This window comes from Ranitomeya imitator, chromosome 3, assembly GCF_032444005.1.
Source record: "Ranitomeya imitator isolate aRanImi1 chromosome 3, aRanImi1.pri, whole genome shotgun sequence".
NCBI classification, from domain to species: Eukaryota; Metazoa; Chordata; class Amphibia; order Anura; family Dendrobatidae; genus Ranitomeya; species Ranitomeya imitator.
This window is the reverse complement of record NC_091284.1, coordinates 31,008,343-31,080,431: the sequence shown is the minus strand read 5'-3', so window position 1 is coordinate 31,080,431 and position 72,089 is coordinate 31,008,343. Positions and strand designations below refer to the sequence as shown.

The window sequence follows — 72,089 nt, the reverse complement described above, 5'->3', positions numbered from 1 at the left end:
CTGCACTTTCATCTGCACCTTCCTCTTTGTCCCCGTGTAAGGTGGTATGGTATGCGGGAAGAGGAACCTGACTTTCAGCAGGGTCACAATCTTGCTGTGTAGCGTGCACGGGGAATTTTGCGTTATGGGTCAATGTAGCAGCAGACTCATCTATCACTGGCTGGGCAATGGGCAGGATGAGGAGGAAACACAGATATAGGCCCAAAGAATAAAGTTGGCTAAATGCAGTTCAAAATTGGTAACACAGGACTAACCAGGGGGCATTGCAGTGGAGGACAACTGGAATGAGAGGCTGACACAGAGAGTAGGCCCAAATCAGTAAGTAGTCGAAATGCAGTTCAAAATTGGCAACCGTAGTAAACAGGCGGCACAGCTTTGTTCAGTGGAGGAGAACAGCAAGGAGTGGCAGGCACCGATAGTAGGCCCCAACCCAACTAGTAGGCCAAATGCAGTCTAACATTAACAACTACTTAACGAGAGCCTGAAAATGGAATTTCAGGACAGGAAACCAGGAGAACAGCAAGGAGCGGCAGACACTGTTAGTAGGCCCCAAACCAACTAGTACGCCAAATGCAGTTGTTCCATTTAACCACAATTTAACGAGAGCCTGAAGATAGAAGCTCAGGAAAGGCAACCTGGAGAACAACTTGGAGTGGAACACACCATCTCTCTCCACTCCATACCCATTTTTTAGGCCTAATGCAGTGTAGTTTTCTACAACTACTAAACGAGAGTCGGAAGACCGAAGCAATGGCAAGGAAACCTGGGGAACACCTTAGAGTGTAACACACCATCTCTCTCCACCCCATACCCAATTTGTAGGCCTAATGCAGCCTACTTTCCGACAACTACTAAACGAGAGCATGAAGATCGAAGCTCAGGAAAGGCAACCTGGGGAACACCTTGGAGTGTAACACACCCTCTCTCTACACCACGGAAGGGCTGATTCTTAGGAAGGAAGGCTGTCGGAAAGAAGCAGGGCGCGTCCGAGGGTGATTATATTCTTATTAGGTATATACTCACCCTCTGACGCGCCCTGCTTCTTTATTTGTAATGAATGTTTATTTGCAATGTGGTTTTGACTTACTCTATTTTTTTGGTAAATAAATATTTAATTATATTCATTGTTTTGCATCTTCTTGGCAATAATATAAAGAAGACGCGACAGGACAACACTCGGTGGATGCCATATCTGTGTTTTAAATTGAAAAAAACTTTCAGTTAACTACTTGCAGGAGAAAGTGATTGTAGCTGGTGGCCATTTTTAGTACTGTTCCAGATTTTTGTTGTATGTGTTAGTTTTTAATGTTAAAATGTCTGCATTTGATATCTCTCCAGTATTTTCTTTTTTATAAGCAAAATACTTATTTTTATATTTTCAGATGTTGGTTCAAGCGGTACACGGGCAGCAGTAGACAGGTCAGTGGAGGCCTAGTGGAAGGAGGGACCGCAGACAGGCTTCGAAGCCCTAACATAATAAATTGGGCTGGCTGTAGGCAATTTAAAATTGGTTCCAGGGGAACACGGGCAGCAGTGGCCTGGTCAGTGTAGTAGTAGTGGAAAGAACGGGCCGCAGACAGGCTTCGAAGGCCTAACATAACAAAATTGGGCTTGCTGTAGGCACTTTTAAATAGGTTCCAGGGGTACACGGGCAGCAGTGGCCTGGTCAGTGGAAGTCTAGTGGAAGGAGTGACGGCAGACAGGCATCAAAGGCCTAACATAATAACATTGGGCTGGCTGTAGGCAAGTTAAAATTGGTTCCAGGGGAACACGGCCATCAGTGGCCTGGTCAGTGTAGTAGTTGTAGAAAGAACGGACCGCAGACAGGCTTCAAAGGCCTAACATAACAAAATTGGGCTGGCTGTAGGCACTTTTAAATTGGTTCCAGGGGTACATGGGCAGCAGTGTATGGTCAGTGGAAGTCTAGTGGAAGGAGTGACCGCAGACAGGCATCAAAGGCCTAACATAATAACATTGGGCTTGCTGTAGGCAATTTTAAATTGGTTCCAGGGGTACACGGGCAGCAGTGGTCTGGTCAGTGGAAGTCTAGTGGAAGGAGTGACGGCAGACAGGCATCAAAGGCCTAACATAATAACATTGGGCTGGCTGTAGGCAAGTTAAAATTGGTTCCAGGGGAACACGGCCATCAGTGGCCTGGTCAGTGTAGTAGTTGTAGAAAGAACGGACCGCAGACAGGCTTCAAAGGCCTAACATAACAAAATTGGGCTGGCTGTAGGCACTTTTAAATTGGTTCCAGGGGTACATGGGCAGCAGTGTATGGTCAGTGGAAGTCTAGTGGAAGGAGTGACCGCAGACAGGCATCAAAGGCCTAACATAATAACATTGGGCTTGCTGTAGGCAATTTTAAATTGGTTCCAGGGGTACACGGGCAGCAGTGATCTGGTCAGTGGAAGTCTAGTGGAAGGAGTGACGGCAGACAGGCATCAAAGGCCTAACATAATAACATTGGGCTGGCTGTAGGCAAGTTAAAATTGGTTCCAGGGGAACACGGCCATCAGTGGCCTGGTCAGTGTAGTAGTTGTAGAAAGAACGGACCGCAGACAGGCTTCAAAGGCCTAACATAAAAAAATTGGGCTGGCTGTAGGCACTTTTAAATTGGTTCCAGGGGTACATGGGCAGCAGTGTATGGTCAGTGGAAGTCTAGTGGAAGGAGTGACCGCAGACAGGCATCAAAGGCCTAACATAATAACATTGGGCTTGCTGTAGGCAATTTTAAATTGGTTCCAGGGGTACACGGGCAGCAGTGGTCTGGTCAGTGGAAGTCTAGTGGAAGGAGTGACGGCAGACAGGCATCAAAGGCCTAACATAATAACATTGGGCTGGCTGTAGGCAAGTTAAAATTGGTTCCAGGGGAACACGGCCATCAGTGGCCTGGTCAGTGTAGTAGTTGTAGAAAGAACGGACCACAGACAGGCTTCAAAGGCCTAACATAACAAAATTGGGCTGGCTGTAGGCACTTTTAAATTGGTTCCAGGGGTACATGGGCAGCAGTGTATGGTCAGTGGAAGTCTAGTGGAAGGAGTGACCGCAGACAGGCATCAAAGGCCTAACATAATAACATTGGGCTGGCTGTAGGCAAGTTAAAATTGGTTCCAGGGGAACACGGCCATCAGTGGCCTGGTCAGTGTAGTAGTTGTAGAAAGAACGGACCGCAGACAGGCTTCAAAGGCCTAACATAACAAAATTGGGCTGGCTGTAGGCACTTTTAAATTGGTTCCAGGGGTACATGGGCAGCAGTGTATGGTCAGTGGAAGTCTAGTGGAAGGAGTGACCGCAGACAGGCATCAAAGGCCTAACATAATAACATTGGGCTTGCTGTAGGCAATTTTAAATTGGTTCCAGGGGTACACGGGCAGCAGTGGTCTGGTCAGTGGAAGTCTAGTGGAAGGAGTGACGGCAGACAGGCATCAAAGGCCTAACATAATAACATTGGGCTGGCTGTAGGCAAGTTAAAATTGGTTCCAGGGGAACACGGCCATCAGTGGCCTGGTCAGTGTAGTAGTTGTAGAAAGAACGGACCGCAGACAGGCTTCAAAGGCCTAACATAACAAAAATGTCAATACAATGGTATTGTCAGTGCCAGACATTGAAGGATGTCAGCGCATAGACTAAACATTGGTGAAGCTGTGAGATAATTTTGCTAGTGGTAGAGCACTGTTTGAGCTGGGGGGGAGGGGGGGGACTGTCTTGTGGCCGGCGGTACAGGCCCAGGGCCCCTCATATTACAACGGTGTGTCTGACGTTGGGTGCGCACCACCACCACCAGAGACACTTTATTGTACTATGAGGGACCCAGTGGCAGTGCCGTCGACCAAAAGCGGGCACACCCACCTCTTCAGACAAACAGCACTCTCACGGGTCCTGGCGCAAAGTGGCGATACCATGGCTGTTATAACCGCAATCCAGGGACACAGTGTACCAACAGTGTACCAGCGATCAGAGCACATATAGTGATCTGACAGTAACCCAAAAATATAGAACGAGCTCTGAGACGTGGAATCTCTGTAGACTGCAATCCCTGAACCTATCCTACACACAACTGAAGGTGGCTGTGGATTGCGCCTCAAACACTACCTATGCAACTCGGCACAGCCTAAGGAGCTGACTAGCCTGAAGGTAGAAAAACAAGCCTGACTTGCCTCAGAGAGATACCCCAAAGGAAAAGGCAGCCCCCCACATGTAATGACTGTGAGTGAGATGAAAAGACAAACGTAGGGATGAAATAGATTCAGCAAAGTGAGGCCCGATATTCTAGACAGAGCGAAGATAGTAAAGAGAACTTTGCAGTCTACAAAAAACCCTAAAGCAAAAACCACGCAAAGGGGGCAAAAGTCTCACCGTGCCGAACTAATGGCACGGTGGTACACCCTTTGCGTCTCAGAGCTACCAGCAAAACCAAAAGACAAGCTGGACAGAAAATATAGCAACAAAAGCAAAAATGCACTTATCCAAGCAGAGCAGAAGTCCACAGGAAAGATCCAGAAGCTCAGATCCAAACTGGAACATTGATCAGGAGCAAGGAAAACAGAATCATGTGGAGTTAAATAACGAAGCAGCTAACGAGCTCCCGGAACACCTGAGGGAGGGAGCTCAGAAGCTGCAGTACCACTTGTGACCACAGGAGTGAATTCAGCCACAGAATTCACAACAGTACCCCCCCCTTGAGGAGGGGTCACCGAACCCTCACCAGAGCCCCCAGGCCGACCAGGATGAGCCACATGAAAGGCACGAACAAGATCGGGAGCATGGACATCGGAGGCAAAAACCCAGGAATTATCTTCCTGAGCATAACCCTTCCATTTAACCAGATACTGGAGTTTCCGTCTAGAAACACGAGAATCCAAAATCTTCTCCACAATATACTCCAATTCCCCCTCCACCAAAACCGGGGCAGGAGGCTCAACAGATGGAACCATAGGTGCCACGTATCTCCGCAACAACGACCTATGGAATACATTATGTATAGAACAGGAGTCTGGGAGGGTCAGACGAAAAGACACAGGATTGAGAACCTCAGAAATCCTATACGGACCAATAAAACGAGGCTTAAACTTAGGAGAGGAAACCTTCATAGGAATATGACGAGAAGATAACCAAACCAGATCCCCAACACGAAGTCGGGGACCCACACGGCGTCTGCGATTAGCAAAAAGTTGAGCCTTCTCCTGGGACAAGGTCAAATTGTCCACTACCTGAGTCCAGATCTGCTGTAACCTGTCCACCACAGAATCCACACCAGGACAGTCTGAAGACTCAACCTGTCCTGACGAGAAACGAGGATGGAACCCAGAATTGCAAAAAAATGGAGAAACCAAGGTAGCCGAGCTGGCCCGATTATTAAGGGCGAACTCAGCCAATGGCAAAAAGGACACCCAATCATCCTGGTCTGCAGAAACAAAACATCTCAGATATGTTTCCAAGGTCTGATTGGTTCGTTCGGTCTGGCCATTAGTCTGAGGATGGAAAGCCGAGGAAAAAGACAAGTCAATGCCCATCCTACCACAAAAGGCTCGCCAAAACCTCGAAACAAACTGGGAACCTCTGTCAGAAACAATATTCTCAGGAATGCCATGTAAACGAACCACATGCTGGAAGAACTAAGGTACCAAATCAGAGGAGGAAGGCAATTTAACCAAGGGCACCAGATGGACCATTTTAGAAAAGCGATCACAGACCACCCAAATGACTGACATCTTTTGAGAAACGGGAAGGTCAGAAATGAAATCCATCGAAATATGTGTCCAAGGCCTCTTTGGGACCGGCAAGGGCAAAAGCAACCCACTGGCACGAGAACAGCAGGGCTTAGCCCTAGCACAAATCCCACAGGACTGCACAAAAGCACGTACATCCCGTGACAGAGATGGCCACCAGAAGGATCTAGCCACTAACTCTCTGGTACCAAAGATTCCAGGATGACCAGCCAACACTGAACAATGAAGTTCAGAGATAACTTTATTGGTCCACCTATCAGGGACGAACAGTTTCTCCGCTGGACAACGATCAGGTTTATTAGCCTGAAACTTCTGCAGCACCCTCCGCAAATCAGGGGAGATAGCAGACACAATTACTCCTTCCTTGAGGATACCTGCCGGCTCAGATAACCCCGGGGAGTCGGCCACAAAACTCCTAGACAGAGCATCCGCCTTCACATTCTTAGAGCCCGGAAGGTACGAAATCACAAAGTCAAAGCGGGCAAAAAATAACGACCAACGGGCCTGTCTAGGATTCAAGCGCTTGGCAGACTCAAGATAAGTCAAGTTCTTATGATCAGTCAATACCACCACGCGATGCTTAGCTCCTTCAAGCCAATGACGCCACTCCTCGAATGCCCACTTCATGGCCAGCAACTCTCGGTTGCCCACATCATAATTACGCTCAGCGGGCGAAAATTTCCTGGAAAAGAAAGCACACGGCCTCATCACAGAGCAACCAACACCTCTCTGTGACAAGACCGCCCCTGCTCCAATCTCAGAAGCATCAACCTCAACCTGGAACGGAAGAGAAACATCTGGCTGACACAACACAGGGGCAGAACAAAAACGACGCTTCAACTCCTGAAAAGCTTCCACAGCAGCAGAAGACCAATTAACCAAATCAGCACCCTTCTTGGTCAAATCGGTCAATGGTTTGGCAATGCTAGAAAAATTACCGATGAAGCGACGATAAAAATTAGCAAAGCCCAGGAACTTTTGCAGACTTTTCAGAGATGTCGGCTGAGTCCAATCATGGATGGCTTGGACCTTAACCGGATCCATCTCGATAGTAGAAGGGGAAAAGATGAACCCCAAAAATGAAACTTTCTGCACACCAAAGAGACACTTTGATCCCTTCACAAACAAGGAATTATCACGCAGGACCTGAAAAACTGTTCTGACCTGCTTCACATGAGACTCCCAATCATCCGAGAAGATCAAAATGTCATTCAAGTAAACAATCAGGAATTTATCCAGATACTCACGGAAGATGTCATGCATAAAAGACTGAAACACAGATGGAGCATTGGCAAGTCCGAATGGCATCACTAGATACTCAAAATGACCCTCGGGCGTATTAAATGCAGTTTTCCATTCATCTCCTTGCCTGATTCTCACCAGATTATACGCACCACGAAGATCTATCTTAGTGAACCAACTAGCCCCCTTAATCCGAGCAAACAAGTCAGATAACAATGGCAAGGGATACTGAAATTTAACAGTGATCTTATTAAGAAGGCGGTAATCAATACACGGTCTCAGCGAACCATCCTTCTTGGCTACAAAGAAGAACCCTGCTCCCATTGGTGATGACGATGGGCGAATATGCCCCTTCTCCAGTGATTCCTTCACATAACTGCGCATAGCGGCGTGTTCAGGCACGGATAAATTAAATAATCGACCTTTAGGGAATTTACTTCCAGGAATCAAATTGATAGCACAATCACAATCCCTATGCGGAGGTAGAGCATCGGACTTGGGCTCTTCAAATACATCCTGATAATCAGACAAGAACTCTGGGACCTCAGAAGGGATGGATGATGAAATTGACACAAATGGAACATCACCATGTACCCCCTGACAACCCCAGCTGGATATCGACATGGAATTCCAATCCAATACTGGATTATGGGTTTGCAGCCATGGCAACCCCAACACGACCACATCATGCAGGTTATGTAGCACCAGAAAGCGAATAACCTCCTGATGTGCAGGAGCCATACACATGGTCAGCTGGGCCCAGTACTGAGGTTTATTCTTGGCCAAAGGTGTAGCATCAATTCCTCTCAACGGAATAGGACACCGCAAAGGCTCCAAGAAAAACCCACAACGTTTAGCATAATCCAAATCCATCAGATTAAGGGCAGCGCCTGAATCCACAAAGCCCATGACAGAATATGATGACAAAGCGCAAATCAAGGTAACGGACAGAAGGAATTTGGACTGTACAGTACCAATGACGGCAGACCTAGCGGACCGCTTAGTGCGCTTAGGACAATCAGAAATAGTATGAGTGGAATCACCACAGTAGAAACACAGCCTATTCAGACGTCTGTGTTCCTGTCGTTCAACTCTGGTCATAGCCCTATCGCACTGCATAGGCTCAGGTTTAATCTCAGGCAATACCGCCAAATGGTGCACAGATTTACGCTCGCGCAAGCGTCGACCGATCTGAATGGCCAAAGACATAGACTCATTCAAACCAGCAGGCATAGGAAAACCCACCATGACATCCTTAAGAGCCTCAGAGAGACCCTTTCTGAACAAAGCTGCCAGCGCAGATTCATTCCACTGAGTGAGTACTGACCATTTCCTAAATTTCTGACAATATAGTTCTATCTCATCCTGACCCTGGCACAAAGCCAGCAAATTTTTCTCAGCCTGATCCACTGAATTAGGCTCATCGTACAGTAATCCGAGCGCCAGAAAAAACGCATCGACGCTACTCAGTGCAGAATCTCCTGGTGCAAGAGAAAATGCCCAGTCCTGCGGGTCGCCGCGCAAAAAAGAAATAATTATCAAAACTTGTTGAACTGGATTACCAGAAGAATGAGGTTTCAAGGCCAGAAATAGCTTACAATTATTTTTGAAGTTCAGAAACTTAGCTCTATCACCAAAAAACAAATCAGGAATCGGAATTCTTGGCTCTAACATAGATTTCTGATCAATAGTATCTTGAATCTTTTGTACATTTATAACGAGATTATCCATTGAAGAGCACAGACCCTGAACATCCATGTCCACACCTGTGTCCTGAATTACCCAAATGTCTAGGGGAAAAAAAAAAAGGAGACTGAACACAGAGCTGAGAGAGAGAAAAAAAAAAAAAATGATGTCAGAACTTCTTTTTTCCCTCTATTGAGAATCATTAGTCGGCTCCTGATACTGTTATAACCGCAATCCAGGGACACAGTGTACCAACAGTGTACCAGCGATCAGAGCACATATAGTGATCTGACAGTAACCCAAAAATATAGAACGAGCTCTGAGACGTGGAATCTCTGTAGACTGCAATCCCTGAACCTATCCTACACACAACTGAAGGTGGCTGTGGATTGCGCCTCAAACACTACCTATGCAACTCGGCACAGCCTAAGGAGCTGACTAGCCTGAAGGTAGAAAAACAAGCCTGACTTGCCTCAGAGAGATACCCCAAAGGAAAAGGCAGCCCCCCACATGTAATGACTGTGAGTGAGATGAAAAGACAAACGTAGGGATGAAATAGATTCAGCAAAGTGAGGCCCGATATTCTAGACAGAGCGAAGATAGTAAAGAGAACTTTGCAGTCTACAAAAAACCCTAAAGCAAAAACCACGCAAAGGGGGCAAAAGTCTCACCGTGCCGAACTAACGGCACGGTGGTACACCCTTTGCGTCTCAGAGCTACCAGCAAAACCAAAAGACAAGCTGGACAGAAAATATAGCAACAAAAGCAAAAATGCACTTATCCAAGCAGAGCAGAAGTCCACAGGAAAGATCCAGAAGCTCAGATCCAAACTGGAACATTGATCAGGAGCAAGGAAAACAGAATCATGTGGAGTTAAATAACGAAGCAGCTAACGAGCTCCCCGGAACACCTGAGGGAGGGAGCTCAGAAGCTGCAGTACCACTTGTGACCACAGGAGTGAATTCAGCCACAGAATTCACAACACACGGCCCCGTGTGGGGAGTTTGGCCATTTAGTGAGGTGTAAACATGTCGTATGCTGGACAATCAGGTGCAGAAAATTACGAGATTGGAAAAGTCATTCAGAATAGTCCACAGGCAAGACCTTTTCATAGGAAAGCTAGGTGTCAGCCGGGCAAGGTGGGGCAAAAGATTTTGAAATCCAGTTGTGGTTCATTTTAATGAAGGTTAGATCATCTACATTTTGGGTAGCCAGACGAGTCCTTTTTTCTGTTAGTATTGAACCTGCAGCACTGAATACTCTTTCTGATAGGACACTAGCTGCCGGGCAAGCAAGCTCCTGCAATGCATATTCTGCCAATTCTGGCCAGGTGTCTAATTTGGATGCCCAGTAATCAAATGGGAATGACGGTTGAGGGAGAACGTCGATAAGGGATGAAAAATAGTTTGTAACCATACTGGACAAATGTTGTCTCCTGTCACTTTGAATTGATGCTGCAGTACCTGTCCTGTCTGCGGTCATAGCAAAATCACTCCACAACCTGGTCAGAAAACCCCTCTGGCCAACGCCACTTCTGATTTCTGCCCCTCTAACACCTCTGGTCTGCTGGCCCCTGGAGCTCGTGTGAGAACGATCACGGGCGCTGTGTGCAGGGAATGCCAGAAGCAAACGGTCAACAAGAGTTGATTGTTTTGTTGCTAATATTAGTTCCAAGTTCTCATGTGGCATAATATTTTGCAATTTGCCTTTATAGCGAGGATCAAGGAGGCAGGCCAACCAGTAATCGTCATCGTTCATCATTTTTGTAATGCGTGTGTCCCTTTTGAGGATACGCAAGGCATAATCCGCCATGTGGGCCAAAGTTCCAGTTGTCAAATCTGCGGTTGTGCTTGGTTGAGGGGCAGTTGCAGGCAAATCTACGTCACTTGTGTCCCTCAAAAAACCAGAACCCGGCCTTGCCACGCCACCAATTTCCAGTGCCCCCGGGAAAGCTTCCTCATTAAAAATATACTCATCCCCATCATCCTCCTCATCCTCCACCTCCTCTTCGCCCGCTACCTCGTCATGTACACTGCCCTGACCAGACAATGGCTGACTGTCATCAAGGCTTTCCTCTTCCTCTGGTGCAGACGCCTGATCCTTTATGTGCGTCAAACTTTGCATCAGCAGACACATTAGGGGGATGCTCATGCTTATTATGGCGTTGTCTGCACTAACCAGCCGTGTGCATTCCTCAAAACACTGAAGGACTTGACACATGTCTTGAATCTTCGACCACTGCACACCTGACAACTCCATGTCTGCCATCCTACTGCCTGCCCGTGTATGTGTATCCTCCCACAAAAACATAACAGCCCGCCTCTGTTCGCACAGTCTCTGAAGCATGTGCAGTGTTGAGTTCCACCTTGTTGCAACGTCTATGATTAGGTGATGCTGGGGAAGGTTCAAAGAACGCTGATAGGTCTGCATACGGCTGGAGTGTACAGGCGAACGGCGGATATGTGCGCAAAGTCCACGCACTTTGAGGAGCAGGTCGGATAACCCCGGATAACTTTTCAGGAAGCACTGCACCACCAGGTTTAAGGTGTGAGCCAGGCAAGGAATGTATTTCAGTTGGGAAAGGGAGATGGCAGCCATGAAATTCCTTCCGTTATCACTCACTACCTTGCCTGCCTCAAGATCTACAGTGCCCAGCCACGACTGCGTTTCTTGCTGCAAGAACTCGGACAGAACTTCCGCGGTGTGTCTGTTGTCGCCCAAACACTTCATAGCCAATACAGCCTGCTGACGTTTGCCAGTAGCTGCCCCATAATGGGAGACCTGGTGTGCAACAGTGGCAGGTGCGGATGGAGTGGTTGTGCGACTGCGGTCTGTGGACGAGCTCTCGCTTCTCCAGGAGGACGAGGAGGAGGAGGGGGTGCGAACGGCTACAGCCAACTGTTTACTAGACCGTGGGCTAGGCAGAACTGTCCCAAACTTGCTGTCCCCTGTGGACCCTGAATCCACAACATTTACCCAGTGTGCCGTGATGGACACGTAACGTCCCTGGCCATGCCTACTGGTCCATGCATCTGTTGTCAGGTGCACCTTTGTGCTCACAGATTGCCTGAGTGCATGGACGATGCGCTCTTTAACATGCTGGTGGAGGGCTGGGATGGCTTTTCTGGAAAAAAAGTGTCGACTGGGTAGCTCGTAGCGTGGTACAGCGTAATCCATCAGGTCTTTGAAAGCTTCGCTTTCAACTAACCGGTAGGGCATCATCTCTAACGAGATTAGTCTAGCTATGTGGGCGTTCAAACCCTGTGTACGCGGATGCGAGGCTAAGTACTTCCTTTTTCTAACCATAGTCTCATGTAGGGTGAGCTGGACTGGAGAGCTGGAGATCGTGGAACTAGCGGGGGTGCCGGTGGACATGGCAGACTGAGAGACGGTGGGAGATGGTATTGTTGCCGCCGGTGCCCTAGATGCAGTGTTTCCTACTACGAAACTGGTGATTCCCTGACCCTGACTGCTTTGGCCTGGCAAAGAAACCTGCACAGATACTGCAGGTGGTGCGCAAACTGGTGGCCCTACACTGCCGGAAGGGATGTTGCGTTGATGACTAGCTTCATTGGCCGAGGGTGCTACAACCTTAAGGGACGTTTGGTAGTTAGTCCAAGCTTGCAAATGCATGGTGGTTAAATGTCTATGCATGCAACTTGTATTGAGACTTTTCAGATTCTGACCTCTGCTTAAGGAAGTTGAACATTTTTGACAGATGACTTTCCGCTGATCAATTGGATGTTGTTTAAAAAAATGCCAGACTGCACTCTTTCTAGCATCGGATACCTTTTCAGGCATTGCAGACTGAGCTTTAACCGGATGGCCACGCTGTCCTCCACCAGGTTTTGGCTTTGCCACGCGTTTTGGGCAAGATACGGGCCCGGCAGATGGAACCTGTGGCGATGTTGATGCCTGCTGCGGCCCCTCCTCCTCCTCTGCTTCAGAACTGCTGCCGCCTGCACCCTGTTCCCCCAATGGCTGCCAATCGGGGTCAAGAACTGGGTCATCTAATAACTCTTCTTGTAGCTCGTGCGCAACTTCGTCTGTGTCACCGTGTCGTTCGGTGGTATAGCGTTCGTGATGGGGCAACATAGTCTCATCAGGGTCTGATTCTTGATCATTACCCTGCGAGGGCAAGGTTGTGGTCTTAGTCAAAGGACAAGCATAGTAGTCTGGCTGTGGCTGTGCATCAGTGCACTCCATGTCAGAATCTACTTGTAATGGGCATGGCCTGTTAACTGTTTCACTTTCTAAGCCAGGGACGGTATGTGTAAAGCGCTCCATGGAGTAACCCGTTGTGTCGCCTGCTGCATTTTTCTCTGTAGTTGTTTTTGCTGAAGAGGACAAGGAAGTGACTTGTCCCTGACCGTGAACATCCACTAACGACGCGCTGCTTTTACATTTACCAGTTTCACGAGAGGAGGCAAAAGAGCTAGAGGCTGAGTCAGCAAGATAAGCCAAAACTTGCTCTTGCTGCTCCGGCTTTAAAAGCGGTTTTCCTAATCCCAGAAAAGGGAGCGTTCGAGGCCTTGTGTAGCCAGACGACGAACCTGGCTCCACAGCTCCAGACTTAGGTGCAATATTTTTTTTCCCACGACCACCTGATGCTCCACCACTACCACTACCCTCATTACCAGCTGACAATGAACGCCCCCGGCCACGACCTCTTCCACTAGACTTCCTCATTGTTTTAAAAACGTAACCAAACTAACGGTATTTGTTGCAGTCACACAACTTACACGGTGAGCTATAACTTCAGTATGATTTAGCTACCCCTTTACAGGTTGGTGAGACCACAGCGAAAATCAGGCACGATGTTACACACTCTGTTTTTGGTGGCTGCAAATGAGAGAGATGCCACACACGCAGGACTGTCACTGAAGCACAAATGTTAATATTAATGTCCCACTGTTTATTTTTTTTTATTTATTTTTTTTTCAGGAAGAATTTAGAAACCAAATAACATAAAATGATTTTTCCAATGACAATTTAGAAACCAAATAACAAAATAAAAAAAAAAGGCTTTCTATGCCCCACTAAGTGAGAGATGCCACACACAGGAGTCAGTAGTGGCACACAAGCCCAGAGGCCAATATTTTTCTCTCAATGATTGATGTAGTGATTTTCTCTGGTAGATTTTGGAACCAAAATCAAGCAAAAAAAAATATTGGCTTTCTATGGCCCACAATTGGAGAGAGAGAGCGAGAGAGAGAGAGAGATGGCACACCCAGGAGTCAAGACTGGCACACAAGCAGAAAGGCCAATATTAATCTCCCACTGTTTTTTTTTTGTTTTGTTTTTTTGTTTTTTTTTTCAGGGAGACTTTAGAAAAAAAAATAATAAAAAAAATATGATTTTATCAGGAAGAATTTAGAAACCAAATAAAATAAAATGATTTTTTCAGGGAGAATTTAGAAAACAAATAAAACAAAAAATAGGCTTTCTATGGCCCACTATCTGAGAGAGAGAGATGGCACGCTTAGGACTGGCACACAAGCCCAAAGGCCAATATTAATCTCCCTTTTTTTTTCAGGGAGAATTTCTAAAACCAAAAAAAAAAAAAAATAGGCTTTCTATGGCCCACTATTTGTGAGAGAGATGGCACGCTCAGGACTGGCACAGATGGCACGCTCAGGACTGGCACACAAGCCCAGAGGCCAATATTAATCTCCCTTTTTTTCAGGGAGAATTTATAAAACAAAAAAAAAAAAAAATAGGCTTTCTATGGCCCACTATTTGTGAGAGAGATGGCACGCTCAGGACTGGCACAGATGGCACGCTCAGGACTGGCACACAAGCCCAGAGGCCAATATTAATCTCCCTTTTTTTTCAGGGAGAATTTATAAAACCAAAAAAAAAATAAAATAGGCTTTCTATGGCCCACTATTTGTGAGAGAGATGGCACACTCAGGACTGGCAGAGATGGCATGCTCAGGACTGGCACACAAGCCCAGAGGCCAATATTAATCTCCCTTTTTTTCAGGGAGAATTTATAAAACCAAAAAAAAAAAAAAATAGGCTTTCTATGGCCCACTATTTGTGAGAGAGATGGCACGCTCAGGACTGGCACAGATGGCACGCTCAGGACTGGCACACAAGCCCAGAGGCCAATATTAATCTCCCATTTTTTCAGGGAGAATTTATAAAACCAAAAAAAATATAAAATAGGCTTTCTATGGCCCACTATTTGTGAGAGAGATGGCACGCTCAGGACTGGCACAGATGGCACGCTCAGGACTGGCACACAAGCCCAGAGGCCAATATTAATCTCCCTTTTTTTTCAGGGAGAATTTATAAAACCAAAAAAAAAAAAAATAGGCTTTCTATGGCCCACTATTTGTGAGAGAGATGGCACGCTCAGGACTGGCACAGATGGCACGCTCAGGACTGGCACACAAGCCCAGAGGCCAATATTAATCTCCCTTTTTTTCAGGGAGAATTTATAAAACCAAAAAAAAATAAAATAGGCTTTCTATGGCCCACTATTTGTGAGAGAGATGGCACGCTCAGGACTGGCACAGATGGCACGCTCAGGACTGGCACACAAGCCCAGAGGCCAATATTAATCTCCCTTTTTTTTCAGGGAGAATTTATAAAACCAAAAAAAAAATAAAATAGGCTTTCTATGGCCCACTATTTGTGAGAGAGATGGCACGCTCAGGACTGGCACAGATGGCACGCTCAGGACTGGCACACAAGCCCAGAGGCCAATATTAATCTCCCACTTTTTTTTTTTTTTTTTTTAAGTGAAAATTTATAAACCCAATAAAAATAAATAATAAATAGGCTTTCTATGGCCCACTATCTGAGAGAGAGAGATGGCACGCTTAGGACTGGCACACAAGCCCAAAGGCCAATATTAATCTCCCACTGATTGATTTATTGATTTTTTAAGGTAGAATTTAGAACCCAAATAAAGCAAAAAAAAAAAATAGGCTTTCTATGGCCCACTGAGTGAGTGATGATGCAAACAGGAGTCAGGAGTGGCACACAAGCCCTGAGGCCAATATTTTTCTCCCACTGATTGATGTATTGATTTTTTCAGGTAGATTTTAGAACCCAAATCAAGCAAAAGAAATAAATAGGCTTTCTATGGCCCACTGAGTGAGAGATGACACAGACAGGGATGGCACTCTAGCAGAAATGCAAATCTTAATCTCCCACAAAAAAAAAAAAAAGGAACTGTCCTTCAATTACTATCTCCCTGCAGTAATCTCAGCCAGGTATGGCAGGCAGCAATAAGGACTGGACTGATGCACAAATGAAATAAAAAGTGTGGACAAACAAAAAAGATAGCTGTGCAGAAAGGAAGGAACAAGAGGATTTGTGCTTTGAAAAAAGCAGTTGGTTTGCACAGCGGTGTACACACAGCAATGCAGCTATCAGGGAGCCTTCTAGGGCAGCCCAATGAGCTACAGCGCTGAGGGGAAAAAAAAAAAAAAATTAACTTCCACTGTCCCTGCACACCGAAGGTGGTGTTGGACAGTGCAAATCGCTGCAGCACAAGCGGTTTTGTGGTTAATGGACCCTGCCTAACGCTATCCCTGCTTCTGACGAAGCGGCAGCAACCTCTCCCTAAGCTCAGATCAGCAGCAGTAAGATGGCGGTCGGCGGGAACGCCTCTTTATAGCCCCTGTGACGCCGCAGACAGCAAGCCAATCACTGCAATGCCCTTCTCTAAGATGGTGGGGACCAGGACCTATGTCATCACGCTGCCCACACTCTGCGTTTACCTTCATTGGCTGAGAAATGGCGCTTTTCGCGTCATTGAAACGCGACTTTGGCGCGAAAGTCGCGTACCGCATGGCCGACCCCGCACAGGGGTCGGATCGGGTTTCATGAAACCCCGACTTTGCCAAAAGTCGGCGACTTTTGAAAATGAACGACCCGTTTCGCTCAACCCTATTGCTCACCCATACACTATTCCATGGCCTGGAGTACATTTAGTTGATATATAACACTCAAGAGACTTGTTGAAAAATGTATCAATATTATATTGCTCATGCATAGGGTGTTACATCTTCTTGGCTACATTTTGCTGCTATTTAGGCCTCAAAAAAACTTGTTAAAAAATTGATTGATAGAATATATTGCTCATCCATATACTTTTACGTATTCTTGGGTAGATATCGTTGCTATATAAGCCTCCAAATACTTGTTGAAAATTTTACGCTGTGTGCACACAATGCAGATTGGGTGTGTTTTTGTCGCGTTTTGTCGTTGCAGATTTTTTACAAAACCTGATGACAGCAAGATGAATGAGAAACTTACTGTAAATTGACATGCACACGTTAAATATTTTTTGACTTTCAGATATGGTGCACAAAATAATCTCTTACATGTCAATTCTCTGTGCATCTTGCCCTGCGTTTTTCAACATTGACTTCACTTAAAGCAACCAAAAACACATGGTAAAAAAGCACCAAAAACGAGGCAAAAACACGCGAAAAATGTGAGTTTTTACAGCTGTGTTTTTCCTGTCAAGAGATACAGAAATGGTGCAGAATTTTCACTCCACATGCGCACATACCCTTATCGATATTATATTGCTCACCTATAGAATATTCTGTGGTCTGGAGGAAATTATGTTGGTATATAACCCTCAAAAGCGCATAGTCTGTAAGAGTCTATGAGACCAATACATGACAATGTGACCAGAATGTGTATGGGGTCTCCTTTATGTCTAATACAGGGGGTATCTGAGTCACCCCTTCCTTCCTTCATAAAGTCAACTGAAATTTACTATTTTTTAATTAAAAAAATCAGTTTTGATTTACTTAAATTATATTTTTTAAAATACTTTTAAAATTTTGCCTTATATAGAAGTTATTATACAGGAAAAACTGTTTCTTAATATTTTTTTTCCCTGTAAAATGCAATTTCTCGTGGGTTTGGAATGTTTTATTGTCAGTCCTTAAAGTGGAGTAAAAGTGTGACCCCCATTGTTCTCAGCAGTGATTTGGGAGTCAGAGATGCTTCCAGGGCTCTTCCCCATGCTGTCCTCCCTCCATTCAGCCCCTTTCCCATCCATTTGAACATTTTCACTCCCCCCAGACCTCTGTGTAGGGTCTGCAGGAAAAAAACTTGGCTTTCCCATTGACTCCATTTATACTCATTACTTGAAATCGTTCAGTTCGAGTGACGAGCATCCGAGCATTTTGGTGCTCTCTCATACTTGGTGAGAATCTTATTGAAAATCATATTTTTTTTCTCCTGCTTAGCCCCAGCATGAGGTCTCTTACTTGTTTGCTTCCCTCTATCTAGCTTGGGTTAAGGTACCGTCACATTAAGCGACGCTGCAGCGATATAGACAACGATGTCGATCGCTGCAGCGTCGCTGTTTGGTCGCTGGAGAGCTGTCACACAGACAGCTCTCCAGCGACCAACGATCCCGAGGTCCCTGGTAACCAGGGTAAACATCGGGTTACTAAGCGCAGGGCCGCGCTTAGTAACCCGATGTTTACCCTGGTTACCGTTGTAAATGTAAAAAAAAAAACACTACATACTTACATTCCCGGTGTCTGGTCATGTCCCTCGCCTTCAGCTTCCCGCACTGACTGGTGAGCGCCGGCCAGCCGTAAAGCAGAGCACAGCGGTGACGTCACCGCTGTACTTTACGGCCGGCGCTCAGTCAGTGCGGGAAGCTGAAGGCGAGGGACATGACCAGACACCGGGAATGTAAGTATGTAGTGTTTTTTTTTTTACATTTACACTGGTAACCAGGGTAAACATCGGGTTACTAAGCGCGGCCCTGCACTTAGTAACCCGATGTTTACCCTGGTTACCAGTGAAGACATCGCTGGATCGGTGTCACACACGCCGATCCAGCGATGTCAGCGGGAGATCAGCGACGAAATAAAGTTCTGATCTTTCCCCAGCGACCAACGATCTCCCAGCAGGGGCCTGATCGTTAGTCGCTGTCACACATAACGATTTCGTTAACGATATCGTTGCTACGTCACAAAAAGCAACGATATCATTAACGATATCGTTATGTGTGAAGGTACCTTTACTCCACTGTCTGGGACCATGTGTGGCCCAATGTTTCTACTTTACTGTGGGAACAGCGTTTACGGGGAACATTTATGGAAAACTAGATGGTGGCCCGATTCTAACACATCGGGTATTCTAGAATATGCATGTCCACGTAGTATATTGCCCAGCCACATAGTATATTGCACAGTCACGTAGTATATTGCCCAGCCACATAGTATATTGCCCAGACACGTAGTATATTGCCCAGCCACGTAGTATATTGCCCAGTTACGTAGTATGTTGCCCAGTGACGCAGTATATTGCGCAGCCATGTAGTATATTGCCCAGTCACGTAGTATATTGCCAAGTGATGTAGTATATTGCCCAGCCACGTAGTATATTGCCCAGTTACGTAGTATGTTGCCTAGTGACGCAGTATATTGCGCAGCCATGTAGTATATTGCCCAGTCACGTAGTATATTGCCCAGTGATGTAGTATATTGCCCAGCCACGTAGTATATTGCCCAGTGATGTAGTATATTGCCCAGTCACGTAGTATACAGCACAGAGCCACGTAGTATATTACCCAGTCACGGAGTATATTGTCCAGCCACGTAGTATATTGTCCAGCCACGTATATTGCCCAGTGACGTAGTATATTGCCCAGTGACGTAGTATATTGCCCAGTTACGTAGTATATTGCATAGTGACGCAGTATATTGCGCAGCCACGTAGTATATTGCCCAGTTACGTAGTATATTGCCCAGTGACGCAGTATATTGCCCAGAGCCACGTAGTATATTGCAGAGCGACGTAGTATACAGCACAGAGCCACGTAGTATATTGCAGAGCAACGTAGTATACAGCACATAGCCACGTAGTATATTGCAGAGCGACGTAGTATACAGCACAGAGCCACGTAGTATATTGCCCAGCCACGTAGTATATTGCCCAGCCACGTAGTATATTGGCCAATCACGTAGTATATTGCCCAGCTACGTAGTATATTGCCCAGCCACGTAGTATATTGGCCAATCACGTAGTATATTGCCCAGCCACGTAGTATATTGCGCAGCCACGTAGTATATTGCCAAGTTACGTAGTATATTGCCCAGTTACGTAGTATATTACCCAGTGACGTAGTATATTGCCCAGTGACGTAGTATACAGCACAGAGCCACGTAGTATATTGCACAGCGAAGTAGTATACAGCACAGAGCCACGTAGTACATTGCACAGCGAAGTAGTATACAGCACAGAGCCACGTAGTATATTGGCCAGTCACGTAGTATATTGCCCAGCTACATAGTATATTGCCCAGCCACGTTTGTCACAGGTTAAAAAATAAAAAATAAACATATACTCACCTTTCCAAGGGCCCGTTGTAGTCCACGGCAGGTTCCGGTCCTAGGGTTGGTATGAGGGCAGGACCTGTGATGACGTCGCGCTCACATGACCGTGACGTCATGGCAGGTCCTTCTCCCATACCATCTTTGCCACCAGAACCTGCAACAGAAGATGGCGGCCGGCGCGAGCTGCTACAGAGGGTGAGTATAGCAGTTTTTTTTTATTATTATTATTTTTAACATTACATTTTTTACTATTTATGCCGCATAGGCAGCGTCAATAGTAAAAAGTTGGGGGCACACAGGGTTAATAGAGGTGGTAACGGAGTGCGTTACCCGCGGCATAACGCGGTCCGTTACCGCCGGCATTAACCATTTGTTAGCGGTGACCGGAGGAGAGTATGCGGGCGACAGGCACTGACTGCGGGGAGTAAGGAGCGGCCATTTTCTTCCGGACTGTGCCCGTCGCTGATTAGTCGCGGCAGCCATGACAGGCAGCTGGCGAGACCAATCAGCGAATGAATAACCGTGACAGAAAGAAAGAAGGACAGACAGACGGAAGTGACCCTTAGACAATTATATAGTAGACTAGATGGCAGCCCGATTCTAAAGAATCGGGAGTCTAGAATCCATATATACTTTATTTATTCAAATGTAAAAATAATACAATTAATAAATAATAGTAAGAAAGAACAAAAAATGGCTGCACTCACCAGCTCTTGACAATTCTTGTTATTTAAGGTACAGTTACACAGGATCCATGAACATGCTTATGAGGGGAGGGATGAAAGACATCAGACGACAACTTTGCGTGTTGTGGCAAATGCCACAACAACGGTTCTTTGCTTAAGAACAATAATGTAAATAATAAATAATATGTATCAATAACTATGTATATTGGTATGTTCTATGACATTTTAAAATATTTCATTATTATGTGGAAAGGCTCTTAGTACCCATACTGGCGCATACTTGTGTGCCCATCAGGTATTTTCACAGTAATTTTACATCTGATGGGTTGGTATGAAACGTTTTTAATCATCTCTTGGGCTTAGCTAAGCCTTCATTTTAAATAATTCTAATAGGTACAACAGAAATAAAAGCCTTTTTGTGTACCCAAATTTTTTGTGTTTATTTTTACAGAAGTGTAAAATTTAAGAAATCAACGTTCATAGTACACCGATGGGCTAATATAAGCATGCCCATCAACCACATCACGGTAGCCTTTGAACTGATGGGTCCTAACTAACTGATTCCTATTTCTTAATACTCAGACCTCTTTCACATCTGCATGTTTCTGATATTTGCAGAAGTAAGCGCATCTATCCTCTGTACTCTTGTTAGCACGCTGTTTACGCTTACGTGCAGCATCGGCGGCTTTTCGCTCTGCGTCATTGGTATACTTATTATGAGACCTGATGTTATGTGCGCCATCAGCAGCTTTGGACTCTGTGTCATTAGTATACTTAACAGTGTCCAGGCGCTTGCATCTCTCCTCTGTACTCTTGTTAGCACGCTGTTTGCGCTTACGTGCGGCATCGGCGGCTTTTCGCTCTGCATCATTACCATACTTTATATCAGACCTGATCTTACGTGCGCCATCAGAAGCTTTGGACTCTGTGTCATTAGTATACTTAACAGTGTCCATGCGCTTGCATCTATCCTCTGTACTCTTGTTAGCACGCTGTTTGCGCTTACATGCGGCATCGGTGTCTTTTCGCTGTGCGTCATTGGTATACTTATTATCAGACCTGATGTTACGTGCGCCATCAGCAGCTTTGGGCTCTGTGTCATTAGTATACTTAACAGTGTCCAGGCGCTTGCATCTATCCTCTGCACTCTTGTTAGCACGCTGTTTACGCTTACGTGCAGCATCGGCGGCTTTTTGCTCTGCGTCATTGGTATACTTATTATGAGACCTGATGTTACGTGCGCCATCAGAAGCTTTGGACTCTGTGTCATTAGTATACTTAACAGTGTCCAGGCGCTTGCATCTCTCCTCTGTACTCTTGTTAGCACGCTGTTTGCGCTTACGTGCGGCATCGGCGGCTTTTCGCTCTGCATCATTACCATACTTAACAGTGTCTTACGGCGCGCGAATTTTTGCCTGTAAGACATTATGGCAAGAGAGCTTGGCTGAGTAGATTACACAAGAAGGAAAACACACAGCAAGTCAGCAGGATCTAGGAGCAACATGGCAGATGTGACAACCTACATGGTGAGCTGCAGCATGTGCTACATGTTCACAGATCGACCAGAAGAAGAATCCAATTTCACCTGTCAGAAGTGTAGACTAGTGGCCCTTTTAGAAGAAAAGGTGCGGGGTCTGGAAGAAAGAATAGCAACTTTGAAACTCATCAAAGAGAATGAAGACTTTCTAGACAGAACAGAAGCATCTCTACTGGTCACAGAAGGTGCAAAAAGTGTCAGAGAACCTCCAAAAGCAGATGAGTGGAAGCATGTGACCAAAAGAAGCAAGAAGACCATGGAGAAATCACCAACCACACAACTGAAGAACCGATATCAAATCTTTGTAGAGGATGAAGATGGCACACCTAAGAATGAAGCAATACCAGCAAGCAAAAAAGAAAAGGGCACACAGCAACAAGTGACAGCAAAAAGTACAGCCAAGAAGCAACGAAGAGTGGTGGTGGTGGAAGACTCACTACTGAGAGGCACAGAAGCAGCCATCTGCAGACCGGACATAACTGCAAGAGAAGTATGCTGCCTTCCAGGTGCGATGATCAAGGATGTGACCGATAGGATACCAAAGCGCTTCAGCTCCAAGGACGTCCACCCATTTCTTCTGATACATGTTGGCACCAATGACACGGCAAGGAAGGACCTACCGACAATCTGCAAGGACTTTGAAGAGTTGGGGAAGAAAGTAAAGGAACTGGATGCACAGGTAGTTTTTTCTTCTATCCTTCCAGTAGATGGGCATGGCACCAGGAGATGGAACAGGATCCTTGATGCAAACAACTGGCTAAGACGATGGTGCAGACAACAAGGATTTGGATTCCTGGACCACGGTGTGAATTACTGGTATGATGGACTCCTCGCCAGAGACGGACTACACCTCAACAAACCTGGGAAACACACATTCGCCAGAAGACTCGCTACACTCATCAGGAGGGCGTTAAACTAGAAGAAGAGGGGACGGGAAGAAAAACATTAGACTCGTACAAAGACGACCCAGGAAAACATACTCAGAAGGGAGGTAAGAACATTTCTAAAACAATCCACAGTGAGGAGATTGGAACAAAACAAAATCCTCTAAACTGCATGCTCGCAAACGCCAGAAGCCTGACAAACAAGATGGAAGAACTAGAAGCAGAAATATCTACAGGTAACTTTGACATAGTGGGAATAACCGAGACATGGTTAGATGAAAGCTATGACTGGGCAGTTAACTTACAGGGTTACAGTCTGTTTAGAAAGGATCGTAAAAATCGGAGAGGAGGAGGGGTTTGTCTCTATGTAAAGTCTTGTCTAAAGTCCACTTTAAGGGAGGATATTAGCGAAGGGAATGAAGATGTCGAGTCCATATGGGTTGAAATTCATGGAGGGAAAAATGGTAACAAAATTCTCATTGGGGTCTGTTACAAACCCCCAAATATAACAGAAAGCATGGAAAGTCTACTTCTAAAGCAGATAGATGAAGCTGCAACCCATAATGAGGTCCTGGTTATGGGGGACTTTAACTACCCGGATATTAACTGGGAAACAGAAACCTGTGAAACCCATAAAGGCAACAGGTTTCTGCTAATAACCAAGAAAAATTATCTTTCACAATTGGTGCAGAATCCAACCAGAGGAGCAGCACTTTTAGACCTAATACTATCTAATAGACCTGACAGAATAACAAATCTGCAGGTGGTTGGGCATCTAGGAAATAGCGACCACAATATTGTACAGTTTCACCTGTCTTTCACTAGGGGGACTTGTCAGGGAGTCACAAAAACACTGAACTTTAGGAAGGCAAAGTTTGACCAGCTTAGAGATGCCCTTAATCTGGTAGACTGGGACAATATCCTCAGAAATGAGAATACAGATAATAAATGGGAAATGTTTAAGAACATCCTAAATAGGCAGTGTAAGCGGTTTATACCTTGTGGGAATAAAAGGACTAGAAATAGGAAAAACCCAATGTGGCTAAACAAAGAAGTAAGACAGGCAATTAACAGTAAAAAGAAAGCATTTGCACTACTAAAGCAGGATGGCACCATTGAAGCTCTAAAAAACTATAGGGAGAAAAATACTTTATCTAAAAAACTAATTAAAGCTGCCAAAAAGGAAACAGAGAAGCACATTGCTAAGGAGAGTAAAACTAATCCCAAACTGTTCTTCAACTATATCAATAGTAAAAGAATCAAAACTGAAAATGTAGGCCCCTTAAAAAATAGTGAGGAAAGAATGGTTGTAGATGACGAGGAAAAAGCTAACATATTAAACACCTTCTTCTCCACGGTATTCACGGTGGAAAATGAAATGCTAGGTGAAATCCCAAGAAACAATGAAAACCCTATATTAAGGGTCACCAATCTAACCCAAGAAGAGGTGCGAAACCGGCTAAATAAGATTAAAATAGATAAATCTCCGGGTCCGGATGGCATACACCCACGAGTACTAAGGGAACTAAGTAATGTAATAGATAAACCATTATTTCTTATTTTTAGGGACTCTATAGCGACAGGGTCTGTTCCGCAGGACTGGCGCATAGCAAATGTGGTGCCAATATTCAAAAAGGGCTCTAAAAGTGAACCTGGAAATTATAGGCCAGTAAGTCTAACCTCTATTGTTGGTAAAATATTTGAAGGGTTTCTGAGGGATGTTATTCTGGATTATCTCAATGAGAATAACTGTTTAACTCCATATCAGCATGGGTTTATGAGAAATCGCTCCTGTCAAACCAATCTAATCAATTTTTATGAAGAGGTAAGCTATAGGCTGGACCACGGTGAGTCATTGGACGTGGTATATCTCGATTTTTCGAAAGCGTTTGATACCGTGCCGCACAAGAGGTTGGTACACAAAATGAGAATGCTTGGTCTGGGGGAAAATGTGTGTAAATGGGTTAGTAACTGGCTTAGTGATAGAAAGCAGAGGGTGGTTATAAATGGTATAGTCTCTAACTGGGTCGCTGTGACCAGTGGGGTACCGCAGGGGTCAGTATTGGGACCTGTTCTCTTCAACATATTCATTAATGATCTGGTAGAAGGTTTACACAGTAAAATATCGATATTTGCAGATGATACAAAACTATGTAAAGCAGTTAATACAAGAGAAGATAGTATTCTGCTACAGATGGATCTGGATAAGTTGGAAACTTGGGCTGAAAGGTGGCAGATGAGGTTTAACAATGATAAATGTAAGGTTATACACATGGGAAGAAGGAATCAATATCACCATTACACACTGAACGGGAAACCACTGGGTAAATCTGACAGGGAGAAGGACTTGGGGATCCTAGTTAATGATAAACTTACCTGGAGCAGCCAGTGCCAGGCAGCAGCTGCCAAGGCAAACAGGATCATGGGGTGCATTAAAAGAGGTCTGGATACACATGATGAGAGCATTATACTGCCTCTGTACAAATCCCTAGTTAGACCGCACATGGAGTACTGTGTCCAGTTTTGGGCACCGGTGCTCAGGAAGGATATAATGGAACTAGAGAGAGTACAAAGGAGGGCAACAAAATTAATAAAGGGGATGGGAGAACTACAATACCCAGATAGATTAGCGAAATTAGGATTATTTAGTCTAGAAAAAAGACGACTGAGGGGCGATCTAATAACCATGTATAAGTATATAAGGGGACAATACAAATATCTCGCTGAGGATCTGTTTCTACCAAGGAAGGTGACGGGCACAAGGGGGCATTCTTTGCGTCTGGAGGAGAGAAGGTTTTTCCACCAACATAGAAGAGGATTCTTTACTGTTAGGGCAGTGAGAATCTGGAATTGCTTGCCTGAGGAGGTGGTGATGGCGAACTCAGTCGAGGGGTTCAAGAGAGGCCTGGATGTCTTCCTGGAGCAGAACAATATTGTATCATACAATTATTAGGTTCTGTAAAAGGACGTAGATCTGGGGATTTATTATGACGGAATATAGGCTGAACTGGATGGACAAATGTCTTTTTTCGGCCTTACTAACTATGTTACTATGTTACTTTATATCAGACCTGATGTTACGTGCGCCATCAGAAGCTTTGGACTCTGTGTCATTAGTATACTTAACAGTGTCCATGCGCTTGCATCTATCCTCTGTACTCTTGTTAGCACGCTGTTTGCGCTTACATGCGGCATCGGTGTCTTTTCGCTGTGCGTCATTGGTATACTTATTATCAGACCTAATCTTACGTGCGCCATCAGCAGCTTTGGGCTCTGTGTCATTAGTATCCTTACTATTAGAGCTCATGTTGGCAAAGCTAAACAGCTTTAAGCGTGGTGGTGGCAAACAACAGGTTAATAAGAGGCAGTGTCAGGTAGTAGGAAAATAGCCAGTTAATAATAGGCAATAGTTCTTTGCAGGAATGCAGATATTAATAAATAGGCAGTTTATATTGCAGAGAAATTGCTGGGCAATAATGGACAATGTCCTTATGTGGCAAATAATAGAGCAATATACCCAATGTGGTAAAGAAGAGGTTAATAAACGGCAGTCTCTCAGTATAACAGTCAGTGAATAATAGGCAGTATATGGAGAAAACACCAAACAAAAGTTCAAAATTGGTGTGAAAATGTCACTGAACCACTTCACAACTAAATATATATAGTTTTGGTAAATGGTATTATCATTTTTTTGACGAAATTCGGCAGGAGCTTGAAGAGCAACGTCACTGGGCCCGCCTCCACGCAGTAGAAACTTGCTGTGAGGTAAAAATTCAAAAATCACACCAAAATGGCGGGCGGAGTGTGTCACAGTACGGCACGTTTCTGATTGGTCGCTCGCAGCAGGCGGCAACCAATCAGACACTGGACACTGTTGACGTCACTTATCTCCGGACATTTAGCTCCGGACATTAGCTCCGGACATTAGCTCCGGACATTAGCTCCGGACATTAGCTCCGGACAGGAAGTTGGCACAAATTGCAGGAAGTAGTATTCTAGGCAATTATATATTAGATAATGTCAAATCTCACTTCACATTGAGCCATAGTCTAATAAACCGTAACAAAGCTGAAGTGTCCCAATGCTACATGTACATGATACTTCAGAAAAAAACCTCTCAAATGTCCTCAGTCTAAAGTAATCTTTGTTGTACAGTAAGTTACCAACATTTTCTGTGGCGTCACTTTTCCATCTGAAACTCGTATGTTTTACAGGATTTGTAACAGTTCATGAGATATTTTTAAATGGTTTTTGGTTGAAACAAAAGCGTCATATAAATGTACCCTGAGGAAAAGCTGTGACTAATGTGTGAATCCAAGACGTCACTTCAGGGCACAGAGGCGGCAGAGAAGGGGTTAAGAGGGATTAGTCACAGTTTCAGTTTCGTTTATTATGAATTGAATCTCTGCAGATGGAGAGGAGAATATAACCCCAGATACTGTGCAGATCTCCAGTCTACGGGAGACACCGAGCTCTTCATACCGGTAAGTGCCCGCACCTCCCTGTACCACCCCAGGACATAATACATTGGGCAGCAATTAGGGGCAGCAAACTATACAACCTGTCTTTATATCAGTAAGTGCAGCCTTTTGACTAATGCTCAGTTTCATTTGCACTCAGCTTTCCCCTGCCCTTCCACACTCTGCTCATATGCGAATGTCTTATATGTAGCAATAGATGCTCAGGAGAGCTGAGATATTCTGATAACATGTGATTCATCAGATTCGCTTGAATTTCCTGGAAGGAAAATTCTATTCACATCCTATTTATTTTACAAACATCACCTGTCTCCTGCTCTCTGCATGGCTTGCTCCCTCCGATCTCCCTCCCACCCCTCCCCATGGCTTGCTCCCTCCCACCCCTCCCCATGGCTTGCTCCCTCCCACCCCTCCCCATGGCTTGCTCCCTCCCACCCCTCCCCATGGCTTGCTCCCTCCCACCCCTCCCCATGGCTTGCTCCCTCCCACCCCTCCCCATGGCTTGCTCCCTCCCACCCCTCCCCATGGCTTGCTCCCTCCCCTCCCCATGGCTTGCTCCCTCCCACCCCTCCCCATGGCTTGCTCCCTCCCACCCCTCCCCATGGCTTGCTCCCTCCCACCCCTCCCCATGGCTTGCTCCCTCCCCTCCCCATGGCTTGCTCCCTCCCACCCCTCCCCATGGCTTGCTCCCTCCCACTACTAACCCCCACCCCTCCCCATGGCTTGCTTGCTCTCTCCCACCCACCCCTCCCCATGGCTTGCTTGCTCCCTCCCACTACTAACCCCCACCCCTCCCCATGGCTTGCTTGCTCCCTCCCACCCCTCCCCATGGCTTGCTTGCTCCCTCCCACCCCTCCCCATGGCTTGCTTGCTCCCTCCCACCCCTCCCCATGGCTTGCTTCCTCCCTCCCACCCCTCCCCATGGCTTGCTTCCTCCCTCAGATCTCCCACCCACCCCTCCCCATGGCTTCCTCCCTCCCACCCCTCCCCATGGCTTGCTTCCTCCCTCCCACCCCTCCCCATGGCTTGCTTGCTCCCTCCCACTACTAACCCCCACCCCTCCCCATGGCTTGCTTGCTCCCTCCCACCCCTCCCCATGGCTTGCTTCCTCCCTCCCACCCCTCCCCATGGCTTGCTTCCTCCCTCCCACCCCTCCCCATGGCTTGCTTCCTCCCTCCCCATGGCTTGCTTCCTCCCTCAGATCTCCCACCCACCCCTCCCCATGGCTTCCTCCCTCCCACCCCTCCCCATGGCTTGCTTCCTCCCTCCCACCCCTCCCCATGGCTTGCTTCCTCCCTCCCCATGGCTTGCTTCCTCCCTCCCACCCCTCCCCATGGCTTGCTTGCTCCCTCCGATCTAGCACCCACCCCTCCCCATGGCTTGCTTGCTCCCTCCGATCTCCCACTCACCCCTCCCCATGGCTTACTTCCTTCCTCCCACCCCTCCCCATGGCTTGCTTGCTCCCTCCCACCCCTAACCCTCACCCCTCCCCATGGCTTGCTTCCTCCCTCCCACCCCTCCCCATGGCTTGCTTCCTCCCTCCCTCCCCCCCCTCCCAATTTTTTGCTTCCTCCCTCTCTCCCCATGGCTTGCTTCCTCCCTCCCTCCCACCCCTCCCCATGTCTTGCTTCCTCCCTCCCTCCCACCCCTCCCCATGGCTTGCTTGCTCCCTCAGATCTCCCACCCACCCTTCCCATGGCTTGCTTGCTCCCTAAGATCCCCCACCCACCCCTCCCCATGGCTTGCTTTCTCCCTCAGATCCCCCACCCACCCCTCCCCATGGCTTGCTTGCTCCCTCAGATCCCCCACCCCTCCGCTTGGCTTGCTTCTATCCTGAGATACTCACCAGATCCTCTCCATGGTTCGCTTCCTCCCTCAGCCTCCATCATGTCCTTCCAATTGCTCTCTTCCTTTCTCAACTTCCCACAAGTTCCTCCCTTTTGCTTGCATCCTCTCTCAGATCCCCACCCAGCCCTCACCATGGCTTGCTTCCTCCTTCAGCTCCTCACAAAGTTCTCCCCTTGGCTCACTTCTTCCCTCAAATCCCCCCCATGGCTAGTTTCCTCCCTTAGACCCTTACCATATCTTCCCCATGGCTTGCTTTCTCCCTCAGCCCCTTTGATGCTCTTCCTTCCTTAGCTTTGTACAAGTTCCTCCCCTTTTCTCACTTCCTCCATCACATCCCAACCTGCTCCTCCCCATTGCTTGCAATCACCCTCAGCCCTTCACCTAGTCTTACCAATGTCTTGCTTTCTCCCTCAGGCCCTCACCATGTCTTTCCCATGGCTCACTTCCTGCCTCCAATCCCCACCACGTCCTCCCCATGGATCACTTCCTCCCTCAGCCTCTCATCCAGTACTCCCCAAGGCTTGTTTCCTCCATCAGCCCCCACTATGTTCTTCTCATAACTCGCTTCCTCCCTCAGCTCCACACCTGGTCTTCCCCATGGCTTGCTTCCTCTCTTTGCTTTCTACCTGCTCCTCCCCATGGCTTGTTTCTTCTCTTTCCTCAATAAGCGTTCCTACCCATAGCTCATTTGCTTCCTCACCCAATACTCCTCATGGCTCATTTCCTCTCTCAGCTCCCCACCTGATCCTCCCCATGGCTCGCTTTCTCCCTCAGTTTCCCGCAAGGTCCTTCCTATGGCTCACTTCATTCCTCTGACTTTTGATTTGATTTGCGTCTTCATTCTTCAGTGCTTCTGGGAGAGATCTATGTCCGGCCCATAGATCTGAACACCTCATTTACATATTAAGGAAAATGAGAATTTTTCTGTAATAAGACATCTGATCACAGATATCAAGGTGTCATTTTATTCAATTTCCTATAACCTGCATAAACGGATTAGGAGGGTTGATCCTACTGACGGATTCCCTTTAAGGATGAAGCCAATTACGGTACATTTTTTGTGTTTTCGTCTTTTCCTCCTATTCTTCCAGAAGCCATAACATTTGTTTTTTTATTATTTTTTCCTTCTCTAGAGCCATACAAAGGCTTGTATTTTACAGGACAAATTGAGGTTTTGAATGACACCATTAATTTTACCATGTGACTTACTGGAAAACGAGAAAAAAATCCAACTGTGGTGAGGTTTCAAAAAATAAAAAAAAATAGGTGTTTCTCAATTTTTTGGGGCTTTATGGCGTTAATTGTGCTGTAAAAAATGACCTGATAACAGGATGCTACCAGGTCTGTACAATTACAACGATTCAATATATTTTCTTTTTATTTAGGCTGTGTGCTCACGATGAGTTTTTTGGTGAGTTTTTGATGCTGCATAATTTTCCTGTATCCGGAAGAATGCAGCATCTTACAGTCCCGACAATGACCTAATTTACTTAATTTATGGAATTGTGTGAGATCTTCTATTTTTCGCCCTTAACTGTCATTTTTATTGATACCATTTTGGGGTAGGTATCATTTTGATTGCTTCCTATTTCTTTTTTTGTTTATTTTTAATTAATGTAATTATTTATTTTGATAGATTGGCGTTTATTGGATAAAGCAAAACCACATGTTTATTTTTTTTTTTTTAATACGGAAAAAACAAGTGATTCAAATGTTTGTTTTTTTATGTTTTTAAAAACGTTTTCTTTTTAACAGTATTTTTTAGTCCCTATAGGGGACTTGATTCTGCATTCGTTCAGTCGCTTGTACTATATCCTGCAGCAACAGATTAATCTTGATAGGAGCAACATCATGCCGGGCATGTGAAACTTAAGTAGACCCCAGGCTACCATTGATTGCATTCCAGGGGGCAGGGCATTGGCATGTGGAACTGTACGCCTTCCGGTATGCACGTATTAAATTTGGGTTAAGAGTAATGGTTGCTGTTGAAGACAGATGCTGTGTAAAACAGCCGATGTCTGCCATTTATGGCGCCGTCTCATGTCCTATGCCCTCGTCATATAATCAAACCCGCTCTATCACGTAATAGCACATCATAGGGCGAGAACAGTTTAAAGGGGCTGTTAGGCTAAGAAAAACATAGCCACAACTGTCCACCGATTTTGAAGCAGACATTAACCACTGAATAGAGGCAATGAGAACCATGACTGACGGTGGTATCCAGATCAGGTCATCTGGAGGCGAAAATTATACTGTTTAATATTATTTCTCATGCCAATAGGCTTTGGTTGTGTTATGAGGGGTGTGATGAACCCACACTTCGCCACCCAGCCTGACGTCACTATTACATCAAAAGGATCACGTAGTGCTGCTTCCCCACTTTCACCAATGTGATGTTCTGCACCACCTGGAGACATGTAAGGTTAGCTTGGCACAGTTTTGCACAGATATCCCCTGTCCACACGTTCCAATGGAGGCACGAAGAGTGAGAGGATGTGGTCCACACAGTCACTGATGTGGCACCTTACTCGCTCACAACCCTGGCAGGCTGAGAGGCCCCTTTCACTAGCACCAGTGAAACAAGGACTGCCACCAGTTCCTTGTTAGATATAAGCTCGATCCATTAACGGAATTATATTGCACCAGAAACCAGCCCTAGTAGCATGAAAAGCTAAAATGAGAAACAGACATGTGGATTCATGGATCGAGATAAAAGAACAGCCCAAGGTTAAATTATATACTTAATCGCCTTAAGAGTACACTAGAGAATACGCTATATACACAATGGACTATGGACTATGCAAATGCAATAGTGGTAGGATAAAAGATAAGCAGATGGATCATATCAATTACCGGTTTGATGTTAGGCCATGTGTGCCCTGGGCCACAGGGGGCATGAGCTGCCAGCTAGTTCCTCATTCCTTCACAGCACGTTACTCAATGTGGCCCCCACTATTGAAGTTAACAGCAAACATACCAGACAGGTAGCCCACATGGCCTTACACTAGTCTTTATCCCTTTGGGTCACTCCCCTCCTGCCCCCTGGGCTGAACTGAAATCACCTACCCTTGATTTTAGCAGCTAAAAACTCCAAAATCGAAGATGGGTCATAACTCCTTAACGGACAATTCTAGGGATGCGGTTTTGGCGCCATCACATCCAGCCAGGCACCTGCTATATGTTCAGACCAAACACTGCTTTGATGCCTGGGTCTTACTAGCCATTCTATATATCTCCCTACCTTGTGGTGTTAGAACGGATCGAGACCTTGGAAGGTGTTCGGTTTGGTCCAGAGATCTCAAAAATGTAACCGGTGTGTGACCGGGATGTAGGATAAGTCCATATTCTCCTTATAAAATCATGGCTGACTCAAAAAAGCAGTTAGACTGCATGGTATCTATTTTTCAAGCAAGCCTTTTGTTCTGAGCTTAGCTGTCTCGAGGTGTGAGTTAGGTGTCCTGTTACAACTGCACATCGGAAGGAGGTTTTATAATCCCATGCCAACTAGGATACAAATGATTGACATGAAATTATATCTCCAATATTCTTCACAGGGGTACATGTGTTGTGGGGGTTTGTTTGCCATTCCGCCCTAGTCCGCACGTTGCTAATACCTTAACATCAGTGACTATCCTCACATCTCTCACCTGCAGCAGTGATTCTGTGGAAATGGAGCAGAGGATGGCCTAGATTCGCCTGCAGGCAGAAGGAGGATTCATGGATTGGCTTACGTCCCAGCTGTCTCATGGCAAAAAACCTCCTGCAACTAACAACCACCCTGAAGACGACTCCATATATGTCAAGTCTAGCACCATCGGGACAACAAGTAAGCCACATTCATCAGTACACCACAGCTCCAGTTCTTCCCAAAAGGCCCAAAAGAAGAGGTCCTCCAGGAGACAAAGGAGCACAAGTTCAAGTGCCACCCACAGCAGAGCAGAAGAAACAGACCATGCCTGCCGGAATGCCACTGCCATTGAGCCCAATGCCTGCAGCCAATATCAATATCCAGCTTCTCCCAGTGATGACCAAAACCAGCACCAACTGGAGCCAGGGGAAATTCCAGAGGAGAGAAACAACAATTATTGCGACAATAGACCCCACTCATACAGTCCTGGTAATCTGGAGCCAGGGGAACTTCCAGAGGAGAGAAGCCGCAGATATAGTCACAATAGACCACACTCAAAAGGTACTGATAATCTGGAGCCGGATGATTGTTTGGAGAAGAGAAGCCACAGGTATTACAACAAAAGATCACACTCATATGGTCCTGGTGATCTGAATTCCAGGGAGTGTGTAGAGGAGAGAAGCCGAAGGTATTACAACAAAAGTCCACACTCACATGGTCCTGGTGATCTGGGGCCCAGGGAGAGTCCGGAGGAGAGAAGCCGCAGGTATTACAACAATAGATTACACTCACATGGTCCTGGTGATCAGGGGCACAGGGAGAGTCCGGAGGAGAGAAGCCGCAGGTATTACAACAATAGATCACACTCACATGGTCCTGGTGATCATGGTCCCAGGGAGAGTCCGGAGGAGAGAAGCCGCAGGTATTACAACAATAGATCACACTCACATGGTCCTGGTGATCAGGGGCACAGAGAGAGTCCGGAGGAGAGAAGCCGCAGGTATTACAACAATAGATCACACTCACATGGTCCTGGTGATCAGGGGCCCAGGGAGAGTCCGGAGGAGAGAAGCCGCAGGTATTACAACAATAGATCACACTCACATGGTCCTGGTGATCAGGGGCACAGGGAGAGTCCGGAGGAGAGAAGCAACAGATATTACAATAGACTCAATCCATATGACACTCATAATCAGGGGTCCAGAGAGAGTCCTGAAGAGAAAAGCCACAGATATTACAACAAAAGACCCCACCGGTATGGCACTGGTGATCCAGAGTCAAGAGAGAGTCTGGAGGAAAGAAGCCGCATGATTTGCAAAAAAAGACCCCACCCTTATGACGATAACAGCATTGGAAGGCCAGGCATCAACTACAGGTCACCAACACCACAACGGCCTCATACACAGGACAGGTCACTGCACCATAGCTCTTCCAAACCTCCTTTTCGCTACTTTGGCAGACTCCGTGAGGATCGTCCTATGCCGGCATCCACTTCACCTGATTTGGCCTCCAGCAGCAGCTGCACTGAGCCAAAGTCTACACCGCCAAGGTCCCCGCCTCACAGACATCAATACAGATCCCCGACTCATGGGCGGAAAACAAAATCCCCACATCAGAGACGGCAGAATAGATCTCCACATGGACCTTCCCGTACCAGATCTAAATCTCCTCAGTCTTGGGTCTCTGGGGCTGAATATTATGTGCGTGCCCCTATGGCTTTCAGCCCCAGCACTGTGGAAAGTGCCAGCCAGCATTGTGGGTCTGGTACAACCGGAGCTCACTCAGCATCAGGATCACCGTCTGAACTTCTAATGGGTGAGTGTGACTGGAGAAATGTTTAAGGGTAAAGGATAGGGTCACCTAGCACTGAAGATGTCTGACAGGATAATCAATAAGTTGTAAGCTCCAGAATTCCTCCTAGTCATCCATGAACCCAAAAATTGTTCTGTAGTCCTTAATAATGGCCCTGAACACATGTGGGACAGACTATTCAGGTGTTCCAGAGACACTCACATGGACGAGGTAAAACAGATACCACATGCAATAGGAAGCTAGTTGCATGGTTTTTCAATACTTGCTAGTACTTTGTGCAAATGATTCCAAGTGCAAAGATCTGCACAATTTCTTCTATGATGACGTGATACAGTGTGCCTGCAAAATATATGGGGCATCCCATTGATACAGATATGACGAACAGTTTGAAAAACATAGGACATGTAGACTGCAGCTGACATGGACAGCCAGGATGTACCGTAAGTATGTGGCTCTTAGTTATCACCCTAGTCATGGGCCGTTGCCCTTGTTGAAGAACGGGCCCAAGTATCGTGTACCTTTGGTGGAGGCATCTGTTGGCTTTTCAATGAGCACTGTTGGAGATGATACACAGTTTGTAGGTGAACACATAAGCGTTCCCACTACGTGGGAGCTCACTCTGCAGTACACTGTTTTCAAAGAAGCCAAATATGCCGAAGAAGGAGGATGCCAAAGATATGCCTAACAATGGCTAAAGACATTGTCCATTACTTTACCAGTGATCACTTATCCTTAGGATAGGGCAGCAATATCTGATTTTTTGGGGTCCGACACCCGGCACTCCTGCCGATCGGCTGTTGGCGGCCGCCAGCCATAAATGCTCACTTGCGCAGCTGGCCGTCTTCTGATAGTGGCCGCGGCTGGGTACTGCACAGCCACCTCCTATTGATTTGAAAAAGAGGCGGTGCCGCAGCCACTACCAGAAAACAGAGAAGCTCCACAAATGAGAATTTACGGCCACCAACATCAATGATAAAGTAGGGGACAACCTCTTTAAGTCAATATCCTAGAAAGTGGGATGCTAGAAGTTCTGAATATGGATTTTTAGAATGGTATTGATCAGGCTCAGGCCTCTTGGGGTCAGCTCTACAGTTGGATTGGTGGCAGAAGGTTAGGCAAAAGTGCAATCTTTGAGAAGCTATCCTCGATGTGGTACCAAAAACAGGTTCATGACACATCAATCTCTTTGCTATGACACTTTAGTCTTTCTTTAATCCTTTTAGATTGTGGATTACCTTGGGCTGTAAAAGGCATGTCCAAAAAACACAGCTGCTTTCTTTCCGAATTGCGCTAACTGTAAACCTAGATTGTGTCTGGTATTGTAACTCAGCCCCATTGAAGTGCGTGCAGCTAATCTGTAATACCAGACACCACCCATGGTCACAGATGGTACTGTCTGTGAAAGAAAGAAATAAAAGTTCCCGAAACATGTGAGGTGCTTCATCCAACTTGTCCAACTTGGAGAGCTCTTCAGTTGTGATACATGACCAGCAGATGACAAAAAAATGGCATGGCTCATAAAGAAGACCCCTGATTTAATTAAGAGCCCGGACAAGACTACATACTTACCCTCCTCGTTCCCGGGTTACACTTTATTATTATTATTATTTATTATTATAGCGCCATTTATTCCATGGCGCTTTACATGTGAGGAGGGGTATACATAATAAAACAAGTACAATAATCTTGAACAATACAAGTCACAACTGGTACAGGAGGAGAGAGGACCCTGCCCGCGAGGGCTCACAATCTACAGGGGATGGGTGAGAATACAGTAGGCGAGGGTAGAGCTGGCCGTGCAGCGGTTTGGTCAATCGGTGGTTACTGCAGGTTGTAGGCTTGTCGGAAGAGGTGGGTCTTCAGGTTCTTTTTGAAGGTTTCGATGGTAGGCGAGAGTCTGATATGTTGTGGTAGAGAATTCCAGAGTAGGGGGGATGCATGAGAGAAATCTTGTATGCGATTGTGGGAAGAGGAGATAATAGGGGAGTAGAGAAGGAGATCTTGTGAGGATCGGAGGTTGCGTGCAGGAAAGTACCGGGAGACGAGGTCACAGATGTATGGAGGAGACAGGTTGTGGATGGCTTTGTATGTCATGGTTAGGCTTTTGTACTGGAGCCTCTGGGTGATGGGGAGCCAGTGCAGGGATTGACAGAGGGGAGACGCCGGGGAATAGCGGGGGGACAGGTGGATTAGTCGGGCAGCAGAGTTTAGAATTGATTGGAGGGGTGCAAGAGTGTTAGAGGGGAGGCCACAGAGCAGGAGGTTACAGTAGTCAAGGCGGGAGATGATGAGGGCATGGACTAGGGTCTTTGCAGATTCTTGGTTTAGGAATGTGCGGATCCGTGAAATATTTTTGAGTTGGAGGCGGCAGGAAGTGGAAAGGGTTTAGATATGTGGTTTAAAGGAGAGATCAGTGGCAAGGATTACCCCAAGACAGCGGGCTTGTGGGACTGGGGAGAGTGGGCAGCCATTTACTGTAATGGATAGGTTCGTTGGGGAGGTCGTGTGAGATGGGGGAAAGATGATGAATTCTGTTTTGTCCATGTTAAGTTTTAGAAATCTAGTGGAGAAGAAGGATGAAATAGCAGACAGACATTGAGGGATTCTGGTTAGTAGGGAGGTGATATCTGGTCCAGAGATGTAGATCTGTGTGTCGTCAGCATAGAGATGATACTGAAAGCCGTGAGATTCTATGAGCTGGCCCAGGCCAAAGGTGTAAATGGAGAAGAGCAGGGGTCCTAGAACTGAACCTTGCGGGACTCTGACAGATAGGGGGCGAGGTGAGGAGGTGGTGTGTGAGTGGGAGACGCTGAATGTACGGTCAGTTAGGTATGATGAGATCCAGGATAGGGCCAATTCTGTGATTCCAAGGGATGAGAGGGTCTGCAGCAGCAGGGAATGGTCCACTGTGTCGAAGGCAGAGGACAGGTCCAGGAGGAGGAGGACAGAGTAATGTCGCTTGCTCTTGGCGGTTAATAGGTCATTGGTGACCTTAGTTAGGGCAGTTTCAGTGGAGTGGTGTGACCGGAAGCCTGATTGAAAGCGGTCGAAGAAGGAGGAGGAAGATAGATGGGAGGACAGTTCAAGATGGACATGTTCCAGTAGTTTTGAGGCAAAGGGGAGAAGTGATATAGGGCGATAGCTAGATACAGAGGATGGGTCAAGAGAGGGCTTTTTGAGGATAGGTGTGATTGAGGCATGTTTAAAGCTTGAGGGGAAAATGCCAGTTGTTAGTGATAGGTTGAAGAGATGGGTTAGGGTTGGGATGAAGACTGTGGTGAGGTTTGGGATGAAGTGAGATGGGAGTGGGTCAAGTGCACAGGTGGTGAGATGCGATCTTGAGAGTAGAGTGGAGAGTCCGTCTTCTGTAATGGTGGAGAAGTTGGTTTTGGAGGTGGAGGGCTGGGTAGTTGGGAGGAAGGGTTCTGGGGGTTGTTTACTAAAACTGTCTCTGATGTTCTCAATTTTCTGCTTGAAAAATGAGGCAAAGTCTTCAGCTGAGATGAGTGGGGAGGGAGGAGGTGCTGGGGGACGGAGGAGAGAGTTGAAGGTGTTGAATAACTGTTTGGGGTTGTGAGACAGGGAGGATATGAGAGATGAGAAGTAGGTTTGTTTTGCTGTGGCGAGCGTGGTTTTGAAAGTAGTGAGGGACTGTTTGAATGCGATGAAGTGCTCGATGGAGTGGGATCTTTTCCATCTGCGCTCAGCAGCTCTGGAAGCTCGCCTCAGTTCTTTGGTCATGCTGGTGTGCCAGGGTTGTCTGTTGATTTTGCGAGCTTTGGTATGTGTGAGAGGGGCAAGAGATTCCAAAGCTGCAGCTATTGTGGTGTTATATAGAGCGGCAGCATCATCCGCATTGTGTAGGGAGCTTATGTCTGTGAGAGGGAGGAGGGATTCAGAGAGTGAGTGAAGATCAAGGTGTTTAAGATTTCTGCGAGGGTGTGAGAGTTTGTGGGGTGGGGGTTGTAGACAAGGAGTGGAAAGGGAAGAGAATGTAAGTAGGTTGTGGTCAGAAAGAGGAAGAGGTGAGTTTGAGAGGTTAGATAGGGAGCAGAGGCGGGTGAAAATGAGGTCCAGTGTGTGACCATCTTTGTGGGTGGCTGTAGAAGACCATTGAGTGAGGCCAAAGGAGGAAGTGAGGGATAGAAGTTTAGTGGCAGCTGAGAGGGAAGTGTCAATGGGGATGTTGAAGTCGCCCATGATGATAGTGGGGATGTCAGCGGCGAGGAAATGGAGTAGCCAGGTGGTGAAGTGGTCAAAGAAGGTGGTAGCTGGCCCTGGGGGACGGTAGATGACAGCCAGTTGGAGGTTGGAGGGGGAGTAGATGCGCACAGAGTGCACCTCAAAGGAAGGGAGGGTATCAGAGGGTCGCAGTGGGATTGGGGTGAAGGAGCAGTTATCTGACAGGAGAAAACCAACTCCTCCGCCATGCTTGCTGCTGGGGCAGGGTGTGTGAGAAAGGTGGAAGCCACCGTAAGAGAGTGCCGCAGGGGAGGCTGTGTCAGAAGGGGTGAGCCAGGTTTCAGTGATCCCGAGGAAGGAGAGTTTGTTATTGATAAAGAGGTCATGGATAAATGAAAGTTTATTGCAGACAGAGCGTGCGTTCCATAGTGCTCCAGATAGGGAAATTGGGGGAGTGGGGCCTGGATGAATGGGTATGAGGTTACTGTGGTTGCGAGGACGTGTAGAGGATCGTGGCAGGGGATTAGAAATGAGTGTGGGGATGTGATGAGGAGGGCCAGGATTTGGGGATATGTCGCCAGCAATGAGGAGCAGCAGACTGAGCGTTAGAAGGTGTGAGCTGGATAGGTCATGATGTGGCCGTGTGTGTCTGGAGAGAAAGGATTGTATGTGGAGGAACAGTTCTGTGGAGGAGGTGAGATGGCTGGGGAGGATGGAGGAAGAAATGACTATTTCCTTACTGGGTGGAGGGACTACAGGAGATAGGAAGAAATAAAGTAGTATGGGGGTGAAAGAGAAAAGAAACCGAAACATTATAGTGGTTTTCTATTCCTTAGGGCAGTGAGAATCTGGAATTGCTTGCCTGAGGAGGTGGTGATGGCGAACTCAGTCGAGGGGTTCAAGAGAGGCCTGGATGTCTTCCTGGAGCAGAACAATATTGTATCATACAATTATTAGGTTCTGTAGAAGGACGTAGATCTGGGTATTTATTATGATGGAATATAGGCTGAACTGGATGGACAAATGTCTTTTTTCGGCCTTACTAACTATGTTACTATGTTACCTTCCAGTCAATTCCAGTCCAATTCTAGTCTAATTCATAGCAATTAAAAAACTGCAATTTCTAAGATGGTCAGACACGTCTGGTCAGACTCATGGCTTTGAATTTATGTGCACCTAAGGGCTTACAGCTGAGAGAGGGGATGTGGGCGTGTGTGTCCAGAGCACATGTTCACAGTTAAGCCAGGTCATAAAGAGGGGGTGGGGTAGATGGCCACTCAGGTATGCAAGGAAGAAGCAAGAGAGGAGTGAAGTACGAATGGATAGAAAATAACGGGTAAGCAAAGCATGCCATGTGGGAATTAAATGCACTTCATATAGACAGAAAGCAGGAAAGCTGAGTGAATCATACCAGGTGGGAATTATATGCACTTCATATAGACAGACAGAGCAGGAAAGCTGAGTGAATCATACCTGTGGGTAGACAAAAGAAATGGATTAGATGATACAGGTGGTGATGAGGATGATGAAAGTACAGCAGTGATGAATGGTCAAATGCCCCATGGAATTCTAGTCTAATTCATAGCAATTAAAAAACTGCAATTTAAAAATGCAATTTCTAAGATGGTCAGACACGTCTGGTCAGACTCATGGCTATGAATTTAGCCATCCATCCATCCATCCATCACAAGCACAGACCCCAAACCAGAGCCCTAGACATATACAGACCCAAAACCAAACTCTGCAAATACTCACCTCTCACCATTCCCACCATACTTGAATGTAATCCGTTCTCGGTGAAGATCTGTAATTTGCTACATCAATCAGCCCAATAGTCGTTGAGTAAAATGGCAATGCGCTTGTGTTACTCCAGCTCCATTTAAATGGAGGATACACGATTCCTGATCTCATGATTCGAGGTGAGATCTCCAGAAATCACACATCGCTGACGTATCTACGGCAATTTTGTTTGTTGGCCAACCTCTTCACAGGTATTGTCCCATGAGTGCCATTTATTACCAATCCACATGATGTCCCATCACTAGAGGCTCTAACAATAGGAAACCACCATTTACAGTAACGATAAATCCCAAGCCTCTGGGTTCTACTCTTTTTTTTATGGCGACATGAGGGTGTTTGGATAGGTGATTGAGTGGCTTAGACATCTGCATCACTGCTAAATTTAAATTCAACAGGACGGACGGGTACAAGGCTCTCCATTCATCCAGCCATCCATAGGGAACATCACACGTTCTCTTTTATTATCAATGCATGAATAGGACATATAATCAAGTTTATTAGGTTATTTCGGAGTCATCTCATGAGAAATAGATCTTTGTAACATGGGGTTGTCTTCAGCTGGATCTTTAGGTCCCATTATTATGTAAGAGCCTGGTGGATCCCCTATTACTCTGAAGGACCAGTTTGATCCTTGTGTAGATCAGAATTACCATCCTCATGAATATCTCCATACTTACGAGCTTGTGTGCTGGTCCATATCTGGTTAATACAAACCATAATGAAGAGAAGTGTCAAAATTCTGGTCCCTTCACGGACCCTTAGCCATTACAAAAGGTGTTTTTTTGTCATCAACTGTCTTTCCAAAATCAGATACTTATTTGTTGTTGTTTTTTAGACGACATAATGCAGACTAATGAAAATGGATTCGTCTTTACGATCGGCTCTCCGTCCTCCTTTGGGTCATTACCTGCTACTCAACCGGTAGCTAGCTCACTCTTCATGCAGCTGAAGCCAGAGGTGCCAGTGTCATCATTTTCATTCTCTAGCACAACACCAGCTCCTCCGCCATCCAACGGCCTGACGTTCTCACCACAGAATATATCTCCTGCACCATCTCCATGCCAAAACGAAAGCCCTCCAGCCCCGGTAGCAATTAAACCAATGGAGGATTTACCACCAGCTGCCGAGATATCATCACAGGACCCTATATCTAATGGAGGTAAACTATTATCTACACAACCCCGATGTATTATTTTTGTTGCTTAGAGTATATTTTAATAGATTTTGAACTTTCTGTGATTGTCTAGGTTCCTCTGCTGAGGTATCGGTGTCTGAAGGTGTCACAGTAAGTATATATCTGCATCCATTATATATTCATCACAATATAGTGATTGTGTCAAAATTATAGCATCTGGCCTCCCCAGGTGTCTTGAATTCAGTGAAATTGACCCCCAAATCCTCTCCTATCTTTGATCAAAATCTCGGAAAACAGCAGTAATTATAATATATATCTCTTTTGGTAGAAGGCATATAGTCAGCATGGCATTATTCAGCATTTAAAGGGATGTGATGGCGAGGAAATCCAGTGCAAACAAGCCATTCTGCATTGGCTAGAGCAGGAGTCTCAAACACGTGGTCCTTTGGTTCCTTTGGGTGACCCTTGGGCCCCAGAGACAACTGCATCCAGCGAGCCAGGGGCCACCAACATCAGTGCATCTTTACAACTGAATTTGCGTTCTCGGACGCACATCCGATTGAAATGTATTGTGGCTCAAAGACGGGTTCTCTGCACCGCAATACCAATACCAGCCACTGACCAATCAGAAGCCAGCAGCTGGCGTAGGCATCCCGGCGCTGCCGCACATGACATCAATCCTAAGTGCCGCGGCTGTGGAGGAGGCAGAGGACGATGGTCGCCGAGGGAACGAGATCAGGTGAGAAGGATTTATTTTTGTATGTGTTTGTAAAGAGCAGCGGAATGAGGACATTGTTGCAAGAAGGGGACAAGGATGGGAACATTTCAACATTTCTATAGGATGGGGAGATTACTACAGGACAGGATACATTATTACAGGTTGAGGGACATTATTACAGGGTGGTGATCATTATTACAAGCTTAGCGAAATTATTACAGGATTATTCCAGGACAAAGGGCATTATTACAAGCTTTGGGACATTATTACAGGACAGGGCATATTATTACAGGACAGGGGACATTACTACAGGCTGAGGGACATTATTACAGGATGGTGATCATTACTACAAGCTTAGGGAAATTATTACAGGATTACATTATTACAGGACAAAAGGCATTATTAAAAGCTTGGGGATATTATTGCAGGACAGGGCATATCATTACAGAGTGAGGGACATTATTACAGGGTGAGGTACATTACAGGACAGGGAACATTATTACAGGACAGGGGACATTACTGCAAGGTGAGGGACATTATTACAGAACAGGGGACATTACAGGACAGGGGACATTATTACAGGTTGAGGGACATTACTACAGGTAAGGGAACATTATTACAGAGCAGGGGACATTACAGGACAGGGGATATTAATATAGGCTCAGGGACATTATTACAGGCTAATGGATATTGTTACAGGCTGCAGGACATTATTACAAAATGGGGCATTGCTACAGGACAGGGGACATTATTACAGAACATGGGATATTACAGGACAGGGGACATTATTACAAGCTCAGGGACATTATTACAGAGCAGGGGACATTATTACAGAACATGGGATATTACAGGACAGGGGACATTATTACAAGCTCAGGGACATTATTACAGGACAGGGGACTTTATTACAGAACATGGGATATTACAGGACGGGACATTATTACAAGCTCAGGGACATCACAGGACAGGGGACATTATTACAGAACATGGGATATTACAGGACAGGGGACATTATTACAAGCTCAGGGACATTATTACAGGACAGGGGACATTATTACAGAACATGGGACATTACAGGACAGGGGACATTATTACAGAGCATGGGACCCTATTACAGGACAGGGGGCATTATTATAGAGCATGGGATAGGACGGGACATTATTACAAGCTCAGGGACATTATTACAGGACAGGGGACATTGTTACAGAACATGGGACATTACAGGACAAGGGACATTATTACAAGCTCAGGGACATTATTACAGGACAGGGGACATTATTACAGAACATGGGACATTACAGGACAGGGGATATTATTACAAGCTCAGTGACATTATTACAGGACAGGGGACATTATTACAGGACAGGGGACATTATTACAGAGCATGGGACAGGACAGGGGACATTATTACAAGCTCAGGGACATTATTATAGGACAGGGGACATTGTTACAGGACAGGGGACATTATTACAGAACATGGGACATTACAGGACAGGGGACATTATTACAAGCTCAGGGACATTATTACAGGACGGGACATTATTACAGAGCATGGGACATTACAGAACATGGGACATTACAGGACAGGGGATATTATTACAAGCTCAGGGACATTATTACAGGACGGGACATTATTACAGAACATGGGACATTACAGGACAGGGGACATTATTACAAGCTCAGGGACATTATTGCAGGACAGGGGACATTATTACAGAGCATGGGACATTACAGGACAGGGGACATTATTACAAGCTCAGGGACATTATTGCAGGACAGGGGACATTATTACAGAGCATGGGACATTACAGGACAGTGGACATTATTACAGAACATGGGACATTACAGGACAGGGGACATTATTACAAGCTCAGGGACATTATTACAGGACGGGACATTATTACAGAGCATGGGACATTACAGAACATGGGACATTACAGGACAGGGGATATTATTACAAGCTCAGGGACATTATTACAGGATGGGACATTATTACAGAACATGGGACATTACAGGACAGGGGACATTATTACAAGCTCAGGGACATTATTGCAGGACAGGGGACATTATTACAGAGCATGGGACATTACAGGACAGGGGACATTATTACAAGCTCAGGGACATTATTGCAGGACAGGGGACATTATTACAGCATGGGACATTACAGGACAGTGGACATTATTACAGAACATGGGACATTACAGGACAGGGGACATTATTACAAGCTCAGGGACATTATTAGAGGACGGGACATTATTACAGAGCATGGGACATTACAGAACATGGGACATTACAGGACAGGGGATATTATTACAAGCTCAGGGACATTATTACAGGACGGGACATTATTACAGAACATGGGACATTACAGGACAGGGGACATTATTACAAGCTCAGGGACATTATTACAGAGCATGGGACATTACAGGACAGGGGACATTATTACAAGCTCAGGGACATTATTGCAGGACAGGGGACATTATTACAGAGCATGGGACATTACAGGACAGTGGACATTATTACAGAACATGGGACATTATTACAGAACATGGGACATTACAGGACAGGGGACATTATTACAGAACATGGGACATTACAGGACAGCGGACATTATTACAGAACATGGGACATTACAGGACAGGGGACATTATTACAGAACATGGGACATTACAGGACAGGGGACATTATTACAGAACATGGGACATTACAGGACAGGGGACATTGTTACAGGACAGGGGACATTATTATTGGATGTAACCCAGAATTACTATATAGGGCTAATTGTAAAACTATATATTACTGTATGGGGGGTAAAAAAGGAAAAAATAAAAAAAAATAAAGAATAATATTTGGCCACTAAAAAAAATATTTGGCCACTAAAAATTCTATTTTATGTAAAAATGGAAGTAATAGAGAAGACCTGTACCATAACTGTTGAGTCCTCTTCCGTCCCTGGCTTCCTGGATTGAGGAATCCAAGTAAATGACACGCAGCACAAAGGTTGTGTGTTCATAAACAGGGGTAGCCCCGGAGCACGCCTGCCTCACTGGGCGCTGCCCCTTCTTTATATAGTAAGAAGTTAGGCATTTACAGACATGCGCACAAGCGCTCATATTTCATAATCACTTACAAAGCAAATCTATACTAGTGAAAAGTTACAATATCTGGTATGTGGGTGAAAGGCTACAATATCAAGGAGAAATGCGCGCGTGATTACTTCTATAAAAGGAAATGTCAAGTTTGCTGTGCAGAAGCAGATTTCATCTGGGAGACAAAATGGATCCTTTGGTTCAGTCTGGTCTCCACAATAACCCACATGATAAACACAAGTAAAGAGAATAAAACATGTAAAAAAAAGATGATAAAAAAGTCATCTAGAAAAATACTGGTATCACTGAAAAAGTAATCTGCTCCCACAAAGAAAGCGACCAGGACTAGGGAAGCCAAGTCACCAAGTCAATCTTTGCTCCGTGTGAAGGTGGGTCCAGCTACTGTACAACATGAGCAGATGCCTTCACTAGGGTTGAGAAGGGAACATGGCAGAGCTTTGGGTGGTTGCACCTTACATATGACATGTGGCAGGCATATAAGCGTGGCATTTTGGCTGACACTTGGTAAGGTGGATGTGTTTGGCCCTGCAGTTGTTTGCAGACGTGATTTTCACTGGCTACCATCTGACTTAGGATAAAAGCTACTGGCTACCATCGAAAGTCATATTTACCAACTACTTCAAAGAAAAAAATGGATGGGGCTTATTTTCTGGGCCTTCCTAGGCGGATTGCGGTGGAACGTGAAATTTCCTTTGGATTCACAATCGAATGTGTAAGATATGTCCTTTTATCAAAGGGTCTGATATGGAACAGGGGCATAACTATAGTAGGTGCAGGGGCTTCAGAGCCTAAAAAGTTCTGATTGGCCCATATATAAAGACCAACAATACAGAAGTCCCAGGATAGTTGGGGGCCGGGCTGGAGGTTTTGTATTTGGGCCGACGATCTTCAGGTTACTCCACTGATTTGGAGGTCTTATATAGGATCGTAATTCCCATGAATATCACAGATTATTCTCAGCTAACTTACTTTTTTTTATTTTTTATTGAAGGCCCAACCTGAAAACCTCCTAGCACAACAATATGAAAACAAGATCCGTCCGTGCATTGATCTTATTGACTCCCTGAGGTCCTTGGGGGTGGAGAAGGATTTGGGATTACCAGCGATCGCTGTGATCGGTGATCAGAGCTCTGGGAAAAGTTCAGTTCTGGAGGCTTTGTCAGGAGTCAACCTTCCCAGAGGCAGCGGTGAGAATCGGGTCACAGTATTACATGTGGATGTGGTTTGCTCATATGATATCCATATATCTAAATACATGTAACATTACATGACCAAATCTTATCAATTTCAGAAAGAAGGAAAAGTTGGCAACAGCATTTGTATAGGATATAACATGTATTTGATGTTTTTATTTATATGTGGTCGGTCTGGAAACTGCCAAAGGTAAAGTCAAGGTTAAAGGGATATGTTCGTGACGCCACCTGTGGTATTCGGTCAGGGTGACCGACGCTGCTTTAAGGGGTCCACTGGGGTGATGTTATGGCAGCTAGATGGTATACCTTCCCACAGGTGAAGTGTGTCCCCAGGGCTTCCCAGTGTGTAGATGGTGGATGGTGTGAGGTGCAGTGAAGAACGAGGACACAAGGTTGCAGTCTCTTTACCTTTACTGAAGGCTTCAGCATCCACAGTCCAGAGCACAGATCACAAGGCAGGCAGAGTCCAGCCGGTTTGGAGGCAAATCCAAAGTCCCCTTATCCAGGTAGAAATCAGTAGCCTTCCTCTAGCGCCGTGGTGTTGTAGTCCCTTACTGCTGAGCCTTTCATAAGGTCCTCACAGATGTCGTAGATGTTATGTCTCTCTCTCTCTGTCCCCCAGATGGATAGGACAAACCCGTATGACTGGTGGCTTGAGGCTTTATACAGGGACTCTATCATGCCCCGGCCTCTCATGGGTGCCACCTTGCCTCCTGGGTGTATGGGTGGATCAGTAACTTGCAATTAGCTGTCCTGCCGGTCTCTGGAGCAAGGCATAAAGGACTGTTGCTCCCTCGGTGTTCTGGCTACCGGGATCCTGCGCCTCAGAAGGAGGCAGCCTGTGTAGGGCAGAACTCCTTCTGGTATACACTCCTTTGCTATGACTTCTTCACCCTCTCTACAATACAGTTCTCTGTTCATATCCTTTCTTAGGAACTGCCGCACTCAGGGCAGGCACAGCTCCGTGTCCCTCTGTCTCAGCCTCTGACAGGCTCCCACCCCCGTCAGGGACCAACTACCTGAGCCAAGCTCAGCCAGCAACTGCCTAACTTCCTCCCCAGGCAACCAGTTTTACCTCAGTGTGAAGAGTTCCCTAATAAATAGGAGCATAGCTCCCCCTGGTGGCCTGGAGTGCGAAATGTGTTGCATGTTTGTGATACCTGGATTCGGTTGTCTTTCTTTTGCCTCCAAACGTAACATCACTCCCCCCTAGAGGAGAATGATATCACTGCAACGACCAGGACCCTGGGGCGCTGCATAAACCTAAAGTCTAACTTATCCTGAATAGCAATAGAAAAAGTCTCAGTCATTTTTTTGAGGTTCTAAAGGCTGAGATTGTCGTGGTCCCTATGACCTGCAAAACATTCTCCCAGGCAATGGCAGATCAGCGTCTTCCTTCAATTGCTTTTCACACAGTCAAATCATATTTATTTTCTGTCTGACATTATTGATTCTCTAAACCAAGCAAGAGTTGACCTCATCCCCTCCTAACTTGGGGAAAATTACCATAGATATTGTAATTATGTGAATGGAGCTCTTCGAGACCCATATGGATACCACTGCCCAAAACATGGTATAAACGTGTCTGTAAAAATAGTGAAAAATTACTGTAAAAATGATTTCATATCATATTGACCTCATTATTTCTGATCTACTATACAGGCATTGTGACAAGATGCCCTCTTGTACTCAAGTTGAAAAAATCCAAAAACGGTTCCCCATGGATAGGCAAAATAAGCTATCGAGACCAGAATGTGGAGCTAAAAACTCCAGGGGAAGTGGAGAAGGAGATCCGGAAAGGTAATGATCTAGGGGCAGCCATGAAATATGCTTATATTTATCGAACAGGCTTCAATCTGGAGTATAACTATAGATGGGACACGGATGACACTTGTCACTGGAGGCTCATTGCGTTCAACGACAAAATCGTACATTGTATGAATACAGAATTGTATGTTCTCCCTGTGTTTGCATGGGTTTCCTCTGGGTTCTCCGGTTTCCTACCACACTCCAAAGACGTACTGATAGGGAAATTAGATTGCGAGCCCCAATCGAAGACAGTAATGATGATGCCTATAACCCCTTCATGACATATAAACTTGCGTCATATGTCTTGTCCCTGCCTTTAATGCGAGCTCCCAAGCTGAGCCTGCATATTTCCCCTCACATGGCGGCTGATTTAATGTGGAGTGGAGATCCACCCACTGTCGTTAACCTGTCTTTGACAGCAGCATTTAACATGTGCCTCTGCATCATTCCAAACCCCCATCGGCATGCCCGTGACATGATCTTGGGGTGCCAATGGGTTGTCTTGACCGCTGGAGGTCTGCCGATCACCCCTGTGCCTGTCATTACGATTGTCTGTGAACACGGGCCTGAGGCTGACGTTCATATGAGATCATGATTTCTGAAATGTATAGTACAAGCGTCCGACCGCAGCTTCAAGTCCTCTAATGGGACTAATAAATACAGTAAAAAGTGGGAAAAAAGATTTTAAATTTATGACAAACACAAAAACACAAATGTCCAAATCACCCCTCTTTTGCTCCATTAAAAATTAAACAAAAAATATATATATATTTGGTATCACTGCATTTGCAAAAAGTCCAATCTGTCAAAATATAAATAAACTAATCCAATTGGAAAACAGCGTAACGAGAAAAAAAATGAATAAGCCAGAATTAATTTTTTTTTGGCCACCGCAAAGATACGATCAAAACATCATATCTGCCCCAAAAGTAAATATGGCAGCTCAGGACGAAAAAAATAAGCCCCCGCACATCCTCAGATCTCAAAAAATAAAAACTGTATAGATTTCGGAAAATGGTGACAAAAGCAAAAAAAAATATCTTTCATACAAATTTCTAAAACATTTTTCACCATTACATAGAAAGAAAGAAAAACTATACATGCGTGGTATCTGCGTACTCGTACTGGCCTGGAAAACCATAATGGCAGGTCGGTTTTACCATATAGTGAACATGCTAAATTAAAAACCCAGCAGACAATTATAAAATTGCACTTTTTTTGCAATATCAATGCACTTGGAATTTTGTATTCTCATTTTCCAGCACACTATGTGGTAAAATGAATGGTGTCATTCAAAAGTACAACTCGTCCTGCAAAAATAAGTGGAAAAATAAAAAAGTTGTAGCTCATGGAAGAAGGGGAGGAAAAGAGTCTCCACAAGATGGAACGATACCCCTTAGACTGGCTTCAGAGGCCTCTCAACCACCCAAATCAAACCTCTGCTTTGCACTGATGAGAAGCAAACTCCTCTAAACACATGTCAGCAAATAGAATTTCTGGTTTGGCTTCTTATCCCAAGTCATGTGGCAAGGCACGTTAAAAGGTCGAAATTGACTTTCAGGATTGCTAATCCCAATAGGTGGCACTTGAGTTCTAGACCTCTACCTCTCTGAAGAGGATTTTTGCATATTTAAAATCACAGAGGAGCATTGCAATGCCTATAAGTCTCCTTACACTGGATGGGCATTGCATGGCCTATAAGTCTCCTTACACAGGCTTTCCACTCTCCACAAGGAGAGACATTACCCCTTAGACCCGCTTTAAATATCACTAATTCTTAATCCAATCATTCAACATGGAAGAGCAGACTTTTATGGATGGCACAAAGCTGGGATCACTAATATATCCCATCTAATTCATAACACCAATAAAAAATTCTCTTCTTTACAGGAGCTAAGATCTAAGTCCCAAAAAATTGACATTCCAACCTTTGCCTATTTTCAAGCCTGCAGCTACATAAATTCGGTATTACCACATCTAGGTTCACAGAAAAACTGGAATCATAGAGGATAAATGATCTCTTTCCTGACACAAACAACGACATCTAGAGGACACACAACTCAACGTTATAAAGTGTTCTTGTTCAAAACTTTATTACTGGTCTTAAAAGATGACCGTGAGATATTCCAACCTTGGAAAAATCCACTATACTAACTTCACACCTAACATTTTCTGTTATTTTTGATGTCTTACAAGATAATAATCTCTTCTAGCCCAAAACCATATTGCCGGTCCTGGAAAAGGAGTCAGCCAAGATCTCATTACCCTTGAAGTAGTGTCTCCAAAGGTCCCAGACCTGACACTTCTCGATCTTCCTGGAATTACAAGAGTTGCTGTAGCGGATCAACCTCAAGATATTGGACAACAAGTAAGCAGAGTGACCTCAATCACAATTGTATTGTGGAAATCTTTCTAAGTATCGCAGGATGGATGGACATGTTACTGATCGGTAAATGATAACAATATGAAAACAAAATTTTCGAAGCACCTCGATTTCCCCGGTCTGGAGGCTCATCCACAAGCAGAAATCCCCTCACATCCAGCCTCGTCTGCTGTCACAGAGGTTATTAATAGTCATCTGAAGAAGGTTCTGCCACTGAATGCACTCTGCAAATTCATCAAGATCCGCTGCTGGCAGCACCATGTGTATCTGCGACCAATAGTGACTCAGATGTGCTTGATGGAGGACAAGTCCAAAGATGCTGCAGGTCATGAGTGCATGCTTAAGACTTACAGGTGGCTCATAGTAGCACGAGCACCATGTGGCCTGATGCTATCATGTTGAAAAACGGATCCCGGAACACTTTGGAGAAATGACCGTGCTACTTGTTCCACCACTAAATCAATGTAACACCGGAGCTGTTATTGTTCCTGGAATGAAGACCAGGGAGTCCATCTACATTATGCCACCACACACCATGATCCTGGAAGTAAGACCGGTGTGGCTATCATTCATGACGGCATCTACATGGGGTTGCCCATGTGGTCTCCAGGGCAATCTCTATTGTTGTATCCAAGACAAAAGTAGGACTCCTTGCTGAAGAAGACAGGCCTCTATTGCCATTTTGCTCTGGACCATGATGGCATTTGAGAGCAGTGGCATGAGATCAGTGGACACATTTAGCTGGACGTCTGGCTCATAGCCCAATATCGGACCAACACCTTCTGATGTTTTGCGTCAACACTGAAGCCTAAGGGTACCGTCACACAGTGGCATTTTGATCGCTACGACGGCACGATCCGTGACGCTCCAGCATCGTAACAATATCGCTCCAGCGTCGTAGACTGCGGTCACACTTTGCAATGTACAACGCTGGAGCGATAATTTCATGACGTATGTGCGATGTAGAAGCCGTTGGTTACTATGCGCACATCGTATACAATATCGTGCACACCTTTGTTACACCATGCGATCATGCCGCCACAGCGGGACACTAGACGACGAAAGAAAGTTTCAAACGATCTGCTACGACGTACGATTCTCAGCGGGGTCCCTGATCGCAGGAGCGTGTCAGACACTGCGAGATCGCTGGAACGTCACGGATATATCGCTGGAACGTCACAAATCGTGCCGTCGTAGCGATCAAAATGCCACTGTGTGACGGTACCCTTAGGCTTCATATTGTACATCCAATTTCACTTGCAGTGCAGAATGGATCAATCATGGAACCGGTGGTATGAACATTTTTCCAAAGTGTCTCAAGAGCCATTATTCAATACAATGCAAGATCTTGTGTTGCTCATGCAACTGTGAGCAGCTTGCGTGGCCTAAACATGCTCTTATGGCTGCAGCATCTCTGAACTTTTCTCCCATCGGGGACATAATTGATTGGTGATTTCACAGGAGCTGCCAGCAGCAGATTTTGATGATCTTCCCAAGTGCATTCAGCAGCAGGACCTTCCTCAGATGACCATTAACAACCTCAGTGATAGCAACCGAGGCTGGAAGTGCCAGGATTTCTGCATGTTGCACTCATACTCGAGATTGGAGAAATTGAGATGTTTTAAATTTTTTTTGCCATTTTTCATCATGTGCAGATCATTAATATGCTCATACATCCTGTGATTTCCATAATTCCATAACGTTTACTTTTTTGTGTTGTAATTCCAATACCCAGGAGTGGATTTGAATTTGCTCAGTGAGAGAACTTGGCAAGAACACGGTGGGCTAAATAATCTCTTACTGTTGCTATCTTTGGTCTCAAGTATCTGAAGAAACACTGTATGCACACAAAAAACCCATAAAGCAGAGACGTGGCATGATAAATGGACATTTAAATAAACAAACAAAGTGAGCTTTAAAGAATGAATCCTTATTAATTGGATTAGATTAGTCGTGTGAAAGTGTTATAATCCCAATATCCATCTAAGATCAGAGGGTTAGTGCCCTCACTGTCTCTGGAGAAAATTCTTCAGATTTTGGAGTGAGTCAGGAAAGATATATATCTTGGTACCGTGTTAGCCAGTAGATAGAAAAATATTTAGAATTGAGAGTCCTCAGTGGTTGATACCTTGTTTTAATGGCTAACTGAAAAGATGGTAACAAATTGCAGCTTTCGAGACTATACAGGTCTCTTCATCAGGCAAAGACTAAAACAAATTCTGAAGAATCACATATTTATGCACAACATAGAGAAAAAAAAGGGGGAAAACCATGGATAAGACAGGTGACATGAAGCAGAATTATCATGAGTGATAAACAGTTATGTCCATAAATATTGGGCCAGCTCTTAGATAAGGATTGTTTTATTGTCCTCTGATTAGGGTCTCTGTTGTGATGACCCCTCATAGTCTGAGGGGCAAGTTCCTTAGTTCATGTAAAAAGACATAAATCCATGCGACACATTCATTCCTGCATTAAGACTGTCAAATGTCGTCATCAGTTTATATTCCCAGACTCTTCTGTCTCTCTGAGATTTGAAGCTACCTTTTAACACAAGTAATTTCATGTCCATAATGTTATGATTTGGGAGACAAAAATGTATTGCCACAGGTAGATCCATTCTTTTTTCTCTTATTGTATGGCGATGAGAGTTCATCCTTGTTCTCAGTTTCTGCCCTGTCTCCCCCACATACAGACCCCCAGTTGGAGATTTAGAACAAATAATTAGGTACACCACATTAGAAGTGACGCAGCTGAAAGTACCTGGTATCTTGTAGTCCTGATGTGAATTGGGGATCTTTATCTTGTCCGTGGTCATTATGGAGTGAGTCATAAATCGTTTTTCACATTGTTTATGTTGCCTCCTAGACCACAGAAATGTTTGGCCTCCGGTAAATGCTTTTTTTTTTATCTGTAATCGTGTGGCGATGAGATCTCATCCCTGCCTTTAGTTTCTCTCTTTTTTCTACCACAGAGTCCTCCAATGGGACATATAGTGCTCAGAATTAAGTACACCACATTGGAAAAAGAACATGTGAATGTCCCTGGAATCTTATAGTTCTGCTGTGTGTTGGGAATCTGTATCCTGTCTTTGATTAGCTTATGCGCTAGAAAAAAAGACCCTACTGGAATGTTCAGGACAAGAGAACCTTGTATGATCTGAACACAACCTTACCTGATTCAATCTGTGCCTCCAAACTTGTATTGCCCTTGTTAAAGTTAATCTGTACATGATGATCTAAGAAATTATCCATTTTGCATTTTAATAGATCAAGAAAATGATCAAGAAGTACATAGAAAAGCAGGAGACCATCAATTTGGCTGTGGTTCCTAGTAATGTGGATATTGCCACCACTGAAGCTCTCAAAATGGCTCAAGAAGTGGATCCTAGCGGAGAGCGGACACTGGGTAATTATGTTATAGGTCGTAGTCTTCTTACTAACAGAGTACCATGCTAGTACTAATGAAGCGGATAAGTAAAATGTAAGTGGCTCAACACAACATTTACAAGATGAGACTCATCAGGACAAAATGTAATACTGAAATTTTGGTACCTGGTCATGTAGAGCAGAGTCCACTAAAGGTGTTGAAGGAGCTTACAACTTTATTTTCATTGGTGACACTTGAGACAGTTCCTCCATGTCTCTACAAACTTTTAGTTTTGCATGGTTTTGAAAAACAGATTTACTGCCTGCAACCTCATCCAGATTGTAGATGTTTCTCTTGTGGAATGCAAATTGCCTCTTCAGACAAAAATACGACTTAAACTCTATAGCGCCACATGTTGGAAGTAGCGATCCTACAAGTCACAATCAACCCTTTAACGAGTCTTGCAAATCAGTATCTCAATTCGCAGACACTGTTTCGGGCTGTTGGCCATCGTCAGTGCGAAGCATGAGAACTAATTTGGCTAGGTGAGAAGCTCTGGACTGGGGTCTAAGGGGTAAGGTTTCTCCTTGTGGAGAGTGATATACCAGCCTGAAACACCGTGTTTGCGATGTCTTCAATATTTTGACAGGTATGGGAAAGCATTGTTCCAAACTATAGAACCACACCATAGTGTGGTAAAAATTAGATAATCATCTATCGATCCCCCTCCATTCCCCTTTTCCACCGGCCATGTCCCCAGCTGGTCCACTCTTTTTGGTGTACTTTACTTGTGACCGCTGAAGCCAACAGATACTGACCAAGCTGGAAGAGAAAACTGGTGGGGAAAATGGCCAATGGGATGGAGGAGCAGCAGGAGATTACTCTTATTATCTTTCTTATTATTTTACCACATTGGGGCCATATGTAAACTTTTATGAATGTTAATCACCATTTTTAATAATGTTCACACATAGATTGGCCAACATTTAAGGATGTAGATATTGATTTGGATGGTGTTTTTGGGTTCACTTAACGCCTCCATGTCAGCTCCTCCACCTCTCAGTGCTGCAGTCAATATATAGACGACACCTCATTATCAAATCTGATTTATTTCCTAGGGATCCTGACTAAACCAGATTTAGTTGACAAAGGAATGGAACCAGATGTTGTAAGTGTTGTTCAAAATCTGGTGTACAAGCTTAAAAAAGGCTACATGATAGTCAAGTGTCGGGGGCAGAGTGAGATCATGAACAACATCTCACTGGAGACGGCCCTACAAAATGAGCAAGCTTTCTTCGAGGAAAATGAACATTTCAGGTAAAATGCAAACATATTATCTCCAGCTGTAACAATGGATGAGGGACCGGGCTCCATTAGGGGAATTTCATACGTGCGCAATAATGGGGGAATACAGAATTAGAATTAAGCCCCTCTGCCATATTGGAATAATATACTTTTCCGCATTTTCATGACAAAAATCGGGACATTTAATTCCGGCCCCCAAATACTCACTTTAAGGCTGTGTTAGCATAAAGTCCACCTCTTTTGTAGGTTGGATTATGGGATTATCCCAGTAAATCGAAATAGGATGGCACATACGGAAAACATAAGGATTACACTGATCCCATATCTTCATTAATCGCTGTGATTATTAATCAGTAGCCAAATATCCTCATAGTGTATAAGTATAAGCAGTCCTTAGAAATTCTTTAATTACATTACTTTAATGTACAGGGGTCTGATGGACACCTTTTTATTGAAGCACCCATTAAGGATTAGGGAAAAATAGATGGCAGACTTGGGTCCCTTGTTGGAGTCCCAGTGGGAGTCCATACTACAATATACCCCCAAGGTTTCCTTGAGTGAGGCTAAGAGGGTGTCGCAGCTATACCTGGTTTATAGGGTGTACAGGACCCCGTTATGAATGATGAAGGCAGGACTGAGAGGGGACTCAAAATGCCCCAGGTGTGGTGAGGAAGGTGCCGATCTGCTACATATGATGTGGTCGTGTGCTCGCCTCCAGCCCTTTTGGGTGAAGGTGCCTAATTTGATTCAGGATGTGGGTTAAGGTACCGTCACACTTAGCGACGCTGCAGCGATACCGACAACGATCCGGATCGCTGCAGCATCGCTGTTTGGTCGCTGGAGAGCTGTCACACAGACAGCTCTCCAGCGACCAACGATCCCGAGGTCCCCGGTAACCAGGGTAAACATCGGGTAACTAAGCGCAGGGCCGCGCTTAGTAACCCGATGTTTACCCTGGCTACCAGCGTAAAAAAACAAACGGTACATACTTACATTCAGCTGTCTGTCCCTTGCCGTCTGGTTCCTGCACTGACTGCTGGCCGTAAAGTGAAAGTGAAAGCACAGCACAGCGGTGAGTCACACAGCGGTGACTCACCGCTGTGGCTGTGCTCTGCTTTCACTTTACGGCCAGCAGTCAGTGCAGGAACCAGACGGCAAGGGACAGACAGCTGAATGTAAGTATGTACTGTTTGTTTTTTTACGCTGGTAACCAGGGTAAACAGCGGGTTACTAAGCGCGGCCCTGCGCTTAGTTACCCAATGTTTACCCTGGTTACCAGTGAAGACATCGCTGAATCGGTGTCACACACGCCGATTCAGCGATGTCTACGGGGAGTCCAGCGACGAAATAAAGTTCTGGACTTTCTTCCCCGACCAGCGATCTCCCAGCAGGGGCCTGATCGCTGCTGCTTGTCACACTGGACGATATCGCTAGCGAGGACGCTGCAACGTCACGGATCGCTAGCGATATCGTCTAGTGTGACAGTACCTTTAGAGTGTTGTTAACCCCTTCCCGACCTGTGACGCCACGTAGGCATCATGAAAGTCGGTACCAATCCGACCTGTGACGCCTATGTGGCGTCATGGAGAGATTGTGTCCCTGCAGATCGGGTGAAAGGGTTAACTTCAATTTCACCTCATCTGCAGGGACAGGGGGAGTGGTACTTCAGCCCAGGGGGTGGCTTTTCCCCCCCACCCCCGTGGCTACGATCGCTCTGATTGACTGTTGAAAGTGAAACAGCCAATCAGAACAATTTGTAATATTTCACCTATGAAAAGTGGTGAAATATTACAATCCAGCCATGGCCGATGCTGCAATATCATCGGCCATGGCTGGAAACCCTGATCTGCCCCCCGCCACCGATCTCCTCCCCAGTCCTCCGTTCTGTCCCGTTCTGTGGTCTGCTCCCCTTCGTCCTCCTGTCCGCTCCCCAGTGCTCCGATCCCCCCCCCCCCCCTCATACTTACCGAGCCTCCCGGTGTCCGTCCGTCTTCTCCATGGGCGCTGCCATCTTCTAAAATGGCGGGCGCATGCGCAGTGCGCCCGCCAAATCTGTAGGCCGGAATATTGGGGTCGAATTTCTCCTGTTACCCTTGTGAAAATAAAAAAATGCTTGCTAAAACATAATTTTTAAGGAAAGAAAAATGATTTTTTTTATTTTCACGGCTCTGCGTTGTAAACTTCTGTGAAGTACTTGGGGGTTCAAAGTGCTCACCGCATATCTAGATAAGTTCCTTGGGGGGGTCTAATTTCCAAAATGGGGTCACTTGTGGGGGGTTTCTACTGTTTAGGCACATCAGGGGCTCTGCAAAGCAACGTGACGCCCGCAGACCATTCCATCAAAGTCTGCATTTCAAAACGTCACTACTTCCCTTCCGAGCCCCAACGTGTGCCCAAACAGTGGTTTACCCCCACACATGGGGTATCAGCGTACTCAAGACAAACTGGGCAACAAATATTGGGGTCTAATTTCTCCTTTTACTCTTGTGAAAATAAAAAATTGCTTGCTAAAACATCATTTTTGAGGAAAGAAAAATTATTTTTTTATTTTCACGGCTCTGCGTTATAAACTTCTGTGAAAGCACTTGGGGGTTTAAAGTGGTCACCGCACATCTAGATTTGTTCCATGGGAGGTCTAGTTTCCAAAATGGGGTCACATGTGGGGGAGCTCCAATGTTTAGGCACACAGGGGCTCTCCAAACACGACATGGTGTTCACTAACGATTGGCGCTAATTTTTCATTCAAAAAGTCAAATGGAGCTCCTTCCCTTCCGAGCCCTGCCGTGTGCCCAAACAGTGGTTTACCCCCACATGTGAGGTATCAGTGTACTCAGGAGAAATTGCCCAATAAATTTTAGGATCCATTTTATCCTGTTGCCCATGTGGAAATGAACAAATTGAGGCTAAAAGAAATTTTTTGTGAAAAAAAAGTTATTTTTCATTTTTATGGATCAATTTGTGAAGCACCTGGGGGTTCAAAGTGTTCACTATGCATCTAGATAAGTTCCTGGGGGGGGGGTCTAGTTTCCAAAATGGGGTCACATGTGGGGGAGCTCCAATATTTAGGCACACAAGGGCTCTCCAAACGCGACATGGTGTCCGCTAACGATTGGAGCTAATTTTTCATTCAAAAGTCACATGGCGCTCCTTCCCTTCCGAGCCTTGCCGTGTGCACAAACAGTGGTTTACCCCCACATGTGAGGTATCAGTGTACTCAGGAGAAATTGCCCAACACATTTTAGGATCCATTTTATCCTGATCCTGTTGCCAGTGTGAAAATGAAAAAATTGAGGCTAAAAGAATTTTTTTGTGAAAAAAAAGTACATTTTCATTTTTACGGATCAATTTGTGAAGCACCTGGGGGTTCAAAGTGCTCATTATGCATCTAGATAAGCTCCTTTGGGAGGTTTAGTTTCTAAAATGGGGTCACTTGTGGGGGAGCTCCAATGTTTAGGCACACAGGGGCTCTCCAAACGCAACATGGTGTCCGTTAAAGATTGGAGCCAATTTTTCATTGAAAAAGTCAAATGGCGCTCCTTCCCTTCCGAGCCCTGTACTGCGTCCAAACAGTGGTTCCCCGCCACATATGGGGTATCCGCATACTCAGGACAAATTGTACAGTAACATTTGTAGTCCAGTTTCTCTTTTTGCCCTTGGGAAAATAAAAAAATGGTTGCTAAAAGATCATTTTTGTGACTAAAAAGGTAAATGTTCATTTTTTCTTCCATGTTGCTTCTGCTGCTGTGAAGCACCTGGAGGGTTAATAAACTTCTTGAATGTGGTTTTGAGCACCTTGAGGGGTGCAGGTTTTAGAATGGTGTCGCTTTTGGGTATTTTCAGCCATATAGACCCCTCAAACTGACTTCAAATGTGAGGTGGTCCCTAAAAATAATGGTTTTGTAAATTTTGTTGTAAAAATGAGAAATCGCTGGTCAAATTTTAACCCTTATAACTTCCTAGCAAAAAATGTTTGTTTCCAAAATTGTGCTGATGTAAAGTAGACATGTGGGAAATGTTATTTATTAACTATTTTGTGTCACATAACTCTCTCGTTTAGCAGAATAAAAATTCAAAATTTGAAAATTGCGAAATTTTCAAAATTTTAGCCAAATTTCCATTTTTTGCAAAAAACGGCCAGGTCTTTAAGGTCAAAATAGGCTGGGTCATGAAGGGGTTAATGGAAAATGTATTAATCTGTTTTGTACTCATTGTACCTGTCTGAAATATGTATCAGACTGTGTTACATTTTTGCCATATGCTTTAATAAAAACTATGTGACTTTTTTTTTTAAAGAAAGAAATAAAAAAAATAAACTAAAAGTTAAATCTGTCAAAATAAAAAAAATATTAAAACGGTAAAAGCAAAGAAAAGTGAAAAATCTAGATACCAGGATTGCATTTCTTTTAACACAGTACCTCTCCTCAAAAGTGAAAAAAAAGCAAACAAAACATTGTATGTACCCCAATATGCTACCAATAAAAACGTGAGCTCCGCACACTTCAAATAAACCCTCACAAGTTTAGCGTTAGTATAATTGTACGGACATGCAAAATCCCATTGTTTGATCATTGTTACCGTAGTAAAAATAAAACCCTGAAACAATGGTGTAATTTTTTTTTTCACCATTCATGCCAGTATCCCATCCCCCGATAACGCAGCACACACAGTGAAACATGTTGGGGGAACGTGTGCTCTAGATATTACTTGTCCTTTTCTGATATACAAGGGATGGCACCCCGGGGCGTCATCAAATGAAGTAGAAAAGTTGAACTTGATGGACCCTCTTCTTTTTTCAGCCAATGTAACTATTTGAAATAAAAGTGGCTACCACAAAATCAATAATTATAGGCAGATTAGGGACAATATTTTAATAATACCCTTAAATTAATTACCGGTATCTTTAAAATGCAAAGTTTTTTGTCTTGTCAGAGAGTGATTTCAATATGGAGTTGTCCTCTTTTTGTTTATTTCCTTTCACCGCATTTTAATTAAACAGCACAATAGATAGTAAATGAATGGCGCCATTCAAAACGACCACTGTTAAAAGCAGAAACCCTCGAAAAAAAAAATCTTTATGACTTATGGAAAAAGGACAAAAAAAATGAAAGTGTAGAAATAAAAATTGTCCGTTATGAGTTAAAGCTGTGTGTCGATTGCTCAGATTAGATCAATTTCTATATGCTGGAACCATTTTAAGACAAGTCGTGGTTATTTTTTAGGGTTCTTCTGAAAGAGCGACGAGCTACAACTTCCTTACTGGCAGAAAAACTTACTGTTGAACTTGTGGAACATATTTCAGTAAGTCTACTTTATGAGAATGAGTCATACATGTCCAACAAATGAGGGTCCCACCTTTGGGAACAAGGGGCTGTGTCATGTCAGAAACAATGGATAGGCTTTATTTAGTAAGCAATAGTATTGGATCCCCTAGGCTTGAGCGGAGGTCAAAAGAATCTCGGGACGGGAACCGTCTCTTACCTAATGGCACCCCCAATGTAATGACTCTGTTGTCGGGTATCCCAGGACCAGGGGCTCCTTTCCTGTCCCTAATACTAGGGGCGCCCAAGCTCGCCCTGTTCTCCAGATTACTTCTGATGGTGAAGACTTCTGGGCCACATACCTTATCTTAGCTCCTGAATCCGCCCTCAGTCTGTACCCTTCCCACACCCAGGGAATAGGGAAGTAGTAGTGTACCGTAATACACCAACCAGACTAACAAGGTAACACGAACAGGGATAATTAAAAATACAGTACCAAATATACAAATATAGTCAGACAACAGAGGAATGCATCATGGAGTGGCATATGGGGTTAAACCAAAGCAGGAGAAGAAAGGGAATTATCACACTCTCAAAACCTAGCAACAGTCAAAGATAACTCCATCAACGGCCTTCTCCAATAACAACCACCAACAACCTCCAGCCATGCAGCATAAGCTACCCTGACAATGAGTTATAGCCAGGGCCTAGATTATATAGGAGGGGAGTGGCTAACAGTGAACAGCTGAGAGCCTTAATGCAGGAAAGCTTCTAGGAGCTCTCAGCTGAAGAGATTAACCCCTGTACTGCTAAAAGAAACCTGCACCATTTAATATGAAGTGCTTCTAATCAGTGCGGAGTAGGAGAAATCAGATGCTGCAGTCTTCTGGCTCCTCTCTGTCATGGTAAACCCGTAACACCCAGCTCCTCTTTCTATTAGCCGGCCTGGTGCAATGTTACATGTGCATCACACCATAACAACGATGTTACACCAAGTAGAGCCAGGGATGCCATCAGGTTAGAGGTGGTTCATAGTGCTCCCATCCAGCAGCTGCACCGGGTCCTGCCAATCAATTTGTATAATCTCCAGTCAGGACAGCCTTATGTAGGTGACTGGTGCTGCCGCTCAATCCAACACCTAGGCAGGTTATTGTATAGTAGGGAGATACCTCACTTAAAATCATGGCAGCACACAGGTTCGGCTAAGAGCTCGCAAACACCTTTGAGTACAGCATGAAGTTTCAACTTAAGACGAGTGAAGCTGCAACCGCTATTGTTACTCTTCAAGAATTAGTGCCTACCAAGTTTGAGAGCATCCGCCAAGTACTGTGCCTCTTCAGGAACTGCAACCACAAAGCTTGTACCACTGTACAAGACTGTAACCACTAAGCTTTGTGCCTGTCAGTGAGAAAATAAATACTTTTTCTTGCAAAACACAAAGAATATGTGCAACATTTCATGTGAGCAGATGACTTCTCCAAACCCATGCCCCCACCTACTCCTTTCTCCATAGACAGCTGTAACCTGATCTCTCAGTGAAGTTGATATTATCTCTTATCTGCTTCATGTGCACAGATTTTATCAAGCGATCAGAGGAAGAGACAAAGAGCCTGATCTATAAAATATTCTGTAATAGGATATATTACAAAGTTTATATTCTTCGTTGTGCTATTTAAAATTGTTTATCGTTGTAAGCGTAGTTAAAATAAAAAAAATAATTAATGGACTGCCATAGATAATATCATTAACAACTTCACAATCTTAAACAATCAGAAAACTATTTATTAGCTAATGTACCCTAGATCACCAGAGATATTAGATTTTGACCCATAAATACTTTGGAGGACCATGAACACTACCATAAGCCACATCACCATCGTAGACCACAAGGTATACCACTAGACCAAAAGGCGCCAATGGGTTTAGGCGCCAATTATAGTATTTTAGTAATAACCTTTTATACAAATGTGGGATTTAGTACATATAGAAGAATGGCCCAGTGGGTACGAGGGAGAGTTCAATCATGTCTTTGTATGTTTTAGAGGACTATACCTAACCTGGAGAGCCAGATCAAAACCAAACTTCAAACGGCAGAGATGAAAGTGGAGATGATCGGCGCAGGTGTCCCGGAGTCGGAGTCAGAGAAACTGCTATTTCTCATAAAAGTAAGATCCATGTGAGGGGAGTTTATAAACTCCCATGACTTCGATATATACAATATGTCCTCCACCTGTAGATACATTTCTATATCCTATATACGCCGGCTCTCACTGCTGATTCACCATTTGCATCATGTTATTCCATTCCTATCTCCTCCACAGAGAATCAAACGTTTTGTGGACGAAATCACTCAGTTCTCGCAAGGAGAAGAAGAGGTCACAGTGGGGAAACAGAAACTGTTCACAACCATTCGAAAAATATTCTATAAATGGGAAACGAAACTGAAAGAATCCGCGGATGATTGTAAGTATAGATCACGAAATCCGCAACCGTACAGCAAGACTTGTGTATAGGGGGAAGAAAGAGAAAGCCGCTCCGAGCAGGCGTAATCCATTTGGGACATGACAGTTTATTCATTGATTTAAAGTTTTATGCTTTTAAACTTTGTAAAACTTTTTTTTCTCCAACTTTTTTATTTTTCACTTTTTTGGTATCTTTATTAGAGGCAATAACCTAACCCTAGTTGCTCACATAGAATACCACATTTGTCAGCAACAGATCCATTTTTAAAAGTCAAGGAGCTTTCACACAGTTTATTTAAGAGGCAACAGGCTTGATGGTTGCAGCAGCTCACAAAAGGCAACGTGCTTGATGGTTATCCGTAGTTGACTGGCACCTAAAACATTGTAATTTTCATTTTTCCACTATTCCACTGCCTCAGTCTCCTGCAGAAGTTTAACTTTGCTCATTTACATGCTTCTGCACCATTCCCTCCTAATTACCACCTCACAGCTCTTCACACTTAGGCATAAGTCGCTTATCTATCTCTTCCGTAGTCATCCTCTTCACACACAGACACCAGCTCACAAACCCTCTCCGATGTAACAAACTTTTTGCCCTTTATGATGGCCAATTTTTGCCCTGTTGCATTCTTCATCCACATCAATAAAACTCTATTCCCTGTGGTGGCACTTCTGCTTCATCATCCTCACTCTCGGGGTGGTATTCACTGTGTAGGGTAGCTAGTCTTACTCCCCTGGGATACACTCTGCAATAACTTGCACTTAGGCACTTATTCTCCTCTGTACACTAAGCCCTGAGGTGTCCCAATAACTTGTGAGTGTCACTCCTCCCCACTTGCTAGCTACCTAAGATGCCGATAACGTTTCTTCAGTCTCCTGGCTGGTGTGACTCTTTACAACATTTGCATAGATGATATCAACTGGCCAATGCTTTTTTTTTTTGAATGTTGCATCTTATCCTTTGCCTTTCAGTCCCACGGGAATTAAAAGATGACGTTAATTCTTTTGAGAACCAACATCGTGGCCGGGAACTTACAGGATTTATCAATTTTAAAACATTTGAAAACATTGCAAAAAATCAAATCAAAACATATGAAGAGCCAGCCATCAACAAGCTGAAAGAAGTCACAGGTAAGAAATCATTCCAGAAGTAAGTGACAACAAAAAATGTGTTATAAAACGTAGTAAAGCATGGGCTTCACTACATTTCTGGACTCTTTTAGGTCCATGGTACTGACCGCTTATTTTTTTTTTCTTTTTTTAGAATGTGTCCGATCAGCTTTTCATGCCACAGCAGTGAGACACTTTAACCATTATTACAATCTTTACAGAAGTGCAAAGGTAGGATAAGTATTCTGTTTTATCATTTGTAAAATTCTATAAAATAAATCAAATTGAACTTGAATACCGCCTCGTAATTTCCAACTTATAAAAGCGTTGGGCCAATAATCTCAGGTCAGTGGGGATGGAACGCGGGAACCCTGACGATCAGCTGGTGGAAGAAGTGGTTGTGCTTAGACCAAACCTGTGTTCTCCTCATTGCTCAGATTGCTCTTTTCGCCAGAATTCTGCACATTTAGTAGCGGTTGTGCATTTTATCCACTTTTAAGCAAATCCTGCCGATCGGCTGCTTAAAGTCAGACCTCCACTGATCTGATATTGTTCATTGAATCATAGAATGGTAGAGTTGGAAGGGACCTCTTGGGTCATCTGGTCCAACTCCCTGCTCAAAGCAGGAGTCACTAAATCATCCCAGACAGATGTCTGTCTAGCCTCTGTTTGAAGACTTCCATTGAAGGAGAACTCACCACCTCTCGTCACCGCCTGTTCCACTCATTGATCACCCTCACTGTCAAAAAGTTTTTTCTAATATCTAATCTGTGTCTCCTCCCATTCAGTTTCATCCCATTGCTTCTAGTCTTTCCTTGTGCAAATGAGAATAATGATGATCCTTCTACAATGTGACAGCCCTTGAGATATTTGTAGATAGCTATTAAGTCTCCTCTCAGTCTTCTTTTTTGCAAGCCAAACATTCCCAAATCCTGTAAACGTTCCTCATAGGACATGGTTTGCAGACCGGTCACCATTTTGGTCGCTCTTCTCTGAACTTGCTCGAGTTTGTTGATGTCATTTTTTAAAATGTGGTGCCCAAAACTGGACACAGTATTCCAGATGAGGCCTGACCAAAGAGGAGTAGGGGGCAATAATGACTTCACGTGATCTAGACTGTATGCTTCTGTTAATACATCCCAGGATTGTATTTGCCTTTTTTGCTGCTGCATCGCTGTTAGGGCTGGCGGAACGCACCGAATAGATTAAAGATGGTAAATGTGCGTTCGCAGCCTGGGGTCCACGGTGCAGAGATGGAACCTGCTGCTAAGTAATGGCGGCACTATATGGCGGTACTACGCTGGAGTAAACTCGGGTTCAGGCACCCGGTAAGAACTAAAGCGAACTGTGTTGCTTCACAGAGTCGCAGTGAAACAAATGAAACACTGTGCCCTGTTAGCAAAGACAGGATGCAGCAGACGAACGCTAGTGGGATCCCTGAGAGTCACCCCCACTAAGCTGGTGATTGATCCCGCTCTGACCCTCGGTGGCTTTTGAGCCCGTGCCTGAGGACACCCCGAGTCAGATGCAGAGATCAAGTGGGAGTTCCCACCCTACACTGACCAGTTGTCAGGATAAATTAAGATTACAGCACAGAGTGCATGCAGTGCCGTGCAGGCGGACACTGCTGGCTTGACGCAGTACAGATCGTGCTCTGGTGTAGGGTAGCACTGTCAGGTGCTAGGTAGCTCCAACATTCGCGAACATTCAACAACACAAGGAATGGGAATGATTAAGGAGCAATCACCAGAACAAGCACACATCCACACACACACACGATAATAGGTTTATACTAGCGCATGGCTGTGCGGCCATGCAAACCTTTTATAGCTGCAGCACTCAAGGACCTTCCTAGTGGTCCAATAAGAGCTGCTACAGGACCTGAGCGTGTGACCCCCGACGTCCTGTGGGCATGCTCAGTATGTGAAAAGCAGGACTTAGTCCCTGAAACGCCTGCTCGCTGCTAATCAGTACTGCCTACAAAGGCAGAACCTGGAAAGGCAGCAGTAACCAAGCGCATAGTATCAGATTGAGCCAGATGCTGGGACCGACGTCTCCGCTGAGCAGGCTCCACTGCGGCTGGAGGAGAATGGGAGACCGCAGCGGACATGGTTCGAGATTCCCCCTGTGCAGCGGCGGGAACTCGACTCCTAACAATCACACTGTTGACTCATGTTTAGTCTGTGATCTATAAGTATTCCCAAATCTTTTTTTACATGTGCTGTTGCTTAGCCCTATTCCTCCCATTCTGTATATGCTTTTTTCATTTTTATTGCCCAGATGTAGTACTTTGCATTTTTCCCTGTTGAAAACCAATCTGTTAGTTGTTGCCCACTGCTCCAGTTTATTTATATCTTTTTTGAATCCTCTCTCTCTCTTCTCTAGTATTAGCTATGTATTAGTATTAGCTTTGTGTCATCAGCAAATGTAATCAGTGTACCCTCAATTCCTTCATGTAAATCACTGATAAAAATGTTGAACAATACAGGGCCCAGGACAGAACCCTGTGGTACCCTACTAGAGACATTTTTCCAACTGTATGTGCAGCCATTTACGACCACTCTTTGGGTCCGATCACTAAGCCAGTTATGAATCAACCTAACAGTTGCCTCGTCCATTCCATTCTTAGTCATTTTTTCAATAAGGATTGTGTGACATACTTTGTCAAATGCTTTGCTGAAGTCAAGATATACTATATCTACAGCATTTCCCTGATCCACCCAGTCAGTGATTCTGTCATAGAAGGAAATTAAGTTAGTCTGACATGACTTATTAATTAAAAACCCATGCTGACTCTGGTTAATCACTTCATTCTTATCCAGGTACTTACACACATGTTGTGTAATAATTTGTTCAAAGATCTTTCCTGGTATAGATGTCAGACTCACCGGCCTATAGTTCCCTGGGTCTACCTATCCTAACTAAGCACAGACCTTCTGCTTTGTAAAACTGATAAACCCCTTTAGCCCTAAGATCCTCCTCAAAAATACAAACTTTCTCAAATATTTGGCTTTTGTGCTCCAAAAAGACTCCATGTGCACATGGCCTTATAGGAAGTTTCCAAGCCGAGCATGCTTGTGTAAGAGAAGGGATGATTCGCTGTCCACTCTGCCGACAGCTACCTGTAGAGTACGGTCACCCTTAAACTCTGCTGACGCCAATATTATAGATATCAGTCCAGTCTAAATTAATGAGGAAGCCACTAGTCAGAAGATTTGGTGATGGGGAATGGTGGATTTTTTTCAGCCCTATGTTTTGTAGGGTCCTGCACAGTCCTTTTCGTAATTGTCTTTTTTTCCTCATAATTCATCAGGAAAAGCTAGAAGATATCTGCAGCGACCAACAAAGGGAGGCTGAAAAAATGATCCATACACAGTTCAAGGTCGAAAAGAACATATACTGCCAGGACTCGATTTATGGTGGAGCTCTGAGGAACGTCCGGGCAGAGGCAGCTAAAGAGGCAGCTCTTAATGTTTCTGTGTCTCCTTTTGGATCTTCTGGAAAGTCACAACAAAAAAAGAAATCAGCATTTTCTGTTGAGGAAATGTCTCAACACATCGAGGCGTATTTCAAGGTCAGTTCATTACGATGGTTAATATGTCCTCAGATTTAGATATGATCTATAGTGTGAGTAGATCCATCCATCGATTAATATTCGGCTTTCTATATTTCTCTAGAATACGACTGCCCGTTTGTCAAACCAGATCCCCCTGATCATTCTGCACTACATGCTTCATGAATTCGCTGACAAGCTGCAATCACAAATGTTGTCTCTGATCCAAGACAAGGAGAACCTCAGTGTGTTACTGATGGAGAAGGAGGATGTGGCGAGGGAGCGGAAGGAATTGAAAGACCAGATCCAGCGCCTCCGTGCCGCCCAACGGAGATTAGCCAGATTTCCATGCTAGAAATCTCATAATTTCTCCTATGTTGTAGAAGCACTGGAACCATTAGTGGCTCGTTCCTGGATTCTTTCTTCTTGTGGTCAATTTCCCTCTGAATATTTATTCCAGTTATCTGTGATGTCGTTTTGCGCAGTTTGTTCTTTCCTCAATGTGAGAACAATGTTTCCTCAATACATTTAGTCTGTAACAACCCTGCCGGCATCACTGCATGGCCTTCCATTCCCCACCTGCCTGTTACATCTACTCACTCATCCAGTGCCATGCTGTGAGATCTGTCTGCTGCTGCTTCCATGCCATGTGCTTCATGGCGGCCTGCTCTGTGTACACTTCCTGGCTGTGTGCATAGGGGGGCGGCGCCAGCCACTCCGGATTCTTATTGAGACTGTGTGCACCTCCCTAAGGTGCTTCTGGCCAATAGCCTTGAGGCCTCTGATACTTAAGGCATCCTCACCCATTGGAGGATGCCTGAGCAAACTATTCCCCTCAGTTTGCATTTGCTACTGAGCTGCCAGGTCGTGTGTTTCCTGTCTCTGAGGGCTGCACTATTGCAGGCCTTCATCTGTGTTCTGTTTGTGTATCCGTGTCCGTTCCTGTCTGTACTCTGGTCTATGTCCGTCCCTGCTCCTTCTTTGTCATTAGTCATTTCCCACTCAGCTGTGTGTACCTCTGCCTTATCTTTCTGCTCGATTCTACCACAACCTGTGGCTCTGTGTCTCTCAGCTTTTCTCTCAGCTCTGCTCTCTGACCTTGCTCCGCTCTCTGTGGCTTTGCTCTACGCCTCCGCTCCTTGCGGTTCCACCTGGCACCGCTCCTTGCGGTTCTATGTCTTTAGCTCTTGGCTCCGCCTCCAGCATCTCCGCTCTTGGCTCCGCCTCCAGCGTCTCCGCTCTTGGCTCCGCCTCCAGCGTCCCCGCTCTTGGCTCCGCCTCCAGCGTCCCCGCTCTTGGCTCCGCCTCCAGCGTCCCCGCTCTTGGCTCCGCCTCCAGCGTCCCCGCTCTTGGCTCCGCCTCCAGCGTCCCCGCTCTTGGCTCCACCTCCAGCATCTCTGCTCTTGGCTCCGCCTCCTGCGGCTCCGTCCTTGGCTCTGCCTTCTTCTTCTCTACTCTCTGCTCTGCCTTCTCCTTCTCTGCTCATAGCTCCACCTTCTACTCGTACTCCGCCTCCTGCGATTCAGCTTTTCTTCCACTCTTGCTCTATCTTAATTCTGCAACTTTCCCTACAGGTCTCTACCTGTTCCTTTATATTCTCCAGTCTGAACAGGTTATTACCTGTTTCCACACATTCATCTGAATACCAGTTCCTACCAGAGTATCAGTCCTGTCTGCCAGTGCCAGCCGTGCCCGCCTGTCTGCCTGAGTGCCAGCCACGCCCGTCTGCCTGCCTGTATCTCCGTCAAGCCAGTCCGCCCGTCAGGGCCTCTGCCATACCCGTCTGTCAGCCAGTGTCACAGCCGTGCCTGCCTGCCCGTGTCTTGTCCCCGGTGGGATCAGCATCCACAGTCCGACTCCACCCTGGAGTTGTACCTGGTAGCTTCCTATTGCACAAGTCTGACCTCACCATCAGAGGCTCCAGCGAACACCTAGGAAGCTACTTAGTTACGCCCCTTCCAGGGAAGTTCGGTCTGTGGTCCAGTGGGGCCACACCCCCAGGTGCCCGCGCCAACCAGTCTCGGCGCGAGCGTTACATAGTCCCTGTTTCCAACTCTTGGTCATCAATGGTCTGATTCACCTTGGTCTTCAACGTAGACCCGTCTGTAGTCTTCTCACTGCACGTTCCCAAGAAAGAAATGATCTCCTAGGATCTGATTGGTGGAGCCCATCCCAGAGAGTAGCGGGGGAGGCTTCTAGAATGTCTATATGTGGTGCCCCTCCTGAGGGTCCAGTCGCCACAGAGGTACTGCACCTCAGCCAGAGGTGTGGTACTCTGCTCTTGGGTAAGGAGGGGACACTACCCAGTACCAACACACTAGAACCAAACACTAGACCTCTCCAGGCCTGACGAAGGAGCAAGTCTCCGAAACGCGCGTCAGGGTGATGTGCTGACCTGGACTCCCACACACAGTGCCACTGGCTCTTGAGGTAATACTTTCAGAATAGGCTCCTTAAATATGTAAGGCTAATTGTTAGCAACACATTTGTGGTAATATAACTATAGAGGCATATTATAGTGGATATGAGCAGTTGGGGTTATGTGACCAGGAGACTGATATAAGTGATCTAAACAGGGTGCAAGGTTTTTCATGTAGCTTAACTTTAGGCACGACTTATTTATAATTGTAATATTCCTGCACTTATCATCTAGCTGTTTATTATAACATCCTGGTGTCTCATAATCTGTTTAATATAGGTAGGGTATTTGACCTCATATTTATCAGCACTATGCTGACTATTATATTCAATAGTTCTGCCATTCTAGCAAGCCGGAGGCTGTGGTATCTGTATGTGCCACAGTCACATCCACACACACTCGCTGAAAAGCTAGCCACATAGGGTCAAGGGGACCAGGAGGACATCGTCCAACAGGATCCGAGGCTGCTGGCTTGGGACACTGTGTGTGAAGGCGCAGGGCAGGAGAGGCTGGAGGCAGCGCAGTGAGACGGACAGAGAAGGAACATAAGAAGGGGGTTCTGACCAGGGTTGGACTGGCCCACCAGAGAACCGGAGGATCCTCCGGCGGGCCCTGGCTTCACCTTCAGAAGAGTTCATAGTGCAAACCTTGCAGTTGCTATGGGGCTCTTTAGTGGGGGAGAAATGTGGGCCCTCAGAATCAAATCCTCTGGTGGGCCCGATGTTCTCCAGTCTGACGCTGGTTCTCACAAAGTGAACTCCAAATTACCTGAGAGCTGGCTGGACCACTGACCCGGAGGACACAGCACCCAGCTGGTGATTGTACTTAACCCTTATCCGGCTGAATAGGTACAATTGTAACTATTCCGTTTTAAAATTGCAATAACTTTTTTTTGAAAAGACGTTTTTGGTCCAGAATATATTGGCCAAATTTCAATAAAATATCTCCACCCGCTTCCGAGATAAGGGGTCGAGATCTTTTTGCATCCATAACAAGCTGCATAGGTACAAATGTACCTCATATATTTTGAATGAAGATAATGCAAGGGAAAAAGCATAAATTTTTTTTTAATGATAATGCTATTTAACTATTATAAACAAGTAAAAAACTGTTCATTTACATTATAAAAGAAAATGTAAGAAACTTTTTTTTATTGATTTTCTTTGCAAGTAATGCATGTTGGCTTTGCTACAGAGTGTTCATCGCAAATGGGTTTCACACAAACCACACAAGACTTTCTAGTCTTGCGTTGTTTTCGCCTCAGGTCTCTGCAGACATAGCAACTACCAACAACAGGGGAGGGTCCACGACTACCATGAGGTATTTTGGGGCCAGCTGCTGGCTGCGATGCTACCACAATGCATCGTCCAAGCACCATTTCTACTGCACCTCGAAGAAAATGGTTTCTCATTATCATTTT

At 45.2% G+C, this 72,089-nt stretch overlaps 1 protein-coding gene across 2 annotated transcripts; it reads left to right on the top strand.

Moving 5' to 3' along the window:
- The first annotated feature begins 27,418 nt into the window (after positions 1-27,418).
- On the top strand, positions 27,419-71,490 carry LOC138672580 (interferon-induced GTP-binding protein Mx2-like). 2 transcript variants are annotated; one of them, XM_069760709.1, is made up of 15 exons: positions 27,419-27,581; positions 41,681-42,004; positions 42,093-42,130; positions 46,800-46,995; positions 48,664-48,801; positions 51,024-51,178; positions 54,463-54,601; positions 55,681-55,879; positions 61,087-61,165; positions 63,168-63,290; positions 63,447-63,588; positions 64,560-64,718; positions 64,852-64,928; positions 68,011-68,271; positions 68,375-71,490. In XM_069760709.1, the coding sequence occupies exons 2-15, from the start codon at positions 41,689-41,691 to the stop codon at positions 68,603-68,605; spliced, it is 2,253 nt and encodes a 750-aa protein (XP_069616810.1). In that variant the 5' UTR covers positions 27,419-27,581; positions 41,681-41,688; the 3' UTR covers positions 68,606-71,490. The 2 variants fall into 2 exon arrangements, with proteins under 2 accessions (XP_069616810.1, XP_069616809.1); XM_069760708.1 differs by lacking the exon at positions 27,419-27,581 and adding an exon at positions 34,351-34,866 and having other exon boundaries at positions 68,375-68,738.
- The last annotated feature ends 599 nt before the right edge of the window (positions 71,491-72,089 follow it).

Bases quoted from the DNA above. Each gene is read 5' to 3' on its own strand.
- LOC138672580 (XM_069760708.1), top strand. From the start codon at position 34,359: ATGATTTGCAAAAAAAGACCCCACCCTTATGACGATAACAGCATTGGA. The intron at 51,179-54,462 runs GTAAGCAGAGTG...GCATTTTAATAG, and splicing joins CTCAAGATATTGGACAACAA to ATCAAGAAAATGATCAAGAA. The intron at 54,602-55,680 runs GTAATTATGTTA...TTTATTTCCTAG, and splicing joins TAGCGGAGAGCGGACACTGG to GGATCCTGACTAAACCAGAT.